Source organism: Lygodium microphyllum, chromosome 10, assembly GCF_053477565.2.
Source record: "Lygodium microphyllum isolate KBCC chromosome 10, Lygodium_microphyllum_v1.1.10, whole genome shotgun sequence".
Lineage (NCBI taxonomy): Eukaryota > Viridiplantae > Streptophyta > Polypodiopsida > Schizaeales > Lygodiaceae > Lygodium > Lygodium microphyllum.
The window spans coordinates 9,064,340-9,136,428 of record NC_141144.1 but is presented as its reverse complement, the minus strand read 5'-3'; the positions used below and the strand labels follow the sequence as shown (position 1 = coordinate 9,136,428).

The 72,089-nt window shown below is 40.3% G+C and overlaps 1 protein-coding gene across 1 annotated transcript; it reads left to right on the top strand.

Moving 5' to 3' along the window:
- The first annotated feature begins 23,692 nt into the window (after positions 1-23,692).
- On the top strand, positions 23,693-41,858 carry SRS (Seryl-tRNA synthetase). The gene is made up of 8 exons (XM_087685981.1): positions 23,693-23,828; positions 23,941-24,089; positions 24,167-24,259; positions 40,077-40,256; positions 40,341-40,507; positions 40,617-40,751; positions 40,827-40,920; positions 41,071-41,858. Exons 1-8 carry the CDS (start codon positions 23,777-23,779, stop codon positions 41,335-41,337), a joined length of 1,137 nt encoding a protein of 378 aa, XP_087542107.1. The 5' UTR covers positions 23,693-23,776; the 3' UTR covers positions 41,338-41,858.
- Positions 41,859-72,089: the final 30,231 nt, after the last annotated feature.

The window sequence follows — 72,089 nt, the reverse complement described above, 5'->3', positions numbered from 1 at the left end:
GTACCACATAATACTTGTCAAACATAACTTACTATAACTTTTGTCTTTGGTATCAAGTAATATTCGGAGTTGTGGGTCCCACACTATGAAATAATTAACTTGCACCTTACTTGTGCAAGTCACATTAGGACATTTGATTAACTTTCAATCAAATGCTAAGCAGAGCAATAAAATTTCACGTCCTCCTAACAAATGCAATGTGGTTTGATGATGGTGATAGGTTGCAAAAGTGACTAGCAGGATTGGCACCTCCAAGACCAAGCAATTGCAGTAGTAGAGGATCTACAAGGGCTAGTGACAGTAGATTGGCCTACTTTAGACAACAAATGTTGTAGTCTGAAGGATGGTGACAGTTATGAAGATACGCTAGGGTTTGCATTGAGGACACATATCATGTATGACCAAGATATAAACACAAAGACTTAGACAGAGACAAGCAAAACTCACACCCTAAATGCAAAATGCAAAATGCAAAAACTCAAAAATCAAACACAGAGACAAGAAACTTTGAAGTAAATGAATGTTGTTGAAGTAGGAAGAGGAGCGGGAGGATGTCGGTCTTTAAGTAGTGCCGAGAACCATATGAATGAAGATGATGAAGCATCCCTAGTGAAAGAGTAAGGATAGAAGTCACCGCCATGATAGCATTAAGAGAGAGGTTGCATAATCCGCCGTAGGAGGGGAAGCCTCCATGTCGGTAGAAGAGAAAAACTTTAAGTAGATGAAACCATGAAAGGGATGGTGTGCATCTCCTTTCTACAACCTAGGGAGGATTGGTGCAAGCTTGTATGTTAGCCTTACACTGAAATACAAAATCATGCAAAAGAGATCAAAAAATCTGTAAGCATAAAGGTGAGTAGTGAGATGCTTAAAAAAATAAATTTGAAAATGAAAAAAAGCAAAGCTAAGTGCAATGCAATGAGTATGTGAGTATGCAGCGGAAGCCACCATCTCGTACAACGAGGTGGGGAAGTGGTCCTAGAAGATGCAGTGGATATCCTAGGAATGGATGAGTAAAGTGCAAGCGGTGAGCCACTAGCAGACCAATGAGCCAATCCTTCAGGAAAAACGAAGGAGATAGACTATTGAGACTGTTCGCGTGCCACACATCCAGTAGCCGCTGGGGTAGATGAAGCAAATGGTGCGATAGCGGGAAGTGTAGCCCCACTGGACTAGCTAGCCGGAGTGGAGGTGGTGGCATCAATCTGCATTGGTTTTCTAGGAAAAAGACCCTAGGCCTTGGTATGACACTTCTCCACATGGCTCGACCTTTGGCAATGTGTGCAAAACCTATTTTTCTTAAGAATTGGCTATCAAAGGGGTCATGTTTCTTTGGTTTCGTCGAAGGAAGTTGTGTCCCCTTTTTTTTGGCTTGCCTTCGCATCTTGTGATTTTTTTCCAGTACTGGTTTTCCCTCCCAAAAAAGAGGTCATCAACCCTCGCTCCTTTGAATGAATGTGTGTGGAGGACTTCTTGTCGACAGTGGACTTGATTGTGTAGCCTTGCGTAATGCAAGAATTGGGACTCAAACTTGTAGAAGGTCGGCAATCTAGGTAGTGCGATAATATATTGGATAAAATGAAAGTATTTGTCAAGCAACTTGTTCAAGAAGAACGTAAGCTAATCATTGTTTGACTTTGGGGAGTGAGTAGTAGTAAACTTGGCGAGTAACTGCCGATATTCGGCCAACTTGACTTTTAGATCATCCCTTTCCTTAATGGAAACTCTTGAAGCTCAAAATCTCGATCGATACATCAAATGTGATCTTGAGTTGCATAGTGGTCAATGATATGATTTCAACTCTCAAATGCAAGGGGAAAATGCTATAATTGAGAGTGGAACTCAGGAAGCAACCCCTACATTAACTCAACTTTGGCTGTGGCGTTGTGGGCTCTCCATTGATAGATGTGATCAGGGTGAGCTAATCGAGGGTCCAGCATAGACTTAGTATCAACGGTGAGGTCCTAAAGTCCTTGAGATCCGTGAAGGCATTTTTGGCTGTTGTAACAAGGGTGGTAGTGTTAGAAGATGAGAAGGTGTGTAATGAGGATAGGGTGAATAAGGGGGATAGGGTGGGGGAGTGGAGTATACTTGGGAAGGAATCCCAAAAGCCCACCATGCGCACGAGAAGTGTGCACAGTGGTTCCAAAGGTGGACATGGGTGGATTGGGTATGGAGATGGTAACTGCATGAGAAGCTAAAGGTGGAGAGATAGGGACATGGGGAGTAGAAGATGGAAATTCTTGCATAGGAGTGACCCAAGGGATGTGTGATGATAATCCATAAGCAGAGGATGGATATTCTTGCGCCTGAAAGGTCGTGTGGGGGGTTTGTAAGTGTTTAGGGGTTGTGAGGGGGATGCCCCTCACAGCCGTCCCAGAGTGAAAGGATGTGGTAAAGTGGGGGGTAGGTGAAAGATACAATATTAAAGGGCGGCATTCTCCCTAAGGATGTACCAAGAGGTGGACTGCATGGAGGGAAGGTAGATGGTGGGATGGAGAAAGAGAAAGTGCTAAGAGTTGAGATAGAAGATACAACCCCTAGTGCACGTTGAGTGGAAGTGAAATGTAATCCAAAATTTGGAATGAAGTTGAGTAGATTAGAATGTGGAGAAAATAGCGATGGGATGGGAGGGAGTTGAGAAGTGTAATTTACTTGCTCAAATGATATAGATGGTAAATATATACTTTATGAAGGGAATTTGCTTCGAGAGCCTCTTGTATTAAAGTTAACATATTGAAAATCATCCCTATCCTGTACAATAAAAGAAGAATCAGGAGAGAGTTTTGGCTCATATGACTAAAAAGGGTTATTCAAACTTGACACAAGCCCTAGCTGAGATAAAGATAGATGGATCGCCAGACTCGCTAAATGTCATGGTTTCTCCAAGATCAGAGAGATGACCAGTCTCACCAATCAATCCAGATGGAGTAGTAGCACTCGTTGGAGGATTGTAAACCTGACTGTATCTAATGTGCAAGTACTCTTCAAACTCTTCATACGTAAGATGACAAAACGAGAAGAAGAAGATGGGAACGGTGAAGGTATGTCTACCTCCTCCTTGAGACCATAATACCTTCTCAGAGCCTTCAATGATGGAGAAGCTTGATAGGGTGTCATAGAATCTAAAGAAGAAGGTGCTTGAGACATTATGAATGAGAATCGAGTTGCGTGTGAGTCTTGCACAAAGACTAACCTCCACAATCACCGCTAGTAAACACCGATACCAGAAGTGGTAAACTCGGGTAGTAAATGCTAATGCTCGGCCAACTTGACTTTCAGATCATCCACTTTCTTAATGGAAAACTCCTAAAGCTCAAAATCGAGATTGATACTTTGAGTGCGATCTCAAGTTGCGTAGCGGTCAACGAGATGACTCCAACGCTTAGATGCGACAGGAAAATGTTGTAATTGAGAGTGGAACTCAGGAAGCAACCCCTGTATTAACTCAACATTGGTTGTGGCATTGCGGGCTCTCCATTGACGGATGTGAGGAGGGTGAGCTAATTGAGGGTCCGCGGCACGACATAAACTCAGTACCAACGATGAGGTGTCAAAGTCCGTGAGATTCAAGTACTTGTTGCACGAAGTTTGACTAAGTGGTAAAATCCCACCCGTTAAAACGAGTCTTATTTGTGAAGGTATTCTTGGCCGTTGCAACAAGAGTAGTAGTGCTAGGAGATGAAGAAGGTGCGTAGTGGGGGTAGGGTGAATAGGGGGAATAGGGTGGGGGAATGGAGTATACTTGGAAAGAAATCCCAAAGTGCCCACCATGTATATGAGAAGTGTGCATAGCGGATCCAAATGTGGGCAAGGGCGGACTAGGCATGGTAGTCACATGTGGAGCCCAAGGCAGAGGGATATGGACACGGGGAGTAGAGGATGGAAATCCTTACGTAGGAGTGACCCAAGGGATGTGTGATGATAGTCCATAAGCAGAGGATGGATATCCTTGCACTTGAAAGGTCGTGTAGGGGTTTGTGAGTGTCTGGGGTTAGTGAGGAAAATTTCCATTACAACCGTCCTAGAGTGGAAGGATGTGGTAAAGTGGGGGTATGTGGAATGTACAGTGTTAAAGGGTGGCATTCCCCCTAACGATGCACCAGGAGGTGGAGGGAGTGGAGGGTAGGTAGATGATGGGATGGAGAAAGAGAAATTATTAGGAGCAAAGATGGAAGATCCAACCACTAGTATGCTTTGAGCGGAAGTGGAATGTAATCCAAGATTTTGGAATGAGGATTTGTGTAGATCAGAATGTGGAGAAGATAGTGGTGGGATTGGAGGGAGTTGAGAAGTGTGATTTATGTGCTCAAATGAAACAGATGGTAGAGATATACTTGATGAAGGGTCTTCGAGAGCTTCCTTTATTAATGTGAACATAGTGAAAATCATTCGGATCTTGCACAACAAAAGAGGAACTAGGAGAGGGTTTTGGCTCATACAACTCAAAGGATTATACAAACGTGACACAAGGCTTGGTGGCGATAAAGGAGATGGATTGCTAGATGTGCCGAATGTCATAATCCCTCCAGGATCAGAGAGATGGCCACTATTACCAATTGGTCCACTCGAAGTAGTAGTACTTGTTCGGGGAGTGTAAATCGAACTATACGTGATGTGTAAGTACTCCTCAAAACTTGTCATCTATAAGGTGATCAAAACGAGAAGCAAAAGATGGTAATGGTGAAGGTGTGTCTACCTCCTTCTCGAGACCATAATGCCTTCTCAGAGCCTTCAATGTTTAAGAAGCTTGATAGGGCATCATAGGATCCGAAGAAAAAGGTGCCGGAGACATTATGAGTCAGAATCGAGTTGCATGTGAGTCTCCGCACAAAGAATAGCCTCCATAATCACCATAATATACTATTTAGAAGAGCATCGACTCTGATACCATGTGAAGATATACTAGGGTTTGCATTGAGGAAACATAGCATGTACGTCTAAGACTGAAACACAAAGACTCCGACAAAGACAAGCAAAACTCAAGCCTTAAAAACAAAATGCAAAATGCAAAAACTCAAAACTCAAACATAGAGACAAAAAGAGAGAGAAGAAACTCTAAAGTGAATGAATGCTATAAATGAATGCAAGGGTATACACAATGCCCAAGGGCAAAGCAATGCAGTTTTGGAGAGTGATGTTGTAATGAGGACATGCATTTTTGAAACCTCACTTAACATGTGGATTAATTTTTAATCGCATGATTAAGTAAATGTTGCACATGTGAGGTGCAATTGGAGTTAAAGTAAATTTACGAGCCCGGGACCCGAAGAAATCACGGGTTGTCAAAGGCAAAAGTTGCTATAATTTATGCCGCATAGGTACTCGGTAGTATCTGGTGCTAGTTAGGCCCAGGTCATCCATTTGGCCATAAGTGTCAGTTGGTGACACTAGAGAAGTGGCTTTTAATGGTACCTAACGTCGAACTGATGGTCAAAAATGGCACAGAGACACTCAGGAATGGAAGTTGCCTAGCCAATTTAATTATTGGCTAGTCAGATTATTTTTTAGGGCATCGAAATAATTATTAGATTAATTTTCAATATTTAAAGGTTGAAAAATAATATTTAATTATAGAAAATGTTGGAAAAACCATTTGAAAAGGCTGCCACTTAACAAAAATGCCCATGCAAGACTAAAAAACGTCTTTAGAGGTTGGAGAGGCATTTTTAGTATATTCAGGCTGCAAGAGAGAGGGAGGAGATGCTGCTGGTCTGATTTGCAGCCATTGGATGACCTTTTGAGGCTGCCAAGGGTAGGAGAAGACCAATCAACAGCAGAAGACATTATCTACAGGCTGTTGAGACAAGGCAACAGCAATAAATGACTAATTTTCTTCAGTTCTTTGCATCTACAGCTGTTGTGGCAGGGCAGCAGCTGCATTTGACTGATTTTCAGCCATTCTTTGCGACAAAACTCTGAATTTTCTCTCTCTACAAATTTCCCTCTTATCTCCCAGCCATTTCATAGCCTTGCTCCGAAGATCTTAGCATTTGGACCCTTGGAGATTGAGAAATTTTAGATTTCTTTGCTGTAAACCCTAATTTACAGCAAAAATTAGGGTTTAGCAGCAACCTCTGGAATCGTGCCAGAAATTGGAAGCTCCAGGACTTGGATAGAATAAGTCTGAAGCTGTTTTTAGCCTATTCATGTGGAGGGACCAGGAACTAATTGAATTTGGGGCATTTTCCATCTCCTTGAAAGCGGGTGAAGGCCAATTGATTGCCCGAATCAAGGGGCAAATCAGATTAAAGACTTCTTGTTGATTTTGAACAGCAAGGGGAGTTGGAATATTGAAAGGGATTGGGAGAATCCCATTGTAAATCAACTTCTTCTTCAATAAAGCTAAATAAATACCGAAAGGAGCGCTAATTTTGGGACCAATTAGGTATGCATTGTAAATCAACTTCTTCTTCAATAAAGCTAAATAAATACCGAAAGGAGCGCTAATTTTGGGACCAATTAGGAAAACAATAAATGCAAATCTGAAAATACAAATTTACCTACTGATCTTGGACAATGCACACCCGATTAGCCCCAAAATTGGTGTCCCTTTTAGTATTTCTTTAGCTTTGTTGAAGAAAAAGTTGATTTACAATGGGATTCTCCCGATCCCCTTCGCAATTCAAACTCCCCTTGTTGTCCAAAGTGATCAGCAAGTCTTCAATCTGATTTGCCCCTTGATTTGGGCACTTAATTGGCCTTCACCCGCTTCATAGATTATGGAAATGCCCCAAATTCAATGGCTGGCTGGTCCTCCACTTGAATTAAGCTAAAATTCATCTTGAGCCCTAAAAAATCCAAGACTTGGAGCTTTCAATTTTTGGCATGCTTCCCGAGGCTGCTACTAAACCCTAATTTTTGTTGTAAATTGGGATTTATATCAGAGAAATTTGCAATTTCACAGCCTCCAAGGGTTCAAATGCTAAGATCTTTGGAGCAAGGCTGTGAAATGGCTGGGAGAAGAGAGAGAAAGCTGTAGAGAGAGAAAATTTAAAGCTTTGTCATGAAGAATGATTGAAAATTAGTGGAATGCAGCTGCCGCCCTGCCACAACAGCTTGTAGATGCAAAGAACTGAAGAAAATCAGTAATTTATTGTTGTTGCCTTATCTCAACAGCCTGTAGATGCTGTCACGTGCTGTTGATTGGTCTTCTGCTGCTCTTGGCAGCTTCAAAAAGTTCTTCAATGGCTGCAAATCAGACCAGTAGTCTCTCCTCCCTCTCTCTTGCAGGCTGAACTTATAAAAATGCCCCTCTCTAGCCTCTAAAGACGTTTTTCAATCTTCCATGGGCATTTTTGACCATTGATAGCCTTCCTAAATGGTTTTTCAAGTATTTTTCATAATTAAATATTATTTGTCAGTCTTTAAATACTTAAAATTAATCTAATTATTATTTCCGCGCCTTGAAAAATAATCAGACTAGCCAATAATTAAATTGGCTAGGCAACTTTCATTTGCGAGTGTCTCTGCGCTATCTTTGACCATCAGATTGACATTAGGTACTGTAACCAACCTTTCTTCCGTGGATGGGTGGTGAATCCCTGATTACAACATAATTATGGCAGTAAACAATTTTTTGCAAATCTGGAAATACAAATTTACCTACTGATCTTGGACAATGCACACCCGATTGGCGCCAAAATTGGCGCCCCTTTCGGTATTTTTTTAGCTTTATTGAAGAAGAAGTTGATTTACAATGGGATTTTTCCAATCCCTTTTGGTATTCCAACTGCCCTTGCTGTGATGAATTACCAGCAAATCTTTAATCCGATTTGCCCCTTGATTCGAGCAATCAATTAGCCTTCACCCGCTTTGATGGAGATGGAAAATGCCCAAAATTCAATTATTTGTTGGTCCCTCCACTTGAATAAGCTAAAAACAACTTCAGTCTCGTTGAATCCAAGTCTTGGAGCTTCCAGTTTTTGGCATGCTTCTCGAGGCTATTACTAAACCATAATTTCTGTTGCAAATTAAAGTTTATAGCAGAGAAATCTGAAATTTCTCAACCTCCAAGGGTCCAAATGCTGAGATCTTCGGAGCAAGGCTTTGAAATGGCTGGGAGATAAGATGGAAAGTTGTAGAGAGAGAAAATTCAGAGTTTTGTTGCAAAGGACTGAAAATCAATCAAATGTAGTTGCTGCCCTACCACAATAGCTTGTAGATACAATGAATTGAAGAAACTCAATCATTTATTGCTGTTGTCCTGTCTTGACATGCTGTAGATGCTGTCACGTGCTGTTGATTGGTCTTCTCCTGCCCTTGGCAGCTTAGAGGGGTCTTCAATGGCTGCAAATCAGACTAGCAACATCTTCTCGCTCTCTCTTGCATGTTGAATACACTAAAAATGCCTCTCTCTAGTCTCTAAAGACGTTTCTCAGTCTTGCATGTGCATTTTTGACAAGCGGCAACCTTCCCAAATGGTTTTTCCAGCATTGGCCATAATTAAATGTTAATTTTCAGCTTTTAAACACTGAAAATTAATCTAATAATTATTTCAGTGTCCTGAAAAATAATCTGATTGGCCAATAAGTAAATTGGCTAGACAACTTCCATTCCTGAGTGTCTCTGTGTCATCTTTGACCATCAGATTGGCCTTAGGTACCATTAAATGCCACTTCTCTAGTGTCACCAACTGACACTTATGGCCAAATGAATGACCTAGGCCAACAATTGACACCAGATAGCACCAAGTGTCTGTGCGGCATAACTTATAGCAACTTTTACCTTTGACATGCCGTGATTTTCTCGGGTCCCGGGCTCGTAAATTTACTTTAACCCTAGTTACACCCACATGTGCAACATTTACTTAATCATGTGATTAAAAATTAATCTACATGTCAAGCGAGGTTTCAAAAATACATGTCGTCATGACAGCCCTCTCTCCCATTATTGTGGATGGGTTGTAAATCCCTGATTACAATTTAATTATAGCAGCAAACAATCAGTGCAAATTTGAAAATACAAATTTACCTACTAATCTTGGACAATGCACACCCGATTGCCCCAAAAATTGGCACCCCTTTCGGTATTTCTTTAGCTCTATTGAAGAAGAAGTTGATTTACAATGGGATTCTCCCAATCCCTTTCGGTATTTCAACTCCCCTTGTTGTGATGAATCACCTGTAAATCTTTAATCCGATTTGCCCCTTGATTTGGGCAATCGATTGGCCTTCACCCGCTTTGATGGTGATGGAAAATGCCCCAAATTCAATTATTTCCTGGTCCCTCCACTTGAATAGGGTAAAAATAGCTTCAGCCCTATTCTATCCAAGTCTTGGAGCTTCCAAGTTTTGGCACACTTTCCGAGGCTGTTGCTAATTCCTAATTTCTTCTGCAGATTAGGGTTTACAACATGAAATCTGAAATTTCTCAGCCTCTAGGGATCCAAATGTTGAGATCTTCAGAGCAAGGTTGTGAAATGACTGGGAGATGAGATGGAAAGCTGTAGAGAGAAAAAATTCAGAGTTTTGTCGTGAAGAATGATTGAAAATTTTCTCGGGTCGTGGGCTCGTAAATTTACTTTAACCCTAGTTGCAGCCACATGTGCAATATTTACTTAATCGTGTGATTAAAAATTAATTCACAGGTTAAGTGAGGTTTCAAAAATACATGTCCTTATGACATGTACCATTAAATGCCACTTCTCTATTGTCACCACATGCGCCAGACTGTTGTAGATAACAATGGCCAGCTTGGACCACGATATCTTCTACGTCTGAGATGTGGGCAACTGGTGCGCAAATCGGATGCCGGATGCGTACGTAGTGAGCGCCTCAAGGTCTCCAAGAACAAAAGAACTCTAGTAAAGCTCATAAAACAAGAAGAAAGATTTGCATGACATGAAGAAAAGAGACAAATTGGGTACAATCTCTCCCCATGCCTTGTGTGAGCGCTTCACAAGGCACGTATTTATAAATTTATTCATCTCAAAGCTTAAAAATAGCCCAATTTATAATTAGCATGTTTTTAGATTTTGTGTTTGCTTTTGTCTAAATAAAGAATAAAGTGACTGGGCAACCCAAAAGTCGGGCTGTGCCCAAATATAATATCTAATAATAAAATATTTAAACCGAGCGTCTATACACATACAAAATAATAAATATTTATCAAGCGCTTCAATAAATAAGCGCGCCTAATTAAATATTAGTGCCACGTTTTTAATGATAAGGCGCGTGCCCATAAAAAATGATAATCTCTTTTAGGTAATTTGAATACACGCTATCGCTCAGTGCTTTCCAACGCCACTGTCGCTTGCTCTACCATCAACTGAAGCATTCACAATTGTTTGAAAATAATAAAATTAAACCGACAAAAATGAATACCTAGCAGTCTTGAGCTACAAAATAATAAAATAGGTTGGAACTTTGTCCTAACCTTAATTTAATACGAGTGCAATCTAAACTCATAAATGTCTATTAATTTAAATATGTATTTTGCGGAATCACCCACGTGCACATTAAATTAACACGACGTCTGAGAAAGACATGCGTCCTCATCAACTTCTCGCATAAGGAATTCACCTTGTGTACGAGCCGCGGCAAATAAATATAGTTTTATGGAATCCACCGTAAAACCTTATGGAATTCACTGTGGTCTCAAGGAATCCACCGTGGAATATGCCTCATGGTATTATACCCTTGGGGTGGAATAGCAATTATCCTGAATTGCTACTAGCTCAATGTGGAGTGAGCAGTGAGAGGTAAGCGATTAGGTTACGGGCGTGCATCCATTGGGCCTCTTCAACAGGATGATTTTTAAATTTAACCAAATATCTAGAGTATCTATGACCAGTTCTAGTGGTCATAAAGTTAGTATCTAAAATAGTTTTAGGTTTAAGGATTTCAGTTTTTTCTTCTAACAAACGAGAGTTTTAGCCTCTAAAAGGTTATAGCAAATTGATATGAAAAGTATTATGAATTTTTCAGTGTTGGGATAGCTGTAATTTAAATGCATTGTCATTGATTTTGTGAATGATTTTGAAAGATCTATAAAATCTAGGGGCTATCTTAACAACAGGGTGTTTCTCAACACTTTGCAATCTTCTCTTTTCAATGCTTGATCAAAGATAATCGTCAACTTTGAAACTCATAGCTTTCCTTTTCTTATTAGCTTGTTTAGTATATGTTTGTTGGGCTTTCGCAATCATATCTTTAACTTCAGCAAAAATAGTAGCATGCGTATTAGCAATATCATCAGCAGCTTTAACTTTGTTTGACAATGATGTAACAAGTGTAGACAATCTATGTCCATAAATAATTTCAAAAGATACTTTTTGTGTAGCTGTGTGGTGTATTATTATATGCAAATTAAAGTAGATGCAAGTATGTATCCCATGTTTGTGGTTTTGAAATTGTGTATGCACGCAAAAGATCTAGAATGGTATTATTAGTAGCTTTTGTTTGCCCATTGGTTTCAGGATGAAATACAGATGAGAAATCAATCTTAGTACCTAAATTAACAAACAAAGTAGTCCAAAAATTATTACAGAATCTAGAATCACGATAAAAAATAATAACTTTTAACAAACCATGGTTAGTAAAAACAGTCTTAAAAAACAATTGTGCAACTTGAGATGGAGTTAATGTTTTCTTATATGGAAGGAAATATGTTTGTTTACTAAATCAATCTACAATAGTCTAAATCATATCATGATTAGCTTGTGTGTTAGGCAAACCAGTGATAAAATCCATTGAAATATATTTCTATGGTCGTTCAAGAATTGATAAAGATATTAACAAACCATATTGCCTATCATGGTGTCGCTTGACTCGTTGACAAATTAAACATTTAAAAACAAAGTTAGAAATATCAGATTTCATTTGTGGTCGGTAAAAATCTTCAACCAATATTCTTAAAGTAAAAATAATGCCTCTATGGCCTTGATATAGGGGACAATGAATTTCGTGCAACACAAATTATCTAAATGGAACAGTGACACACAATCTTTTCTCATAAAACATAAATCCATCAAAATAAGACAAAGAATCAATTAGAATCCAGTTATTAGTAAGTAATTTATTCAAATCAGCTTGAAAACTGGGGACTTGGTCATAGATATCTTTCATAGTGATAAGAGAATCAAAAGATAGAACGGAAATATTATGGATACTTAGTTTTCTATTTAAGGCATCGGCAACAACATTCTCTTTTTCGGATTGATATTGGATAAGTGGATGAAAACTTTGAATGAAAGCAGCCCATCTAATATGACGGTCAGAGATTAGTGGTTGATTAAGAAGATACTTGATATTTTGTTGGCCAGGTTTGATTATGAATTCAGATCCCATTAGATAGTGTTTTCATTGATATAAGGCTTGTACTACAACTAATAATTCCTTAGTATAGGTAGAATACTTCAGCTTAGATGGTTTAAGTTTGTAATTAGAATAGGCTATGAGATGTGAATTTTGCATAATGACAGCTCTTATTCTAGATCCGCTAGCATCAGTGACTACTAGAAAGAATAGTCTATTAAAATCAGGTAATTGCAAAACAAGGGCACGCGTTAAAGCATATTTCAATAAATCAAGAGACTTTTGTTGATTATTAGACCAATGATATACAATACCTTTCTTTAATAATTTTGTTAAAGGTAATGCAAGTAATGAAAAATTTCTCGTAAATTTTATGTAAAAGCTAGTAAGACCTTAGAAAGAACGTAACTCATGCACATTTTCAGGATTGGCCAATTCAAAATTGCTTCTAATTTTTTAGGATCGACTTGAATAGCATTAGAAGAAACAATATATTCTAAGTATTCAATTTGGGTTTGGAAAAATGCACTCTTTTCAGGGTTAGTATATAATTGATTCTCTTTCAATAATTTGAAAACCAAAGATAAATATTCATAGTGCTTATTCTCATTCTTATTGAAAACCAATATGTCATCAAAGAAAATAATTACACAATGCTCATGCTTAAAAAATATACGATTCATTATATGACTGAATGTGGCTAGTGCATTAGTTAAACCAAAAGGTATAACAAGGAATTCATAATGATCAAATTGAGTTTTAAATGCGGTTTTAAAAATGTCAGATGTATCCAATCGTACTCGATGATATCCAGATTTGAGAGCTATTTTGCTAAAAATAGTTGCCCCTTGTAGTTTATTCACGAGGTCGTCTACCCTAGGGATCGGATATCTATTCTTAATAGTGGTCTTGTTTAGGACACGATAATCAATTCCATCCTATATGTATTATTTTCTTTCTTTACTAATAGAACATGTGCACCAAAAAGAGAACTACTGGGCCTAATGAGACCTCGGTTTAACAATTCTTCAACTTGGGCTCGGATTTCTTTATGTTTAATTTGATTGTGTCTATAAGGTGGTTTACATGGTGGTTGAGAACTAGGAATTAGATCTATTTTATGGTCTTCATGATGTATAGGTGGTAAACCAGGGGGTAAATCAGGAGCAAAACAATCTTTAAATTGTGAAAGAAGCACCCATACTAAGTAAGATTTGCTATCTTTTCTCAAAGTATGTTTAGCCTGTGTATAACTAAGCAAGGAAAAATTATTAAAAGTATGCGTTCCGTGTAATATGATTTGTTTTCTGTTAGAATGAATTTTCATTGAATGTGTGGAATAATCCATGTCGGGATTATATTTGTGACGCCAAGGCATTCCTAAATTGATATCACTAGCTTGCAAATGTACAACCAAGAAATTTATGCGCTCAATATAATTATCAATTTTAATTTCTAAATCATGAACTTTTTATGTATCATTATATCTAGTGCTTAAGAATACAACTTTTATGCGATAATGCGTTGGAACAGTATGTAAATTCAATTCTTTTACTAATTTTATAGAAATAAAATCATGTGTATTCCCATCATTATGTAAAACAATCTTTTCGTGACCATGCACAAGACATTTCATCGTTAATAGTGAATGAAGATTTGATATACTTGGTAAAGTATTTGAAGTAGTACCGATATCGTCATCATCTTTCGTGAAATTCGAAATTTCTTCATGGTCTTTGTCTTCAATTGCTTCCAAGTAGTGCATGTGAACAATTGGCTTTTTGGATTAACAATTTATTGCTAAGTGTCCAAGTTGATGGCACTTGTAGCAAACTATAGACTTCGCTTTGGAAACATTATTGGTAATGACTGGAAGTTTAGGTATGTTGGGATTTGACTGGAGAGAAGGCTTAGGATTTGAATTTGTGTTTAATGGTAAAGTAGGGAGTCGTGTCCAAGATTTACGGAAAGAAGAAGGAACAAAGCGATTTTGATTAAATCTTTGAAAGTTCGAATTTAATTGCTTTGTACCAAAGTTACCGTTAGTTGGAAATTGTTATGGTCGCTTCTCTCGTCCATGAATTTTATCTTCAGTATCATGGGCCAAAGAAGTCGCATCTTCAAAAGTCTTTAGCTTGAACGTGTTCACTTCCGCATGGAAGTGACCAAGCAAACCGGACATATACTTGTGCATGTGGATCGCCTCAAGAACATCTTCAAGCATTCGAAGTTGCAGTAAGGCATTCCGGAAACGCTCAGTGTATTGCGGAATAGGCTCACGATCTCTTTGTTGTAGAAGATCCCATTGTTTGATTGCTTTTTCATGGAATTGAGGTGGAAGAAAATTTTGCAAAAATTTCTTTTGAAAGGCCTTCCAAGTAGTAGAACAATCAATACTCTTGCGGACTTTTCACCATAACGATGCTTTGTTTACTAAATGGTTAGTGACACATTTGAGTTTATCTTTCTCAACATATTGCTATTCATGGAAATAATCATCAAACTGACTGATAAAAGCGAGAATAGTTTTTCCGTCATGTAGCCCATTAAAAGTACGGAATATGAAATTTCTTTTACTTATCTTGGCTTCTTTCGTGATAGACTGTGCTTGGAGTGTCACATCGATGGTACATTGTATAACATCTTCGGGTTGCAGTCCATCTTAATCGACAGTGGATTGTTGAAGAGTAGCTAGTTGAGCTTGTAAAGTTTGATGTGCTCTTCATTTCTCTTGAAGTTGCATCATAATTAGGTCCAATTTTTGCTTTATCGTTGGTTTCGGTAAATCACATTCGGCCATAAAATCTTCCATAGTTTGATCGGACATCCTGCAAAATCTTAAACAACCTCACACACTCGAAATATTGTTAGAGGGATGAGCGTAGCTCAAGTTTGGGTTTACAAGGCTTGCTTAAAAAAAAAAAAGGGCTTTTGCGATCTTGCTTCTTTGCGGTTACGGAAATTGATGAAGATCTTCTTTCAACGAATACTTCTTCCGTATAGAGTGCGTATAACAATCTGCTTGCTGGAAATTGTCTTTGTTACAGCGCAGGTGTGAATAAAGACTTGCTGAAGTTGCAGAGCGGGTTCGGGGTTGGTTCAGTGTGAACAACTGCTATAGAAAGGTTTAAGTGGAAAATTTTTGAAGCTTTAGAAAGCTTAGGACCTTTAAGCTTTTAAAAAGCTTGACTTTTTGAATATTAATCATGACAGGACGGCGGCACCTTCTTGACGACGTCGACTGCAGCAAGTACGTCCTTTTGTAACGATTCGTTAAAATTAGGAAGGTTAAGCTTTTTCTTAAGCTTTATAAAGCTTAAAAGCTTAAACTTAATAAGTTTTCTTCTTTGTTTTCTTAAAACAAAAACATCTTTATAAAGGAGCTTTCCGAGTGGTCCTCTGTCGCCAGAGAGTGGTTCTTCGCGATCGGACAGTATTAAAGGGTGTTTTTCACTGCCAGGAACACGCTGGTATTGACGGTTCGTCACGAGACTGCTTGTAGAGCCCGTTCGTTCCAAGAGCTTCACCTTCGCGCGAGATGGTAAGTGATTGGAAGCCCCTGATCTCAGCTTTGCTGTGATACCACTGGTGCGCAAATCGGATGCTGGATGCGTACGTAGCGAGCGTAGGAAGGTCCCAAGAACAAAAGAACTCTACTAAAGCTCATAAAACAAGAAGAAAGATTTGCATGACATGAAGAAAAGAGACAAATTCGGTACAATCTCTCCCCATGCCTTGTATGAGCGTTTCACAAGGCATATTTTTATAAATTTATTCATCTCAAAGCTAAAAAATAGTCCAATTTACAATTAGCATGCTTTTAGCTTTTGTGTTTGCTTTTGTCCAAATAAAGAATAAAGTGGTTGCGCGGCCCAAAAGTTAGGCTATGTCCAAATACAATATCTAATAATAAAATATTTTAACCGAGCGCCTATGCACATAAAAAATAATAAATATTTGTCAAGCGCTTCAATAAATAAGCGCACCTAAATAAATATTAGTGCTACACCTTTAATAATAAGGTGTGCGCCCATAAAAAATGATATTTTCTTTTAGGTAATTTGAATATACGCTATCGGCCAGTGCTTCCCAACGCCACCGTTGCCTGCTCCACATATCAATCGAAGCATTCACAATTGTTAGAAAATAATAAAAATAAATCGACAAAAGTGAATACCTAGCAGTCTTCAGCTACAAAATAATAAAATAGGTTGAAACTCTGTCCTAACCTTAATTTAATACGAGTATACTCTAAAATCATAAACCTCCATTAATTTAAATATGTATTTTGCGGAATCACCCACTGTGGAATCACCCACGTACACATTAAATTAATATGACGTCCCAAAAGGATAGGTGTCCCCGTCAACTTCTCGCACAAGGAATCCACCTTGTGTACGAGCCCCGGCAAATAAATATAGTTTTACGGAATCCATCGAAAGCCCTCACGGAATCCATCGTGGAATAAAAACCTCACGGAATCCTCCGCGGTCTCACGGAATCCACCGTGGAATATGTCTCTTGGCATCAGCAGCAAGTTGAAATACATGAAATCTGCAAAAACGAGATTGGGGCTGAATGGAGGGTAGCATATCTATTGGAATGCATTCCTTTTTAAATAAACAAGGTTTTTTTCCTTAATTAAGCACGTTTTTGGGTTGTTTAAGTGAAGTTAATGCATTTTTAGCCCAACATCTTGTCTCAGACCCAACAACGGTTCCACAAGAATCAGTCTAGCCAAGCCCTTTTTTTTTTCTTTATCTTTTACTCCAAGGCGTCCTACTCCAGAACAGCTAGAGCATCAGACAAAGGGTGCGCGTTGGTGGCTGCTCAGTGGCCTACTAAGACTATAGAGACGATGGTTATTTAAAGGTAAGAATGGTCGAAGCTTGCTTGGACGAGCTATGGTAGGAGAGCAAGAGCAAGAAAAAGAGAGAGAGCAAATGGGAACTCCAACAGTCACAATGTGTGATCGGGCCCAGTTTCTTATTTCAATTGCTCACCTAGTCTTGAGTTCATAAAGAAATATATGTCTTCCTCATTACTCATAAACCAAAAATTGTTTTGTACACATCCTTCATCATGAAAATCGTCCATACCAATAGGAGAAGGGGAATCATCATTAACAGAATCTGAAATGGTAGACATACTTGGCACTGGAGAGAATAAGTATGAAGGCAATGGAGTGTACTCTCTGCCAGTTTCCAATTGCAGATGGCCAGTCCTAAGTGGAGATTCCACCCTTCGTGCATGGTCAGTAGATCGGTGCACCGAATCTAAAGGGTGAAATTCTGACTTGCCTTCTATTTATTGCTGGGCTCTCTGCATCAAAATGAGATTGTACTCAGCTGCAATGATCTCGTAATTTCGTGGAACTCCATGGTAGTCTAATATTTGTCCGGCCATGTTGGGAGCTTGCGAAGCAAGCTATGAGGCCCACTCCGACTCGTTCCTCAATGGATTTATCTCGGATATGAGAAGTGTGGAAGTAGTGTTCGAAGTCATTTTCCCTTCTATTGTTCTTGCTTCTTGTATAGAGCTTTCAGATCAAGGTCTAAGTTTCTCTCAAAGAACTCGGCTTTGATACCATGTGAAGAAATACCCAAACACAGAAACACAAATAACACCGTACGACAAAGCACAGACTGATAGAACACAGTGAGGGTTAGGGTGACTAAGAGACAATGAACACAAAGAATGAATGAAATGATAGGACTATTGAATATACAATGCTCATGCAGCAAACACACTATGTAGTGAATGAATACTGTACCTCAAAATCCTATACCTCTAGGATCAAGGTAGGGGTAATGAGCTAGAGAGTGTGTTATACTTCGAACGTAGGATCAAGGTAGGGGTAATGAGCTAGAGAGTGTGTTATACTTCGAACGGATCCCAAATTGCAGCAAGGCAGCCTCTAGATGTTGAACACTAGCAAACGCAGCCAAGGAAGGTTGGATTTGATGCAAACGGCAATGTAGGAGAGAGAAAGACTAAAAAACGCAGGAAAAACCAGTAGCAGCAATCAGCATGCTGAAATCAGCACCGAACAGTGTGTGGTAGGCTGGAAATAGGTGCCAGATTGTTTTAAACAGCAATGGCCAGCTTGGACCGTGATATCCTCCGCATCCAGGGTGTAGGCAGCAAGCTGAAACACTTGAAATTTGCAAAAACGAGATTGGGACTGAATGGAGGGTAGCATACCTATTTACAGGGTTGTCTTCGTACGTAGTACGAATTGATCCGTACGGTATGATCCGTATGATACGGTACAGTACGTATCCGTACTATTTAGTACGAAAAAATGGGCACTTTTTGGCCACTCTACTTTAAGTTTATAAATTTCTTTTTTTCTTTCTCATTTCTTTTTTTTTTCTTCTTTCTTTCTTATTTCTTCCCCAAGCCCCTCCCCCTCTCTCTCTCTCTCTCAAGCTTCTCACACCTCTTTCTCTCAAGTCTCTCTCTCTCTCTCTCTAAACCTTCTCTCTCTCTCTCTAGCCTCTTCCTCTCTCTAGTTGCACTAATACCACGTACGAAAGGTTTGATACTATACCATACTTTAGGTACCACCCACTCCCCAATGTCCCAGTATAGTCTATGAAGAGGCTTTCTCTTGTATTGAACTGCACTTTGGGACAAGCTAAATGCTCCTTATATTAATATGATTCTCCCATGAGATTAGGTTATTTGAGATTCAAACAATGTCTCTCAACCTTCTCTCTCTCAAGCCCACACTTCTCTTATTTGTATGATCATGCATGTATGATGCATCCACTCCCATCCATGTAGTTATAAGTTGTAGGTAGTAGTAGCATATGTTGCACATTCCGCATTAGGTTTTGGCATGTTACCCTCAAGTAGTCATCTTATATACTCTAATAACATTGCTATTTAGACTTGAAATATCTATTCTATTATCCTTTGTCCAAAATAATCAAGTTATTTTTTTGTCGTACTAATAGCGTACCATACCTTATAAAATCTTAAGGTACCATTCAGTACCGTATTTTATCGCACCTTACCGTATCGTACCTTTTATACTTGCAACTATGCCTATTTATAGAAAGTTTAGGCCCTCCCAAGTGGGTTTGTGCTTATGGGATATAGACACTCTCTAGGAATGCTTTTCTTTTTAAATAAACAAGGTTTTTTCTTTAATTAAGCATGTTTTGGGGCTGTTTAAGTGTAGCTAATGCATGTTTAGCTCAACAAGAGAATGGTCACCAACTTCCACCTTGGGGTGAAAAGCTTGAACATAGATTACAGGGCTAACGCTTGATGACAAGGGAGGGCTGCCACCTGTTGCTTGGGTGATGGAGAGTCGAACGCACGAAGGAGGAGGCAGTTTGTGGCTGGCAATGGTAGATGGACCAAACTCAATAGATGAGTGAGAACTTGCACTGAAGGGATGAGAATGAATGGTGGGTAGCATGTCTATTTATAGATATTGAAGGGTGCCCTAAAAATTAGAGATTTGGGGGACCATTGAAACTTTCTTGAACCGCACACCAAATTTGCATTTTTCAGTAGTTAAGCATGTTTTGGGGTTGTTAAAAAATGCTAATCAACTGTAAAGCGTGTTTTAGCTCAACACAACATGTTGAGTGTGTTGACCAGGTGCCAAGACAATCATGAAGGTTGATGGAGACGATGGTGAAGGATGGCAAAAGGGAATTGGAATATGCAAAGTCGCGGGAGAAATCCCTATTTATAGACACATGAGTCAACCGATTGTCTACGTGGCACATGAACACTTTCGGTGCATTAAATGTGGGTGTCCAGACACTTTAGGTACATTTAATTTTTGACTTTTTGGGGATATTTAATGAGCTGAAAAAAGGGGTTAGAATTGAGCAATTCTTTGGTGCTTGCAAAAAACCGAGCCAATAGAAACTAGAAAGCTTGCTTGACCAAGAGGTTTCACCCCTTCTATTTTATCCCTAGAGGTTCCATCCTAGAGGGGCCAAGGCATCTTTGCATTTGTCAATGGGTGCTTGACGGTCGCCCAATAACATACCAGGACTATAAAGGCAATGGCTGTCTTTCCTTGGAGCCCAATTATTTTATTTTTTGTGGGTTTTTTTTCCTTTTCTTTTGATAAAAACAGTCCTCAATTTTCTTTTGTGACTGTTTGGTGGGAAAGGGATCCTTAGCTTACATGCTTGTCAACAAAAAACTAGCCAAGCACGTGTAAGGGTGTCAAATATGAAGTAATGGTAAAGAGGGTATGTAGGTGATTGAATTGTAGGCAGAGATTGCTAAGGATTGGACGTGAGCAAGGTGCTCTGCTCAATGACATGCATAGAGTAATGCTACACACTACAAATAAGAATGCTCATGCAACAGATGCCACTTGGATGGTGTCTCTCATGGGGGAAATTGTTTAGTTGCCCAAGTGCCCTTTTATAAAGACATAGTATAGGGGAGATTAAAAATTGGGGGAAATGAAAATACCAAAAATTGAGTTTCAGACTGTTGGAAACAGGGGGAGGAGTTTTAGATTTTAGCATTAAATCCATATATAGATACTTAAATATATTGAAGTACATAACACTACTCACTTCAAATTTACAGGAAACTCCAAGCACCCATGTCACATGAACTTATCTTCATTGTGTCTCTATATCTTATATCAAAAGAATTGTGACAAGTTGAGGGCTTCAGCCTTCAAGCTTTGTGTCTCTATTTTAGTAACTACAGATTGCTAGCAGGAGTTGCCAAGTTAGTACTAGCTTCTTAGTTATACAAACTTTGCGTGTCTACTTCCATTTGCTCACTATAGATAGCTTTAATGAAGAGAAATAAGCATGCAAAAATGTGCAATAAAAGCGTAATTTGAAGGCTAGAACTAAGAATTGAGAACTAAAACACATTCCTTGCTAGTCAAAAACTAAGACATGGGGGGTAAAGTTTAGGGCCTCTCCCCCCTTAAACCCCCATCCAAAAAAAGAAAAGAAAAGATTGTTCTTGAAACACATTTCGGAGTTTTCAAATGTCTTGAAAACAGTGTTTTAAAAATTGAGGTCCCAAAATGCCATTTTGTGGTACTATGCTCAAAGATGATGGTGATGATCATGCAATGCAAAGGGTAGGTACAAGAGGGAAGGGATGCTGATGTAACATGTCAAGGATAAAAAGACAATGTTGAAACCTGAAGATACCAAATGAAGAGTAGAAAACCGTTCTTCCATGGATGTTGATGCTAAAGGAGGAGTCATCTGATGTCGATCTTTGTGTGGTAGACTCTTAACAATGCCTGTACTTGATCTTGGAGGGGGCTCCAATGCCGACTAAGTGGCATAGGCAAGCTTGAATCTCAAACTTGGAGATGCCTCCAATACTAGTTGAGAACTGCCAATTAGCAGTTTGCCTTTTGGTGCATCTTTGATTATTGTTTCTTGAAATCCATATTCATACTGATCTGGGTCTGCATAGTGACTTGCACTTAATTTTTGCATAACAAAAGGAGCATATAAAAAAGGGATAGTATGATCTTGCCACTGGGCTTGATTGTGGTGAAGAATTTGGACTCTTGATTGTATCGCAAGTGGTTTGTCTTCCCTCAAGTGATAGGTGATTGGGTTCAATAGCTGAGTGCCCCAATTGAGAAGCAGCTTGTAAATTAATATGAAAAGAAGAAGAGCTGGGCTTCAATGTGAAGATTCCTAGAAGAAAACTAAGTAGAAGAAAATTGACTAGAAGATGATGATGGAACATTGTCCTCCACATCAAGACCATAATGCCTCAATAGGGCCTCCGTCGAGAGGATCCCAAGATGGAGTTGTTTGAGCCATTGTGAGTCAATGTGTGACATATAGTGTGGTCAAGAACAAACCAAGCACTCAATGATAGTCTTAGGACACTCTTAGAAGAGCATCGCCTTCGATAACACGTGGAGATATGCTAGGGTTTGACTAAGAACACATAGGATGTACGAACAGGACTAAAACACATTACTTTAGACAAAAATGGACAGTGCATGGCTGTGGGTGGGGGAGATGTTGATGTGTGTCATCCATTGGAGATGAATCCAGAGTATGCTAACTGCCAGTCAGACCAGAGGCCGATGAAGAAAAGTGCCAAATGCGCAAAAACCACTTGTTGTAGATAAAAATGTAGATGAAGCTGACATAAAAAAGTTCTGGAAAACTAAAAATACAGCGACTAGCAGCTGGAATGTTGACATGGCAGTCAGGGTGGCATGATCAGCAGTCACCAAAAGTGACCAACAGCTGGGTGAAGCAGAAAAGTGGCTGGAAATTGTAAACACAGCCTGGCCTGATTATGTCAACGGGCTGCAGAAGTGACCAGCAGTTGGGCAGCTCCAGGATGTAGCAAAGGCAGCAGGATGACCTCCAAGACGCAGCAGGAGGACCTGCAAGGGCTGGGGACAGCAGGTTGGCCTGCTCTAGATAGCAAATGCAGCAGTTTGAATGATGGTGATAACAGGTGGAGTGTGTTGAATAGGTGCTGAAGCAGTCATGGAGGCTGATGGAGATGATGGTGAAGGATGGCAAAAGGGATTGGGGATGTGCAAAGTGGCTGGACAGATCCCTATTTGCAGAAAGATGCACTAAATGTGGGTGCCTGGACACTTAAGGTTCATTAAATACTTGAGTTTTGGGGATGTTTAATGAGCTGGAAAAAGGGATTAAAACTGATTAACACTTTGTTGCTTAACAATATCAGCCCTCCTATGGAATTGGCTGCTGCTTACTCTTCCATCTGCTGCAAGCTTTCTACAAGAATGGATCCAAATCCAGAAAATTCAACTCTGAATTTACTAACTTTGTAACTGATTTATCTCTGAATTATTTGGGGCAAATCTTTTTTGTATCTGTCAACCTATAGAAGCATCTTAAAAAACATGCGGTCACATATATTCTTCTTTGAATCAGCAAATCTTCTTTCACTATACGATTCATGAACTCCATGCATGGATCAAAGCTGTCCTTTTGTTAGGAGTCATTTCTGAAATCTTGTAAAATGGTTTCTGGAAACCATTAGTCACAAATGATGCTTTCCAAGCCTAATAGACTGATATAAGGTTTTATAGTTCCCTGGTCATAGTTATGAGTGTGACACCCCTCAATAGAAATCCTTAAAAGCCCATGGGCTATGAAATCCCGAGTCCACAATGTAAGCACTTTTCTTATTAGTTGTTCCAAAGACATGAAGCTTTTTGGTGTATAGTCATGTACCTTTCTATTGTATCATGTTTTGGATTGATTCACTTATGGGGCTTTTAGTATTGTTAACCATTTTTACTTCTCCCTTCGACCTAGTTCCTCATTTGTAACATATAAAAATTTGGGGTGTTTATGTCTTTTCATTTATTTATCATCTTTTCTGTCATTTACTGATTGGGCCTTTATTAGGTTTCAATTCTATTTAGCACTGTCTTGTCTCATTCCTCTCTTTTATTATTGTAGCGATATAAAGCTATCTGCAACAAAGTTTATTTTTGCTTTTTGCAGGAAGTAGAAAAGCTTCGGGCAGAAAGGAATCATGTTGCTAGTATGATGAAGGGAAAGCTGGATTCTGAAAGGAGAAATGAGCTTGTTGAGGAAGGTCTTGTTCTGAATTACTGAGTTTTATTTCTGTATAGAGTTTTCATTATGCAAATTGCTGGGTCAGTTTGGCCATTATAATGGTTACCGCAATATTGGGTTTGATATTACAGGAAAGCGACTGAAGGAGGTGCTAACTGGACTTGAAGCTGAGCTTACGACTTTGTCGGACGTATTGCAGCATGAGGGCCAACGATTACCTAACATGACACATCCAAATGCTCCAATAGGTGCAGAAGATGCAGCAAAAATAAGAAAAGTGGTAATGGATGAGTGCTTTGCTATAACATGTTTACTTTCAATGTGCCAGTCCTACCTATGCTTATTAGATGATGGCAGGTTGGAAGCAAGCACACGTTTGATTTTCCTGTGAAAAACCATGTTGAGCTAGGTGAAGCATTGGACTTGATAGACTTCGAGGCTGCAGCAGAGGTATGCTTTCTTACTGCAGCAGGGATATCATGAGAGTAGAATTTTCAGTGGACTCCATGTCATACTGGCAGGACTTGTGTGTTCTGGAGTTTCAATTGAATTTGGTCTCTAATGATGGTCATTCATATCTAGTCGTTACAACTTGATCATTATTGGTGGATTCCATCCATATCTTCAATGTTGAAAGGTGACCGGTATTAAAATCAAACTTTTCTTTCATTGGCTGAGCGATTGTGCTTGCATGTGTGCATTCTGAAGGCCAATTGAGAAGTGGAGATTACTAGGTTCATCACATATTGAGAGATAGGGACACAATGTCATTGAAGAAACTCCAGGGCACACAAATAGTAGCAAACTACCTATAGTTCAAATGTGGTGAGAAACAATGAGCCTAAACAAAGGAGGAACACTCTGCAGCTGGAGTTATTAGCACTTGTGCTGCCAACCCAAGTCATGACCCACTCTTTGGGCATACTGTGTTTATTAGTTTTCATCCATGTAACCTGGCTCTTGTTCTATTTGGAGCTTTGTCATGCATGTGAGCATACTCAAACTTGAATTGCCTTGGTAACATCCTTATGTACAAGACAGCAATGTAAGGGAAAAGGATTCGTGCTCAGCAATCTCTTTTAAATGTTACAGACCGTGCAAGCTCAGTTTTTAAAAATAGGGAACTTATCAACATTAGTTATTGAGAAGCACTAAGCAATTCAAAAGTAAACACAAAGGCTATCCCTAGTTGGCTGTTATGTGTGGTGACATCATAACACTAGAAAACCAGTAGAGGCTGTTGAAACAATAATCACACTCTCAACAAGCAACCAAATTGCTAATATCTAACAGAGATCACTCTCAACAAGTACCAATTTGCTAATCTAAGAAAAGGAGAGATATGCTCAGAGGGTAATAACGAGCTCCTCTGTTTTGAAGTCATAGAAACTTGTATGCTTCTCATGAAATGCTTTAGAGGTCTTCCTAGAGAGGAGTTCATAGCAAATCCTTTGGGTTCTCTTACTTGTCAAACTTTGCGATATGTGTTGATACCAAGCATAAGGTGCCTGCCTCAAGCCATATAAGGCCTTCCTCAAGCATCCTTTGATCCTTGGGGTGTTTGAACTTTGTGGCTCTTCCATGTACATCTTCTCTTGAAGACATCATTTAGAAGAGTTGCCTTCACATCCATTTTGAGATGGGTGATGGCCAGTCAATCCTAATGGTAGTCATTTAAGCTGTTGATGCAATTGTTTCTACACAGCCAACTTGGTCATTTGGGCAAGTTCCTTGGTTTCAAGACAAACTTTGAATTTGTCCAAGGTCCATTAGTGTTGTATTTGGTCTTATTAGGCCCATCTAGCACTCATAGGATGAACCAATTCCCAAGTTTGATTTTGATCAATAAAATCCAGCTCCTTTTGCATGGAGCATTGCATATGTCCTATGCAAGTCTCCTCTAAATAAGTAGGCTCTCATCCTCCAATCTCTTGTCCATAAGGTCATATTTTCACACTATGTGAACCAACATGCTAATATGCTATTGTGACCATTGCTAATGCCACAATTGTCCTTTGTAAGCTTTTTGCACGGAGCTTTAGATAGGGTAGAACCTTGGACTCTTGATTAGTATCTTGAACCTGCGTCATATGGAGAATGCGATTGTTGAGGAGGTTCTTTGGCCTATGGGTCACTTGCATACTGAAACTCCTATCCATCGGTATATTTTGGCTATGGTATATTTGCCCCTTTGGCGATGGTATATTTGCAAGGGGGACCTTTGATAAAGGTGGTGGGATGTTGAGCTACCAAATTGAGGACAACTTTAACACAAAACCATGTATTAAGTCCTAGTTTACCTCCACAAAAACAGCCCCTAAAGCATTTTTTCTTAAAGAGATTTTTTATTCTGGTAGTAGGAGAAATGCTCCAAAAGCTGCTATAGGAGGGCATGTTGTGGGTATCCATCTCTATCCCCAGTTCATTCAATCACTCCATCATCATTACCCTCTCCAACTGGCTGTCCATCTACTGCTGGCTGCCACCCTATCCTTGGTTGTGCTACCCACTCTTTGGGAGTCAGTGCCCTTACCGGCAGCCTACCACCCTTACTGCCCAGGCTGTCACCAGTATGTCTGGAGGCTCCTTCTTGCTGTTACCATCATGAGTGCACTATTGTGACCGGTGGCGTGAGGATCGAGACACGCAATGCTTTCTCACAGCAGAGAGACAGAGACAGAGTGCACAGTAGAGAGTGAGAGTGAGCACGACTTGTGGGTACAATGACGAGTGTACCTCTTTAGGTTTTTAGATAGATATATATAAGAAAGTACAAATGACGACTTGTGGGTACAATGACGAGTGTATGTCTTTGACGACTTGTGGGTACAATGAGGAGTGTACCTCTTTAGGTTTTTAGATAGACATATATATGAAAGTACAAATGTGCTAAGGGTGTGTTCACACCTGTGCATATATAAAAGGCACAACGACCCTTTATTCCCAACAACCTCCCACCTAAAGGCAATGTGCCTTAAGAGAAGAAAAGAATCAGCTAAGTCTAGGTATGTACAAAGCTGAAATACATATATCTATCCAACTCCCATCATCTGTCGGCAATGAGCTAACCGCTTTGCTGGAAGACCTTTCTTGAGAAGATCTGCAAGATTATCATCTGTATGCACTTTGACAAGCTCAATGTTCTTGCTGTCAAGTACATCTCTAATGAAGTGGTACTTTACTTGTATGTGCTTCGTCTTTGCATGAAAGACGGGATTGCGTGCTAGCATGATAGCACTCTGACTATCACAATGAAGAATAGGTAACTTTGTAATTCCAAGCTCTCCCACCAAACGTGAAAGCCACAAAGCCTTCTTGCATGTCTCAGTGGCAGCCACATACTCTGCCTGTGTAGTAGACAATACAACACACTTATGTAGCTTGGAGATCCAAGAGACTGCTCCTCCTGTGAAGGTAAACACATACCCAGAAGTGGACTTTTTGCAATCCGCATGACCAACATAGTCTGCATTCGTAAAGCCAACGACAGATACCTTCTACTTTCCAAAGTAGATGCACAAATCCTTTGTGCCTTTGAGGTATCTCATAATACATTTCACTGCTTTCCAATGCTTTTTACCAGGATTTGTCATGTATCTGCTAACTCCCATTGCAAAGGCAATGTCAGGACGTGTAGCAACCATAGCATACATCAAACTGCCAACAGTTGAAACAAATGGTATCTTGGCCATTTCAGCCTTCTCATCATTAGATGTAGGGCTATCCTCTGTACGGAGTTTCACATATGGAGTCAATGGAACCCCAATTCTTTTCCCCCCCTTCATATTGAAACACTGCAAAACCTTGGAGATATATTCTTACTGAGATAGATAGAGTAATCCTTTGATCTATCTCTGAGTATTCGCATGCCAAGAATGTGATTTGCATCACCAAGATCCTTCATGTCAAAGTTGCCATGAAGATTTTTTTTGATTTAGTGAGTCAAGGGCATGAGTATTCTTGCCAGCAGTCAGCATGTCATCAACATACAAAACCAAGATAATCAGATTGCCATCTGCGGCCTTCTTGGTGTACAAGTAGTGATCCACTTGACTTCTATGAAAACCTTGAGATTGCATAAATGTATCAAACTTATGATACCGTTCTCTTGGTGTTTGTTTTAGCCCATACGTTTCTTTTGAGTTTACATACCATCTTCTCTTTCCCTTTTGCCAAAAACCCTTCAAGCTGCTGCATATATATATCTTCATGCAGATTATCATGTAAGAATGTAGTCTTTACATCCATCTGTATGAGCTCCATATCTTCAGTTGCAACCAAGCCCAAAATGATTCTCAATGTAGTCATCTTGACTACAGGAGAGAAGATCTCATCAAAGTCAACTCCATGTTCATGCTTGTACCCCTTTGCAACCAATCTTACTTTGTACTTTGGCGAGGAACTAGAAGTGATATTTATCTTGTAAACCCATTTGCATGGAAGGGTTTTTTGCCCTTTAGGCAACCGCACCAAGTCCCAAGTGCCATTTTTCTCAAGAGATTCCATCTCTGACAACATGGCTTTATACCATTTCTTACTGTCCTGTCTATCCATTGCTTCCTTGAAGCAAGACGGTTCACCACAGTCTGTCAACATGACATAATTAGCCACATTGTTTGCACCAGGAACAAATCTATCAGGTTGTCTAGTAGCCCTAGACGATCTCCTAACCCAATGATCATTGTTTGTTGGCTGTCGAGCATTTTCAGCTTGCTATCCTGGCATTTCAAGTTGTAAATTAGCATTAATAGCTTGTTGTCCTGGTTGTTCCTGCACATCTAGTGGCTCATCATTATGGGCAATAGCTGCTTGATCATTTCCAACATTATTTTCTGCATTTGTAGGTTCATTTACAGTAGGTATTTGCTACTGTATAGCGGGCATATTTTGCTGTCCAAAAGGTATTTCTTCTCGGAATACAACCCTACGGAGCTCCTCAGTCTTTTTAGGATGTTTACGCATGCGATCTTCCCGGAAGATAACATCATTGCTGCGTACTACTTTCCTTTTCTTGGGATCCCACAATCTATACTCCATTTCACCCTCGTCACCATATCGCAGAAAATGCATTTATAGAACTTTGGCTCAAGTTTGTTGCGTTTTTCTTTATGAATGTACACAAATGCTTCGTAGGAAAATACTTTCAAGTGTGCATACGAAGGTGGCTTGCCCGACCATGCTTCTTGGGAAACTTCCTCCCCTCCCCCCCCCCGGCGCCGCCCCAAAGACGTGTTTGGTGATTGATACAAGGTATCAAGTGTACGGCTGTCATAACAGCCTTTGTCCAAAAACCATGGGATAATGCAGCATGAGACAACATCATATGGACCTTATCCTGTATGATCCGATTCATACGCTTTGCAACTCCATTTTGGGGTAGATTGAGGGGCAGTGAGCTCCCTCTTTATCCCTTTGCTGTCACAGAATGGCTGAAAGGCCTTGGATACATATTTCCTACCATTGTCAGAGCGAAGACACTTAAGTGTCTTATCAGTTTGATTTTCAACCGATGCCAAGAAATTTTTAAACTTGTCAAGCACTTCGTCCTTGCTACGGATAGGGTAAACCCATATCTTCCGTGTAGCATCATCGACAAAGGTGACAAAATATTTCTTTCCCCCTAAAGATAACCCTGGCATTTGATATACATCAGAATGTACTAACTCTAGAGGAGAAGATTTCAGCGAAAGAGACTTCTTATGAGACGTCTGTGCATGTTTACCATAAACACAATGATCTCAATGCTCAAAATGAGCATAACGAAGACAAGGCAAGTAACCCAAACGAGAAAATACTTTCATTCCAGTTTGACTCATGTGTCCCAACCGGCCATACCACAAAGAAACACTTGGTTGCTCAGTCACGGCAACAACATGATTGCTCACACTAGATACATGGAGGGGATACAAGGTATCACTTTTACAACCTCTGGCAATCACTCTAGATCCCTTACAAATCTTCAATTTTCCATCTCCTAAGGTGGTATGTAATCCATCGTCATCTAGCTGCCCTGTGCTAATCAAGCTCTTCTTGAGCTGAGGTACATGCTAAAGTGTGAAGACAGAACCATGTTGAAACTGCAACTGCACAATGTCAATACTTGCAATGTCATATGCATAGTTGTCCCCAAGATGGACAACACCATGTCGACCCCTGTATAGTCAGAGAACCACTCACGATGAGGGGTGATATGAAAGGAAGCATCTGAATCGAGAATTCAAGTGTGCATGTCATCATGTGTATCTGCAAGTAAAGCATGTGCACTAAAGTGTGAAGAGACCAAGAGTACGTCATTCCCACTGTCAGTGTCATGAGTGACTACATTCACCTCTTCAATTTTGACATTGCTATTCTTAGGCTAATTCTCTTTTTTCTCTTCCTTGCTATGATCTGTCTTCTTGCCCTTTCCTTTTCCTTTCTTCCATTCGTAGCAATTACGTTTAAAGTGACCCTTTTTGCAACAATAATGGCATTCAACATCCTTGCCACTTGATTTACTATGTCCCTTGCTATCAGATTTGCCTTTCTGTTGTGCCCCTAGTATGCAAAGCACTGGAAGACTTACTGGATGCATTGTTTTGCCGATTCATTTCTTCCATGAGTAGAGCACTCTCTACATTAGCATACAAAAGAATCGCATTAGAATTGCTCATAGTAGTCGTGAATGTATCCCGACTCTTTGGCAGAGTGCAAAGCAAGAACGTAGCCTTAAATTCTTCATCAATCAAGAACTTCAAGGCAACCAACTGGCTGAAAATGGAGTTAAACTCACTCAAATGAGTAGACATTGATGTACCCTCTTTCATACGCAAATCCATAAGCTTTTTGAGCCAATACACTTTGCTTGCGGCAGTCTTTTGTGCATATAGTTTTTCCAGTTGAGTCCAAATAGCATATGCAGAATCCAAACCTTCAATGTTAAACAGCAAGGCATTAGAAATCGATAGCTCGATGGTTGAGCGTGCATGCTCATTTAACTCATCCCAATCTTCATGTTCCATTTCTGCAGGCTTTGCCCCTTTGGTCTTAATTGGCTTTGCTTGCGTCTTCTGCAACAGGATATTGTAGCACTGTTTTTGCTAGAGTGCAAAATTATGTGCTCCTTCAAGCTTCTTAATGTGCATGAGATTATTGCTGTCACTGCTGCCAGCCATGATTTTCAGCCCAAATGTGACCGAAAGATTCAGCAAATGCAGGCCCAACTGTCACACAAGTGAAGAATTTGTTTGCCTTGGGAAAGTCTTTGGGAATAAGGCTCACAGAAAAAAATCTGTCTGACGACTGAGCGCCTTCCATGCGCCCATATTTTCCAACAAGAGGAACCTGGTAATAATGACCCGCTGGCGCACCGTCATTTTGTGCCACTTTATATCCGCCGGCTGCAAGGGCAGGAGAATCTGTTCTAGCCATATCGAGCCAAAAGACAAGGAGAATCCCTTAAGATTTGCCGATGAGGGCCACTTTTCCACCTCGAGGTCTATTCGAAGTGGGTATCTACTGCCCGCAGACTGTGAGCCGTAATAGCACGTTACCGTTATTAAATCCCCCCGGTGGGCTTTAAGGGGAACTTTGTGAAATCTATCTATGGGCATATGAGGCTCTCTCCGCGTTTTTTTCATTTCTATAACGTACGGCTTTGACGGAGGATGAAACAAACCAGCAATAAATGACCACGTAGAAGCAGAAATTTCAGATCTATAAGTAAATTTTCAGAAGCACCAAACCTTGTGCTACAACACTCCACAAATGATTACAGCTGTTTCAAGGGCAAATACATCACATTACATGATAAGTCCCAAAATTTAGCTGCAATTTTTGTTGTACATGCACCCATGGGCATAAAATTTGACACGCACGGTCAAGAGCCCCAAAATTTTTTTGCTCAAAGTATCAACCATACATCTGCACTGTCTCTGACATGCATAGAATAGGCCAATTTTGCCAAAATAGAGCAATTTCAGCAAAACCTCCAAATTTTTTCAAGTGCTAGATGTCCAAATTGCATGGAATTAAACCCACATGTACATAAAATGACCAAATGGCGCACAAATTTTGCCCAAACAACAAAGGCCCTAAATTGCACGGGGTCCAATGTGCATCAATGTCAAGAAATTGGGTAAATTTCAGCCCAATTCTTGCATGTACATGAAAAGCCCCAAATGTCGGAGGCAAAATGTCACAAATTCCTGTAATTTCTGAGACAAATGGTCTTGCTCTGCATCACAATCTCCAAATCCGAGAAAAGCCCCAAATTTTCGGGCCAAGACTGTACAGATCTGCACTTTGTGAGTATGCGCGCGAACCCTCGTCAAGGAGGAGTAGAAACTTTTTTTTAAAAAGAAAAGAAAGAAAGAAAAAAAACGTGACCGAGGGGGGGGGGGGTCCGTTGACCCGTTGTGTAGTCGCTCGTGCAGTCACCATGCGCCCGTCGGCAGGTCATTGCCCTAGAGCGTGTCGTTTGATCTAGTTGCAGCCCATTTGTCGCCGCGCGTCAGCTGCCCTGTTGAGTCTGCAGCAACTGTGGCCCACGACCTCACGACCTCACGACCTGCTCGCCTTCTGCAGCCCGCCTTTTGTAACAGTTGTTGTCTGCTACTCGTTGAGCCCACCTGGGACTCCTACAACACCTGTTGTCTGTTTCGTCTCAAGAAGCATGCACTCCTTGCTGTTTTGATACCGGTTTGTTGTGACTGGTGGCACAAGGATTGAGACACGCAATGCTTTCTCATAGCAAAGAGACAGAGACAGAGAGTGCAGAGTAGAGAGTGAGAGTGAGCATGACTTGTGTTACAATGATGAGTGTACCTCTTTAGGTTTTTAGATAGATATATATATATATGAAAGTACAAATGTGCCAAGGGTGTGTTCACACCTGTATACATAGAAAAGGCATGATGGCCCTTTATTCCCAACATACACTCTATCTATTGCATTTTGCTTGTAGAGGCTTGTTAGTTGCTGTGTTTCATCTTTGGTTCTAGGCTGTTGTCCATTGTCGACATCATCAATTGCAAAAATTGCCCACAACTATTGCATTTTCATCACCCTTTGCTCTAGTATAATGCATTGATATTATCTTGGTTTAGTTGTGCTTGAGATTGTCAAAGGTAAAATTTTCACTCTCCCCCTAAATTTGCTCCAATGAGAGATGCAGCTGTCGAATAGTCTCCACTTCTTTGAGCTTCCCATATTAGTATCACATTTTCATTTTAAAATTCATTTAGCAGTTTTTCATTGTTATTTTCTTTTTCTTTTCTTTTGCATTCTTGTTTGAGTTCACAATGTTTTAGTTGTGGTCCTACACTTAAGTGTTCGCCTTGTGCAGACTCTAGTATACCTTCACATGGTGTTTGTTACGAGGGCGACAAGAACATGGCAAGGACAAGTATTGTCATCTCACAACTTATAGGAGAATAACTTGAAGAAGAAGAACTTATTTCTTTATTACAAAAGGATGAAGCACAACAATATATATCTTGATATAAGACAAGAACTCGATATTAGACTAGATGAAAGCCAAGATAAGACAGGGCAAGAACTAGAGATACATGGCTTGAATTGGAACTAGAGGAGGAGTCATCCTTGCAAGAGTGTCACAATTGGTGTTGGCAAGATTGAAGGGCTTGTTGCCCAAGACTCCTATTTATACTCGACTTGAGAAGATTAAGGGAAAGCTTGTAGATAATGATATTGTTGATGATATAAGCATTGTTGATATAAGTGATGACATAAGCAATGTTGATGAAAGCTTTGATACAAGCGTTCTTCTACATCCTATCAAAAAATCTTCTAGGATCTTCCTAGAATCACCTAGAACTTTTTGTAATCTTCCAAAAGTTTCTAGAAGATACTAGGTTTCTTGCTATCCAGAACATTTCTCCCCACCCCCCTTTAAGCAACGAGTTTCATGAGGTGCAGTGGGGTTTCTAGGTTAAGGCTCTTAGCTTCAATGGATGCCATTAATGAAACTCCTTTACTTCAGCAAGTACTGGGTGAAGATGGAAGGTTGGTTCTCATGTTTGCTCACTAGCTTTATAGCTCTTTTAACGAACAACGCATTCAAGCCTTTTGTGAGAGATTTTGTAATCAATGATAATCTCGACTTTGTACGCTTGGTGACCTTTGATTTTAACCGGTGGTTGTAAGTTCCTTCCCCTTATTGAGGATGTATGCCAAGTCTCCAAGTCTAATATATGAAATATTGTGTGGATTCTCATGGATTGTGGTAACTAGACATAATAAAGGACATGATTCACTTGGCCAATGATCTTGAGTGGCCCATGTTTTTGATAATCTAGCTTGTGGGAAGAGTGAGATGAATATAAATCTTATTGTAAAAGCTAAATTTGATCTTTGATATTATAAGTTGGATGTTATATCCAATGTTGATTGACATTGTCTTTATATCTTTATTAGGCTTGTGGAATATGTGCTTTAACTCCTTATGTATCTTTGACAAGTGTTCAATATGATTTATAGCTGCTGGATTCTTTACTAGGTGACTCACATACTCTGCTACATGACTCATATAAATGTCGATTTTAGGGTGTCTTTCTTTATTGGGTAAAGAATGGAGTTTGCCTACTAAATGTATGACTAGTATTATTGTAGGTAAATCTAGCCAAGGAAAGTAAATCCACCCAATTATCTTAATGATAATTGATTATACATTGGAGATATTATTCCAAGACTTGATTTACTCTCTCAGTTTGTCATTACTTTGAGGGTGGTTGGTCAAAGAGAGATTGGTTTGAATACCGAGGAGCTTGAGGAGACTTCCCCCAAAAACTTGACACAAATTGTGGTCCTCAATTTGAAACAGTGTCATATAATAACCCATGATAATGGTAGATAGGTTGAAGGAAAAGTTGGGTCATGCCTCCGCCACCATCTATCTTGTGGGTGTGGGGATAAAGTGTGCCATCTTGGTAAAACTATCAATCACCACAAGAATGGAATCGAATCCCTTGGAGGAAGGTAGATCGATAGTTTGTTGTCACATATGACCAAGGGTGATTAGGAATAGACAAGGGATGGAGCAACCCATGAGATTGATGGCAAGGGACTTTGGCTTTGTTGTATGTATTACATGTGCGTACAAATTATTTAGACTAATCTTTACATTTGAAGCTACTAATTGTCTTGAGAGATGAGCTCTATTGTTTTATTGACTGTTCTATGGTTGAAAGATCATGCCTTATTGGATTATATGTAAGTAAAGTGATTGTCACAAGGACGTGAAATTTTATTGCTTTGCTTAGCATTTGATTAAAAGTAAATCGAATATGCTAATGTTACTTACACGTCATGTGTAAATTAATTATTTCATAGTGTGGGACCTAGGACCTTGAGATATGAGTTGATGTCAAAGGCAAAAGTTGTGATAAGTTATATCTGATAGGTACTAGGTGGTACTGAGTGTTAGATTTGGGCCCATATTATTGAAGTCAAAGAGTAACAATACAACTTTAGAGTGAACACGACAGTAGAGAGAGAGTGTGTAGTCCTAGCTCGACACTTGATAGATTGAAAAGTAAGATACCAAGTACAAAGTACAACCCTTAGACTTTAGGGTTGTGTAAGTGACTTAAAGTGCGTTTACACATAGATGTTTGTAATATGTGGTAAGTAACCAAAATGTGTAGCATAAATACATAGATGAAAAATAATGTAAGTGGGAAACAAACCTCTTTTACAGAGAGTAAAGAGTGCCCAAGTGTCCCATGTGCAGATCATTGACACTTGTGTGTGAGCATATAGGCGTGAGTAAAATCCAACAAATCTCCTTGGAGTGATAAGTGATCAACATAGAAGGATTATCCACCAAAGGAGATCAAATTTAAAGCATTGCGAAATGCTTCAAATTTGTCGCAAGGAAGAGGTTTGGTGAAGATGTCTGCCATATTATTGTTAGTAGAATAGTTTGACAAGGCTGATACCCCTGTATGTAGTCTCTTTGTGAAAAAGTGATAATGTATCTCAATGTGTTTCGCGCGTGCATGAAACTCTAGGTTTCGTGCCATTGCAATGGACTGTCAGTAAACAAAGGAGTAGGCTCCGTGACAGATACATTAAGACCAGCCAACAAATGTCTCAGCCATACACATTCAATTGTAGTAGTGAAAGCTGCCTTGTATTTAGGTTCACAAGATGATGTGGCAACAATGGATTGTTTCTTGCTAAGCCAAGAAATGCAAGAAGAGCCAAGAAAGAAATAATTTTCACTTGTAGAGTGACGAGAATCAAAATCTCCAACCCAATCGGAATCATTGTAAGCATGTAGCTGTATCGGCCCCTCCTTGGCATAAAGCAATCCAAGAGTCCTAGTGCCTTGTAAGTATTGAAAAACGTGCTTCACAACTTGATACGGTGACGTGTGGGTTGCACATATATCTACTTAAGGCTGAAACTGCAAATTGAATATCTCACTTTGTGTTGCATAAATAATTAAGGCATCCAACTGTATATGTATGCATGTCAAACATATCATTGTCATTATGCAGAGATAGCTTAAGTCCAGTCTCCATCGGTGTGTATTGGCTTGCAATCCTGAAAGCCAAATCTCTCAAGCAGTTTACTAATATATCTGGACTATGACCATCCAATGCCTCTTGTATCATGAATAAATTGAATGCCCAAATAGTAATGCAAAGGCCCCAAATCTGACATATCAAAAGTTTGTTGCAAATTTTTCTCAAATGCTAAAATTTGACCAGCATGTGGCCTTGTGAGTAGAAGATCATCCACATAAAGACAAACGGCCAGCCAAGATCCCCTCTCTTTGCAGATGTAAAGAGTAGACTCTGATGGGCTGTTAATGAACCCTTGGCTGAGTAAGAAGGCATAAATTTTGGTATACCAAGCTCGTGGAGCTTGTTTCAAACCATACAAAGCTTTTTTCAGCTTGCATATCAAGTGTTCAAATCATTTAATTGCAAAACCCATGGGCTGTTGAACATACACTTCTTCCTGAAGTTCCCCATGTAAAAATGCAGTTTTAATGTCAAGCTAGTGCACAATCCAACCATAATCGGCAGCCAATGCAACCATACACCTGATCGTAGTCATGTGGGATGTAGGAGCAAATGTCTTCTCATAATCAATACCTTTCTTTTGTGCATATCCTTTTGCCACAAGCTTGGCCTTGTACTTATCAATGGATCTGTCCGCTTTTTGTTTCAGCTTATAGACCCATTTAGTACCAATGGCTTTCTTTCCAACAAGCAATGTAACTAAATCCCATGTTTGATTCTTTCTGATAGAATTATATTCAGCTTGCATTGCTGCCATCCAATGTATACTCTATTGTGCATCCTCAAAAGAATCAAGCTCATCATCATTAACTGTGTTTGCTGCGATAACAAATTCCATAGCATTAGCATGATCATGCATATGTGTTTGTCTTTGAGTGCCACCAGCAAGAGGAGCATCCAAATGACTATCTTGTAGAGTTTGCGAGTACCATCTAGGTATGTGTCTAGCCTCTTGATTATGTACATGCTCTTGATGAACTTGTTGTTAAACATCTTGCTGAATATTTAGCTCAACCATAGGCTGAATTTCTGCATTATTTAATGGAGCAGCTGGCCAAACATTTTGTTCATTTAATAAAGCTCCAATTGTATCACCAAAAGAAATAGGCAGTAGTCCTTCAAACACATATTTTGCAGCTTGATATGTGACATAACCAGCAAGAGATAATTCTGTTTTTTCATCAAAAATCACACCTCTATTGACGAAAACTTTCTTGAAAATAGGATCGTACAATTTGCACCCTTTGCTTTTACTACTGTATCCCACAAATATGCATTTGACAGCCTTATTGTCTATTCTTTTTATCAATGCTTTGGGAATATGACCATATGCAAGACACCCAAAAGTGCAAAGTGACCAACTGAAGGTTTACGGCTGTTCCAAGCCTCAAAAGATGTTATATTTTTCAATGCTTTAGTAGGGCACCTATTCAAAACGTGGCAAGCACACATAACTGCTTCCATCCAAAATACACGTGGCAATTTCTTAGCCTTCAACCTACATATGGCGATCTCCATGAGTGACCGATTTTTTCTTTCCGCAACCCCATTCTGTTGTGGAGTATATGTAGTAGTAAATTGATGTGCAATGCCTTCTTACTTCAAAAAAATATTCAGCAAGGAAGACATATATTCTTTCCCTTGGTCCGAATGGAGAGTCTTAATTTGATAGCTAGATTGATTTTCCACTAGTGGAGTAAAAGCCGAAAATGTATCATACACTTTTGACTTTTTAACCAATGAATTAAAAAAAAACAAAAACGTGTAAAGTCATTAATGAAGGTGACAAAGTAATAACATCCACCCAACGACTTTGTCTGCATGGGTCCATATACATTTGAATGCACAATTTTCAACTTGGCTGTAGCTCTAAAAACAACATCACGAGGGGAAGAAAACGGATGCATTTTTCCCAAAATGCACTCTTTACAAATGTGCTCAAGAGGTCTCTTCAAGAGAGGTAAGCCTTCCAATATTTGAGTATGCCGCATAAGCATCAAACCGCCATAATTCACATGGCCCGTACGAGCATGCTGAGTGAGCATCTAACTTATGAAGTCCATGATATAATGTGCTAGCGAGTGCCAAAAAGTCAAGAATTTCTTATCCTTGACTATGCATTTATCATCATCAAAAGTGACTTGCATTCCACATTTTTCTAAAGAAGAAATGGACAACAAATTCTTCTTTATCCGTAGTATATATAAAGCATCCTACAAACAGAGAGTAGGGCCATCAATGGCTTTCAAAATAATCTCTCCAACACCTCTAACAAGAGAAGATGCATTATTGGCACATTCCACTGATTTGCCAACACGAGCTGCAACAACAAAAGTAAACAAATCCTTGCCGGATGTAATGTGCTTAGAAGCACCACTGTCAAAAAACCAAGAGCTAGCTCTATTTGGCCAAGAAGAATCATAACTACAAGTATAAAAACAGTAGTCATGGTCAATGAAGAATGACATAGACTTTGTAGCAGTAGCAGTAGAAGGTGCATTTGAAACTGACATCCCAGACGACTCCTTTTTCTCCTTGGCAATCCGTTTCTTGCATTTTGTGATATAATGACTTGACTTTTTACAGTAATGGCACTAGCTCTTCTTGGCTTGTGTACCCCCTTCTTGTTTTGTGAAGTTTCAGAACTTCCAGAACTTTGCAGAGCATTTTTGGGCTGATTGCCCTTTCCCTTTTGTTTTGGCATAAAAGCTTGTTCAGAAGCCACAACATCCACTCCATTGTTCTTCCTTATTTGTTCTTCTTGCAGCAATAAGCTAACCAACTGAAGAAAAGTAAGTGGCTGCGTAGAAACTCACATTGCAAATTCAATGCCGTAGGAAAGGCCAAACAAGAAGGCAGCAAAAGTTTAAAATCGTAGAAATCATCTGAGAATCAAAATAATACTCATCTACATTCATCAACTGCTCGCATAAGTCTTGAATTTTATTAAGGTGATCTTGCATAGCATCACCTCCTTCCATCTTTACATTTTCAAGTTGCTCCTTTAAAAAAAAAATGTGAGTATCATTTTTTCCAGCAAACATATGCTCAAGTGTAAGCCATGCTACTCTTGAAGTAGTAGGAGAATGGTGGGGTTATTGACCGCTAAACTGCCAATGCAATAAGTGACAATGCTTAGGCATTCCTGGTGTCCCCAGCCTTCTGTGCAAATGTTCTTTGGGGTGGTGGCTGAGCGGCAACTTGTCCACGTCTTGCGCCTTCATGAGAGGTTGCAGCTGCACCCTCTTGCCTTTGGCTATGACCTCCTTGTGGAGGAGTTGCAGCCCCAAGGCCTGAATCATGCTCCAATCATACTTTCATACCTATTTAAATGTGTATGACATTCGATTGCTGTATGAAAAAACTATGGTTGAGCATATTAACATTGTTTTGAACATAGCAACATTCCTTTCATATTCATATCGTTCATGCACTGAATTGTTCCGACAACCATAGATGTCAAGTTGTGTACTCTTCACTTGAGAGTTGTACGATCCAGTTGCTTTTTCCATAGTGTTTTACTAAGCTATATTACACATGGTTGGCAGAGTACAAGTATGATACTTTTGTGCGTTGTAACACATCACGTCTGCAGGATAAACTGAGATTTGAGGACAGTGGCGTATAGGTCTTAAACGTACTATTTTTTGCTACTATTCTTCCTGATTTGAGAATAAGATGAAGGAAAGCGATTTTCGTTGTACTTTTTTAATTTGTCTCTTCTCAAGTATCAGGTCAGTGGAAACAAATTTTACTACTTGAAAAACGAAGCTATGCTACTAGAGATGGCACTTGTAAATTGGGTGCTTTCTGTGCTCGTCAATAAAGGCTTTACTCCTCTGAGCACTCCTGATCTTGTACGCTCTTCGGTCATTGAGAAATGTGGATTCCAGCCTCGAGGTCAAAATACTCAGGTTTTCTTTTCATCTTGGTAACATGTGTTTTAAGTGGAGCACGCCATAACGCTTGTTAAATCGATGTATATAATTTTCGGGCAGGTTTACTCTATTGAAGGCACGGACCTGTGCCTGGCTGGTACAGCAGAGATTCCTTTGGGTGGATTGTACATGGGTCGCATTTTGTCGGAGAGCATGCTTCCTTTGAAACTCGTCGCGTTTTCACATTGTTTTCGAACAGAAGCTGGTGCAGCAGGCGCAGCAACAAGGTTGATGCTTGCCTACTTCCTAATTCAAGAGATCAATATAGCTTGATCACGCGTCGTTGCTTTCTTTACTGATTGCCGGTTTACAGGGCCAATTCTGTGGGTTGAGCAGGGGTCTTTATCGAGTCCACCAATTCAGTAAACTGGAGATGTTTGTGATCTGCAAGCCCGAAGATAGCGATGCTTTCCACGAGGAGTTGATCTCAATTGAGGAGGATCTTTTTGCTTCCCTTGGACTTCATTTCAAGTAAGCCTATCCCGCTTGCAGATTTGAAGCCTGGAATTCGGTCATCTGCATTGTAACATGCTTGTATTCTTGCAGAACATTGGACATGCCTTCAGCGGACCTAGGAGCACCTGCTTATCGGAAATACGATGTGGAGGCTTGGATGCCTGGACTAGATCGATATGGGGAGGTATGCTGAGACGTCCGTTGTGGTTTTTCTTGGGGCATCGAGGTTGATTGGCCTAAAAAGACACCGACGCGTGCAGATGGTCGTTGTACTTTTTAGGGCCATCGAGTTTTGATGTATTGGATTGACCAAAAGCGACACACGTGTGTGCAGATATCGAGCGCCTCAAACTGTACAGATTATCAGAGCCGTCGTCTCAATATAAGGTATCGCCCTGCAGAAGAGGCTTCTGACAAGCCGAAGAAAGGCAAAGGCCCGCCTTTGCGGTTCCCACATACTCTGAATGCCACGGCGTGTGCTGTCCCTCGGATGCTGGTTGCAATACTGGAAAACTTTCAGCAGAAAGATGGCTCAGTCTGCATCCCTGCAGTGCTCCAGCCATTTATGGGAGGGCAGCAGCTAATCGCTTCCAAAACTTAGCTGAAGCGTTCCAGGACCCATCCTCGTAATGGGGGGGGGTTTGGGTAGCTTCACTTACTGAATTTACAGTCAGAGGCCTTGACTACTCTTACTCTACCTTAAAAAGTTCTTTGAGGGCGAGAGTCTCAATATGGGAAGGCCTCTTTAGAAGGATGAAGTTTCAACCTGAGGATATTGAACATCGTGGCCTCGCTTCATTTGTTTCACAACATTTTTAACATACAATAAAATTGGTAGGCTGTTTGGTTGTGCAGCTTAAGAGCTCTATAATTTCGAACTCCTAGACTTTGTAATGATGAAACTAAGTTGTTGTACAACTTGGTTTTGTGATGACATTTGGGGGTGTGTTGGGAATTCGTGTCTACATGGTATTTGCTAAAATGAGTGTAAAGATATAAAGATGTGTGAAACTATCTGCAAGGGCAATGGTTGGGTAAGTTCACTAGGTTGTATACACCACATACTTTGTCCATGTGCAATCACATGTGCACTTCACACTCTCTAGTATTTAAATGAAGTACAATTTATTTTTAGTATTTGAAAAAACCTTTGCAGAAGTTCATCACTAGATGAATATGGTCTTACTATACAAAATATTTGTTACTTGAGAGATGTGAGCTTTGCAAGATGCCTCAAGGGATGTATCCAAGGTTTGAATTTATGCACCCTTCACACGCCCCAAACCTGAAACAACTTGGGCTACAAACCAATTGGCAATGCAAATTTACATTATGGACAACAATTGTAAACGGAGTATACAAATAATTCAAATGAAATAGGCTTTAAAAAAGCTTTCAAAGCACATTTATCTTTGATATGTTTAGTACAATTATTTGTAATAGATAATAAAGTTGTTCAATATAAAGTTTGATAAATGAATTGTAAATTTGTAAATGAGTTTTACAAGTATGAAAAAGTTTATGCTTATAGTCATTCAATGCCTCAAGAAATGTATCTCAAATTAAACAAAATTGGCTTTGTGCTTTGTATCTTTTTAAAAAGTGTACACATAATACCAAACCATAAGATTGTTTAGAAGAAAAATGGTACTTGATAATAAGCTTTCATTTTTATCTTCTCTTTTTATTAGAAGCGCTCGTTCATTCTTTTCTTTTTGATCATTTCTAGCAAAAGATAAGAATATCCTAGATTTTCATTTAACTTGTAGACAAAAATCAAATAGACTTTTCTATGATCTTGTTTCTACTAGGCTTAGGTTTGTAACTAGGTTGGGATCTTGTTACCAAACTCACAGGTTCCCATGGCTTTTGGGTTTGCATGTGAAATGAGTAGTGGGAGAGGGTATGGCCCAAAGTGGTAACCAATCAAATCAATGCATTAAATGGCAAAAGTGTCATTTTTTGTACACTTGGCTCTTAGTAAACAAAGAACCAATCTCATCAAGCTTTTCATGCTTTTAAAAATTTGAAATTTTAATTGGAGTTACTTGTTAAGTTGATGTACTAAATGCTTTATGGGTATAGAACTAGGTTTAACACCCAAGGCTTGGTGGAAACATCGCTGAAGGCTTGGTGGAAACATATCTTATGTAGACCAAAAAAGTCGTGAATCAAAACCAAAACTTTTACTCTTAAAAAAGGGTAACAATGCACTCGATGGTTTTTGCTAAGGGGTTCCTTGCTGATTGTGATTGTGAGATACTTACCTCACTTAACTTCGAGTCTTTGATGTCATAGCTCTTGAATTTCTCTTATGGTGCCATGTGTATGTCTTTTAGCTCAAGGAAGGCTCAATGGTGCTGTCTTGATGGTGTCGTGTGTCCAACTTTGGCATGAGGATGGATATTAGAGTTGAAGTGGATGCCTTAGTGTCAGCCTCATAATAGTGAGCATTATCTATGCATCTTCTTGTTCAAAACCTTTGCAGCCTCTTGAACTATGAAGAATGGAAGAATTAATATTGATTTACATGCTTAATCATTGTGAAAGATGCAAATTGAGTGTAAATTCGAGCAAAGGATTGTAGGCAACTTGATCCTATTGTCGGGAACATGATCCTCTTATGATGATGCTAATCCCCTTATACAAGTATATTGCTTTTGTCAAGTGGATACTTTGGTGCTTATCTTTGGGATCATCAATGGTGCCTAAGCCATGGTTCTTTGTCGTATAATAACAACATACTCAAATGTTGGCAGTCTTCACATTATCCTAGTCATCCACATCGTTAGTTAGGCTCTCAATTATGTCTTTATGAGGACTTAGAGAGGAGGTTAAATGATGAGACATCACCATGATCTCGCCCTTCACCTTGATTAAGCCTAGCAATATAGACAGATGTTGTTTTTTGTCCAAGTCCTTGTTTTCGAATATTTTGTAAGAGAGTGGTTTAGTTTTTGTTGCTTGAAAATCAAGGTTAAACATTTGAAATTGTGAGTGGTTGATAAAATCATTACAATTGAATGAAGGTAATATATTCAGTTCATGGATGTTGAAACTAGTAATTCTATTGAAGGTTATTGAATATTTCTCTAGAGCTATGGATAATCCAAAAAGAAAAGAAAATCTACATATTTATTTGAAGTTGAGAAGCATGTAATAGATCATGTACAAGCTATTCCTATGCTAAATTAAACATTTTTTCTTTAAAAAGTAACATTATTTACATCGCCCTTGATGCCATGCAGGTAGTTCTAGCCTATAGCAGTTACATTCACATGAAATAGATCATGTACAAGTTATTTCGACACTAAATTCGGTTTCTTCTCTTCAAAACAAAAAATTTTAACATCTTGTTGGGTGTCAGTGCAAGTGGTTGTAGCCTACAGTAGTTGCATTCTTTTTCATGATCGTATCTTGGTCAAGCTTATAGTTTTGTCTATATTATCAGATGTTGCCTCTACACTGAGCTCAAAATTATCCTCAAATGGTTGGTACGTTTGGATGTCTTTTTCCTATTTTTTGACAGGTGTTTTGTGTTGGACTCTTTTTTCAATGTTCATCGTGTCTCTTTGTTGGGGATGTTGGCATATCAAAGAGAATGGATATTGCAGAGAGAGAGAGAGAGAGAGAGAGAGAGAGAGAGAGAGAGAGAGAGAGAGAGAGAGAGAGAGAGAGAGAGAGAGAGAGAGAGAGAGAGAGAGAGAGAGAGAGAGTGTGTGTGTGTGTGTGAGAGTGAGAGAACACTATATTTGTGGTGCTTACAATATCTCTCTCGTAGCATCTTATTGTCTTATCACCTAAAGAATAAATAATAAGTATGTACATGTATAGTTAGGGTTAGTAAGTAACATGGACGGTCAACCATGTTGGCCTTTACCCCAACAATCTTCTACTTAAAGGTCAATGTGCCTTTAAGGGAGACAAAATAATGAGAGAATATGTGAGGAATAACACATGTGAGTTACCCTCACGCAATGCTAATCAACTCCTTGCAATGTGCAAACTTTTCGAAGGGAAGACTCTTGGTGAGAAAGTTTGCAGGGTTATCATCAGTATGAGCTTTGGTGAGTCCAACTCATTTATCCTCAAGCACTTGGTGGCTGAAGTGATATGTCACTTCTATGTGCTTGGTTTTTGCATGAACCACATGATTATTTGCCAAAATAATGGCACTTTAACTATCACTGTGCAACAATGGCATGTTTTCACCAAGGTCCGAGTCTCCCACTACTCAAATAAGCCATATGGCTTTTGTCTACACACCCATGGTTGCAATATACTTAGCTTCAATAGTAGATAATGCCACACACTTTTGCAAGTGAGACATCCATGAGATTGCACCATCATATAGGGTAAGAACATATCTTATGGTTGACTTTTAGTTGTCAACATTCCTTGCATAGTTTGTGTTTGGGTATCCAAGTACACCATTGCTACTTATCCCAAAGCATATGTGTATATCTCTTGTACCAGTCAAGTGTCTTAGGATTCCTTTCACTGCTTTCCAATGCTTCTTGCTAGGATTTGACATATACTTGCTCACTACTCTCACTACAAATGTAATATCCAAGTGAGTGGCTGTCATAGCATACATGAGACTGCCCACACATGATGAATATGGAATCTTGCCCAATTTTAGCCTTGCCCTCATGAGATTTGAGATAATCATCCACATTAAGTTTCAAATATGGAGGCAATGGAGTGCTTATTGCCTTCCTTCTCCATATTGAAACCATGCAACACTTTGTTGATATAATCCTTTTGGGATAGATAGAGACATGCGTATGCTAAGAATCAATTTGTATGTCCCAAATCATTCATTTCAAAGGTTTCCATTAACATTTTTAAAAGGGAATTTATCTCATACTTGCTTTTTCCAACTATCAACGTATCATGCACATGAAGAATCAACATTATTAGGTTGTCATCTTTAGCCTTTCTACTCTTAGAAGTGGTTTGTCTCACTTCTCTTGTGGCCATGAGAATGCATAAAGGCATCAAACTTATTGTATCATTCTTGTGGGGTCTGCTTTAATCCATAGAGGCTTGCAGAAAAGGGTTTTTCTGCCATATTTCATAAAACCCTCTCACTACTACATGTGGATCTCATCATGAAGATCATCGTGTAGGAACGTTGTCTTGATATCCAATTGTAGAAGGTCCATATCATCCTTGGCCATCAAGGCAAGCTATAGTGCAAAGAGTAGTCAATTTCACCACATGCAAAAAGATCTCATCAAAGTTCACACCTTTTTCTTGCTTGAAACCTTTGGCTGCTAACCTTTCCTTATACATTGGTTTAGTATCACTTGTAAGTTTCAATTAGGATGGCAAAGTATTTTTTCCTTTGGTAAAGGAATCAACTCCCAATTCTAATTCTTTTTAGTAGAATCCATTTCAGGTTGCATAGCTAGCCCCCACTTAAGCTTATCATTACGACTCATAATCTATTTATAATGACATGGTTCCCCACAATATGTCAACATTACACAATCAACCCTAGTCTAAAATCTCTCAAGGGGATGAGAGATGTGAGTAGATATGCGTAGCACTATGAGCTATAACTAGAATGGGAATTTCAACCTCCACTCTTCTTCATGAGGCACCATCGGGCTCTCAATTTTATGCTCAATATATCTCCCTATTTCCTACTTATTAGCTGAAGCATCATTTGTGCCATTTGTTTGCATAGTTAGTGTATTAGCACTTGCAATACATGGCAAAATAATAGGTGGCATCTCATCTTGAAAAGTAATCTTTCTTGTCTCCACTTCCTTAAGAGATTGCTTATGCATCTTCTTCTCATTAAAGATCACATCATTACTATGGATAATATTTCTACATTCTGGATCTCAAAGGTGATAACTCATCTCATCACTCTGTCCATAGCCCAAAAAGATACACTTTGTGGGTTTTGTTTCTAACTTGTTGCACTTTTTCTTTGGTATATGCACATAAGCTTCACACCAAATACTGTTAAGTGATGATCATAAGAGGGCTTCTTGCTTGAGCATGCATATTTAGGAATGCCACCATTCAAAGTGATATTAGGCAACTTGTTTACCAAATATACAACAGTCACCATAGTCTTAGTCCAAAATCCTTGAATAAGTCCATAATTAGATAGTATACTTAGCATCCTTTCATTTATCATCCTATTCATATGCTTTACAACAACATTGTGGATAAGATTACTAAGTAAAGGGAGTTCTCTTTTTATCCCATGTGTTTCACATAAAGTTTTCAACTCATGGGAGACATATTCTCCACCATTATTAGTTATGAAACACTCGAGTCTCTTACTAGACCGATTTTCTATAAGGGCAAGATATCTTTGAAAACAAGACAAAGCCTCATCTTTCCTACCTATAGTGAATGCCTACACTTTTTAGTTACATTGTTAATGAATGTGATAAAATAGGATGTTCCTACTATAGACTTTGTAGGCATAGGCCCACATCTATTACTATATACTAAGTCAAGTGATTCAATCCTTTTTCTATTTGAGTTTTTCTTATGGTATTGAACATGCATACTTTATGTATATACTATGCTTACAAATAAAAAGATTAGAAAAATCAAGAGAAGACAAGTAACCCAAATGAGATAGCATTTCCTTTCCTTTTCTAGTTGTATGTCCGAATTGGTGATACCACAAAGATACATTTGGCTGCTTAGTTATTGCAATTACATAATTTTTGACAGAATATATATAAAGGGGATACAAAGTTCCACATTTGGCTTCTTTAGTAATAACAAATGATACCTTGTGGACATTTGATTACCTCTCAAAATTATAGAGTATCCCTAGTCATCGAGTTGGCCAATAGATATCAAGCTTTTAGTAATGCTTGGGTACATAGCGTACATTATGAAGAGTAGATGTAGATCCATTTTGAAAAGCCAAATGCACGTTACCTGTAATAACTATATCACATATATAGTTATTACCAAGATGGATTGATCCATGCCCATGAATAGAGTCCAAGATGGATTGATCACATGAAAAGATATGCCAAAATCAAGAATCCAATATTGAGCTGATTGTCTATTCATTGCAACTAGCATATATGCAAGAAGAGTAGAAGTAAATACTAATTGTGAATAGTCTTTAGTACATTGATTTCTTTAATCTTTACCTTTCATTTACCTTCTTTCTCGTTAGTATCCTTATCCTCATTCTTCTAATCCTTTTGCCCTCACTCTATTTGTAACAATCCTTCTTGATATGACTCGTTTTACTACAATGGATGCATCTAATGTCTTCTTTGGACCTAGATTTGTTACATGAGCATTCATGGTCTTGGTTCTTGCCTTTGTACAATTTTCTACCTCTTTCTTCCTGAGTTGCCAATGTTTGACTATTTCTACCTTGGCCCATGTATTTCCTATGTATCTCTTCAACTAGTAAACTAACCACAACATCATTAAACTTCAACTCACCATTTGAAGGAGTTGAATTACTAATAGCTATTCTAAAGGCATCCCATTTGGAGGAGCTGAATTCCTAATAGCTATTCTAAAGGTATCCATCATGTAGGCAAGGAACATAACAAAAAGATTGCCTTAACCTCATCTTCGAACTTCAACTTTTGAGTCTACATATAATTGAATATGATATTGAATTCATTGAGGCGAGAGGTGATAGTAGAGCCCTTCTTCATCTGCAACTCAAACAACTTTTTTATGAGATATACCTTCTCTCATAAGTGTCACATAGCTTCTTCAATAAGTCATTTGTGTAGTGGTTTCATTTACAACTAAAAACTACACAGATATTGCTAAGTGTAGTCTAATAGTGCATTTGGCCAATGCATCAAGCTCTAACCAATCATCTTTAGACATGTTTGATGGTTTTCCATATATACCTCTTATAGGCCTTAACTGCTTCTTCTAAATAAGGAGATCTTGGATTAGCTCCTTCTACAAAACTAAAGTTTGTACCATCAAACTTCTTGATGTTATATAATTCCCTATCCATTGCAAATGATGAAGTCAGTTGTGCAAAATAGTAACCAACTGTCAAAAGTGACAGTGATTCAAAAATCAATAAATTGCACCACAAGACTGATAGACTTTCTGCAATACTTGTTCAATATAATCAAAACTAAGGAAATATTGAAAATGAACCACTCCTTAGTACTAATGCATATATTACTATCCAAAAATTGTAAAAACTAGTGTATATAGTTAAAACATGGTATTATAGTATCAATGGTTCTTTATAGATATAGTAACATAAGTGCATCTAGCTATTCAGAGGTACATTAGAAGACTAATCTCCCTGAAACCTCTATAATATATCAAAGAACAATGTTGTTGCTCATTCATGAACAAGTATTAATGGATAGTATGACAATCCATGTAGCTCAATAATTACTACAACACACACACACACACACACACACACACACACACACACACACACACACACACACACACACACACACACACACACACACACACACACACACACACACACACACACACACACACACACACACACACACACACACACACACACACACACACACACACACACACACACACACACACACACACACACACACACACACACACACACACACACACACACACACACACACACTCTCTCTCTCTCTCTCTCTCTCTCTCTCTCTCTCTCTCTCTCTCTCTCTCTCTCTCTCTCTCTCTCTCTCTCTCTCTCTCTCACTCACTCTCTCTCTCTCTCTCTCTCTCTCTCTCTCTCTCTCAATACTTACTGCATATAGTAGTAGCCAATAATAACCTCCAAAATTGTGAAATTTGTAATCTACAACACTCTGTCAGACAACATGCACCATGAAGTTGTTTGTTTCAAGTAATTTATCTAATTACCAATGTCGGCTAACCTATATACATGGTGTCTCTACAATGGGCACTATAATATTTGACCTATTTTGCAATTTCTAAACATATTGTGCAAAATTATAGAAAAGGATGAAATAGCTTGTGTATCACGTATAGTTAAAAAACAGAGATTGTATAGATTTTTGTTGGTGGCATTGATTGGAGACTCCCTCCCGCTTTGATACCAGTTGTTGGAGTTTATAGTAAAATGGAGATTGAAGAGAGAGAGAGAGAGAGAGAGAGAGAGAGAGAGAGAGAGAGAGAGAGAGAGAGAGAGCACCATATTTGTAGTGTCTACAATAGCTCTCTTATGAGCAACACCTTACTGTCTTATCACTCAAGAGAATAAAGAGTGTGTACATATATAGTAAGGATTAATGAGTGTGATACTAACATAAACCTACTTCATATATAGGACGCTTAAAAGGGCTACTCAACACATTCAACTCAAGACACACTTGAGGATCCACTATAAATAAGTGTTGCCCAAGTCCCACTAGCATACCAAAATAAACTACATCTCCACATAGATGATTGAGATCCTACATCAAAGATTCAACATCTCACTTGAAGCCTTAGTAAAAGTCACAAAGGGAGAAGCCAATACTATGCTAAAAAAGTATATGGAAGTGAACTACTACACTCATTGTTGTAAAAAGCCTATCCTGACCATTAAAAAAGTCCCCCTCTTGGGAGAAAGGCCAATGTGGCTAGCCACCTAGCAGCTTACTCCCTAACCTTAACTATATGTGTACACACGTCATGTTGGATTATAAGCAAATCAAGATTTTGATGGATATAGAAGGGCTTGTATCATTTGTAAATTTCTTACGTTCTTTGGTTGGATTTTGTTTGACTATGCGCTTGGATGTATCTATCAAATTTTGGAGGTCCAATAGAGGAGTTTTGAGGTCTTGAAACAACCCTATAAGCAATCCTATAGAGAGAGAGAAAATATTTGGGTTTAAAAAATCATTTTTTGATTTTTCAGAGTCTATTGTTTGATAAATAAACATATCTAAAATGGTAAAAAAATTATTGTCATAACATTCTTGTAGCTTACATCCAACTTAGAATCTATGCCTCCATAAAGGTAACAATGATTGGCCTAATGAAGATCCTACCTTCTCTTTATAAAAGTGACAATGAATATTCAATTTGAATTTTTTTAAAAATTTGATTTCCTCCTTGTATCCTTATTACCTTCTTGCTTTCTTCTCCTCACTAGTTTCTTCTTGACCTCACATTGTTTTCTCATACTAATCTTCAAATCATATCTTTAGATATGGATCAATCATCCAATGCGCTTTGTATTGCTAATAAAAGAGCTATTTATCATATTCACATTGACCTAGAAAGTGAGTACTAGTCAAGAAAAGAACAAAACCCAACATGGTTTCACAATCCATGAAACATGTGTTGAGATTTGAAGGGAAGAAAAATCTTTATCTTTGGTGGGATGGAAGGTTATATCCCAAAGATCCGATAAAAAATAGCATACTTCCTTTCTATGACACCTTTTCATTTTATGAGATTTGTTAGTGATGATTATAATGGGCTTTTAGAATGTACACTCAATCTTTGTTATAGAGAAGATTGTACAGAAGAATGGTCTTAGATTGAAGAATCACTTTTAACAAAACATAAAGATGAGTTGTTATAGAAACTATTGGATTATCAATAGAAGATCCATGTATTGGAGAAATATATATAAGTGAAAATAAATTATGTTAGGCCTTTGAAACAGACAAAGAACTCTTAAGAATATTGAAAATCTCAAATGAGAAGGAGTGGTTGCACTAAAAGAATTAGAGTAGTAAGGTACTTCTTTTTACTTGAGAAATGATGAATATTTTGATTGTGATATTGATATTTTTTAGGTTTATCTTCATCCAAATATATGAGAGAGATAGCTTAAAAGTATCTCACTTTTATTATCACCTTTTGGATTCAACAATCCCAAATGATATTCTTGGGAGAGAGAAATTGCAAAAATAAAAGATGCAATGCTTGGTTTCTTTCATTAAGCATCATTTTTTGGAGAATGAGAAGGTGCAAGACTCTGGATAGTATTGGTATTAGTCAAGATGCATATGCATAGAATTTGTAGTTAATATAATCAAATATGAAATAAGGTTAAGTGAATAATTGTCTACTTTTAAGACTAATTGTGATAAAGGCTATTAGACAAAGAGCCAATGATAAGGTGACGAATCTTATAGGTGAGTCTTTCCAAATAAAGGCTTGCTTCATGGGAAAGAAAAAAGATGTTCTTTTCAATGAATCTCACTACATTTTTCTTAACTTGCAATGTTTGATTATCAAATTATATAATCTATCTCTAGAAGAGACATAAGGACTAGCCAAGTTTGTAGTTAAGCTTGATCAAAATGAGATTTTTAAGTGTACAAAATTCGAAAGCATCTATGTTATCTTAACAAATACAATACTTTCATCAAGTCCATGTAGTGGTGTAATGTCAATCACATTTGGTGGTTAGGGATTTTGAAGTAGATATAAAGGATTTTGATATACTACATTCAATTTTCCATCATACTTTAATACTTGATGTGATTAACATGCTACAAGGAGGAGAAGAGCTATTTATCAAGGAATATGGTAACTATAAAGTTGAATGACACATAATGGGGATTTGAAGGTACTCAAATGCATGTATAATATTTCAAAGGAAGCCAATTCCAAATGTCTTTGCTCTATTGCATATCTCTAGCAACAAAGTTGAACTCAAGAAATTGTAATAGAGCTCCCTTTAGGCACATCAAAGACCCACACTTCAAGGTAGTTTCATATATTATTTTGGACGGTGCTCACATTTGTACACCATGAACTTTGTAGAATAATAGAAAGGCTTGTTCATCTTTATATAATGCTTGCATGAAGGCAATGTTATCATTAAAACATAACCTCAAAAATCTAAGGATGGAAATTGTGTCCCCAAAAACCATCTATTGGTGGGTTGAAAGCTAAAAGGTTCTTAGGCTTTCATGGAAGACTTGATAAGGTAAACTCTAGAGAAGATGACTCAATTATTAGGTACAATTAATGGAAATATCTACATAATGCAGTTAAGAATCATGTTGATAATGGACAAGCTCATAATAGAAAAGCCAAAGTGTGGGAAACATTAGACATAATATTTTTAAATTGTAATAAAGCTATATGGCAAGATGGTGATCTCAAAGACATCAAAAACTAATTAGACATTTTCAAAAAGACAATGATAGAAGCCCATTATAATTATAACTTCACTCACTATATGGTGAGAAGCTATATTATTATGTGTCTTTATTGACGAACTTATATAATATTTTCAATCAACTTTCTTTGTTGGTTAAGTATATTATATATTTTATACAACCATACTCCATATTTCATCAAGCAGTATGGAAGTCTCTCTATTTGGTTAACTCAAGGCATGAAAAATTCACGTTATTAGGCAAGGACAAAATATTTCAAACATATAAGACATGGAGATGGAAGAGTCAAAGGTCTTATAGCTTGTTGGAGGTTTGTCAAAATTTTTTGCACATCTCCGGCATAAACTCAAGCTTAAAGATACAACAAATTCATGTAATATTGGCAAAAACTATACAAATGGTTACAAAAAAAAAGATGGATATATTAACTCTTGTGCAAAACAAAGATTTTTACAATGGCTGGAAACCAAGTAGAGAGAAGGCAAAAGATGGGTTTCAAGGTAGTCTTGGACTTCTTGGTTGGTCAATAGCTTTCTTGCCAATTCATTACTACCTTGGCTTGGCAAATCAGTCCCAAGGAAGAGTTTTGTAGCAGGATGACTACTCAACTTCTAGAAAATTAGACTTGTAATTAGAACTTGCCAGACTTGGTCTAAGGCGTAGCAATACTATTTTGTGATTTAGACACAAAAATATATGACGTTGCGGCTTGTAGCACGAGAAAGGTGTCGGTATCTGACTTGTGGGAATATTTTTCTCATCACACGGTATTCCTTGATCAAGAATACCTTTGGTCAAGATGTAGGGTATTTGGAGTCCTATTGACTCGGTTCGAAACCTTGACCCTACTAGGCTGATAGTTGAGTTTAATTGGGTTTGTAGAGGAGTCTTTGATTCCATCTCATTATAAGGTCTCTAGTCCAAAAAACTCTTATTTTCTATAGCCTTGGATGAGCTTCAATTCTTTTGTAATTCTTCCATGGGAAAGAAAGTAGAAGCTTAGAACTCCAAAATATCATGGGAGAGCAAGTAGAAGCTTAGAACTCAAAAATATCATGCTCTAGATCCATTGTAACTAGTCATATAGCCAAACACTTTTATGGCTTCTTGTTTCTCTTTTAATATTATCTTTTTCACTCCTTGCCTAAGATCTGATCACTTTGAAAATCACTTTTAAGGCCATTATTGGTAAACTTGGAGGGCTAGACAATCTATTGTGATACATTGTAATTGTTTGATTGTTTAAGCCTTCAATGTAGTGGGGCCAAGACCCTAATAACAAGTTTGAGTGTCCTAAAGCCCTTGGATCTTCCAAGAATTTTTCAAGATCTTCAATTTCAATATGCATAATAAGCAAAAATTTTTCCTTTGCCAATGAATAAAAATATTAAATTTGTTCATTTATCTATTAAGCCTTACAAAAGCATTATGCCTAATAAAAGATCTTAATATCTCTTGCATACCTTGGGGTTTTAATCATCTTCAAGAAGGCTCTCATCATAAAGATGTATTGAGTTGTTCTTCTCTTATGAAGGCTTTAATTTATCTTTACACCCCATGTCTTTAATGCCAAGTCCTTTTTTGACCTCTAAGGACCCCTTAAGTGGGCAACCTTATTTTCTAGCTTAGCTATAATATTCTTTGAGATTGGAAAGATGTTGAATGTTAATGAGCAACACATATCTTGTTTTGTTAATAAGGTAACGTGGAAATGTTGGGACACAAAGAAGAGGATATTCTTCAACCTCTCCATTCAAATCTCTCTCTTTCTCCTCCACTTCTATGATATTCTCACTCTTGAATATAGTAGGATCAAAACCTTAGACCAACTAATTCTCAATATCCTCTTGAAATATCTATACCTTCTCTTCAACCTCTTCATTTGGGCATACATAGTCTTCTCCCTTATCCTCTTGCACTTTATTTGAAGAAGAATCTTCAAGATATTGAAGGAAAATAAGAAGACATATGTCCTTCTTAATAAAAAGACAATGATGTTGATCCTTGTGATAAGGGCAAGCGAGTTCATTCTTCTTGAACTCTTCATCAATAAGGTTCCACATGGTAATAAAAGTTGTCCTAGGAGAAAGTCTCTCAGTCTCTCTTTCTTTCTGCCTATTGAATTTCCTTGACAACACCTCTCCCTGCCCCTCCCCCCTCCACACACACACACACACACACACACACACACACACACACACACACACACACACACACACACACACACACACACACACACACACACACACACACACACACACTCTCTCTCTCTCTCTCTCTCTCTCTCTCTCTCTCTCTCTCTCTCTCTCTCTCTCTCTCTCTCTCTCTCTCTCTCTCTCTCTCTCTCTCTCTCTCTCTCTCTGTGTGTGTGCACATAGATAGTAGTAGAGGGAAAGATAATAAGTGATTAAGGGTACAATTAATAGATAAAAGGTAGTCACCTTCTTCCAATAGAGGAGAAGTCTTTATTGATTGATTGCTCATAGAGAAGCTCACAACGATGGTAGAAAGTAGAGAAATGACAAGCTACTTTAATTTTGCAACAACCACAAGGATAGTCCATTTGATTAACTTTTTCCTTTAGAGTCTTTTACATATAAGCATGACAATTTAGCCTTGGGCACCCCTGCCTAGACACTCCATTGCATATAATTGTAGGGCCACTAACCCATCTGACATGTCTAGCTTTAATTTAATTGACTTGCACGTATATGGCACTTTTTCATGCACATAGTTTTAATTTATAACTTACACGGGAGTGATCTAGTGCAAGGGAAGTTGGATATTCATGCAGTGAAGAAAGCGGAAGAGATCTTCAAGAGTCAACCCTTTTTTATGATGTTGGAAGGGTAGGAAAATGGATTTTAGGCTTGGTGGCTCCAAGAAGACAACCAAACAAGGACATGTGTAACATAGCACATTTTAGGCTTGGTGGCTTTGTTGAGGGTAAAGGCATCTCCGCCTAGCCGCTCGTGTATTACTACGCTGACAGTACCCGCCACTACACATTGCAGTTGGTGGGCGCCCACCATCATCACTTTTTTCTTTATTCTTTTAGTGGCAGTTTGAATAAAGGAAGGCCTGGTCACACATTGTGACTATTGGAGTTCCCATTTGCTCTCTCTCTCTCTCTCTCTCTCTCTCTCTCTCTCTCGCTCTTGCTCTCCCGCCATAGCTCTTTCAAGCAAGCTTCGATCCTTCTCACCTTTCAATTGGCATCAAAGCATGGTTGCTCAAGCATTCTGACTTGGTTTGTGACTCCTTCAGCTTCCTATTGATTACCTACACTCATTGGGTCTCCTTCTCGATAGCCATAGCCGACTCTCCCAAGCTCTCGTCCTCTCTCGGCTTCCCGAGCACCTACCTGGCCCATTTGGGCACCCTCAGGGCATTCCCTCAGAGGTATTGGAGCTCTTTTTTTTGTTATTTTACTTCAATCCACAAGTTTTGTGAAGTAGGGCAGCCATGTCCTCTTCCTTCTTGTGATACTCTACTCTCTACCGGTGACTTTGCCCTTTAAGAGGGAGCTCTTGGAGGTCTTGACTACTCCCCCAACCTTGCCTTGACCTTGTCCAGCCCTTCCACAGGCTCCAAATAAGCTTGGGCTAGCTTGAAGACCTACAAAAAATTCATTTTTTACTTCAGCCCTCCCTCGGCACTCATTGACAACTTGAAAACACTTCATTTGGAACTTTGGAACACCCCCCTGATGTTCAACATTAGTGGTTATCATTGGCATTAATTTGTGGATTGATTTACCTAAGTCTAGGACTATTTTCCAAAGTCCACAGGCAACCACAAGCAGTGTTAAATTAGCACTTTATGTTTATGCTTGGTTGGCATTGACATTGGTTTCTCAGTTGGTCCCAAATGATCCCCGAATGCTAGGGGGATGTATGCCTATGATGTGAGATGCTTTTGGGGCTGAATTTTCTCAACAATTGACTATTTTACACAGTCCATAGGCAGCCAAAAACATGGCAGCCCCTTGTCATTACATTTTATGCTACATGGTCATTTGATGCTTGAATATGCCCAGTTGGTGCCTATACATATGGGAAAGTATGCCTATGGTTTGTGCCTATGGTTTTGAGCTTGGATTGAGCCAGCGTTTGCTCAATTTTGGACATTTATTTGCTGCTGGAATATTCAGGGCTAAAGCTCATTTTCTTATGTTTGGATATGCCTATTGGATTCGGGCTATGTCTTGGATATATACATTGATGTTGTGACTCTCGGGGATCGACATAGAGCTTGGATTTGCACTTAGATCATTGGTTGAGCTTGAGCTTGTTTTGCATAGCATTTGGATATCCATCTTTGATGTACTTATGGCATGTACTTTGCTTATGTCTCTGATTGGTCTTGACATGCTTAGCTTATGCCATTTATACATGCTCGTTACATTGTTTGGAGTTGGATTCTACTGAGCCTTGCTTTGGCTTGACATTTGATTTCCCGAAGCTTACTTTGGCTATTTCTCAGCTTTCCAAAGTTACAGTTTGGATGTACTTGATGTCTATGGATGCTACACGACGTATATACTCATGAGGTCTTATTGATGCTTGATCTTGGATTCTTTGGCACTGGTGCTATCATATGCCCTTGTTCAGCTTCTTTGCTTGATATTTATGGCTTTTGTGTCAGTGAGAGTGTCTTGACGCACTTAATAGACATTGAGCAGGCGGTTTATGCTACTTGAGCATTCAGATACTTGAGAGTGGGATCTTCACTTGGATGTTGTATGGTTGATATGCGATGGTCCTCACAGATGTACTTGGGCTGATTTGGACTTTGCATTCCCTGAGCATACACCTCTTTGTGTCATGTCGTGCCAGTGTTGTGTACACTTTGCCCTATTACATAGGGGGTGTGCCGGTTTACTGATGGATTCATTTGACATGCTTGGGTGCTTGCTCGATGCGCATGAAGGAGAATGTGACTATGTCTGCTCGCTTGAGCTAGCTGCAAAGCATAGTCGAATACAATAGAGACTAGCAGGCCAGAAACCAAAGGCAAAGCACAGAGTTGCGTGAGGTGCAGCGAGTGCTGAACTTAGCCAGTAGAATCCGAATGGATCATGAGAGAGCCCTAGATGGAGACTTAACGCTGAGCAAGCTTCTCACAAAGCGACTGCTAGACAACACCGCAGCAGAGCAAAGTGCCACAGCATTGGTGACATCACTGCTGGTAGGATTAGGAGCAACCCAAGGCTCTAAGAGCCGGTCTCAAATCCCAATAGTCGTAAAGTAGCTCGAGAAGTACCAACCCCATGACAATCCATACAGCTTTGTAGAGCAGTTCGAGCAAGTCTGCGAAGCCAACAGCCTGAACGACTTGACTCAGTGCTCTCAAGCATTTGGGCTCTGCTTAGGTGACAAGGGTAGGACTTGGTATACAAGCTTAGATGCCGTAGAGCGAGCAAATTTCAATGGCCTCAAGAATCTCTTCATCAAGAGATTTGTCGAGCCTGGATACTCCGACAATCTGCTAGTATGACTGATGAATGTCAAGCAGAAAGAGAAGGAGGACATTCACGATTACGTAACCCACGGGCGAACGATCGACTGAAAGAGTAGTTTCAACTGTATTCATCAGTAGAGTTCAAAATGAGGAACTGTATAAGGCTTTGGCAAGCAGCTTGAGCTTGTAGCGAGATGCACTAGCTAGGGTTTTTGAGAAAGCCATCAGAGTTGACAATCAACTGAAAGAGTGGAGCTCCAGGAGCCCCAACTCAGAAGAAGCCAACTCGCGAAGTTCAGAGAGACCGTCAGCCTCTAGTGAACGACTAGCCCCATCATCCTAAGATAAGGAGAAAGCCACCAAGACAAACCAAGACTTGGATGATGTCAAGATGGAGATAGCCAAGTTGCAAGACATGTTGAGACGACCAATGCACCCACACGTCCAATGTGTGTAATGTGGCGGAAACCATTTGCTAGCCGAGTGTCAAGACCCTCGATCGAGACCTTGCGCTAACTGTGGCAGGTTCGGTCATGACATCGTGCATTGTAGATTGCCGAGAAGACTTCTGTACTCGCAACCATACAACCAGCCTTACCTAGCAAACGGTCCGTAGCCACTCTTCAGAAGGGGAGCCCCATTGGCCCTTCCTACGCCTAACGACATTAAGCCGACTGTCCCTAGGGTGGACATAAACCCTACAGGCATAACCAGACCGCCTAGTCCCTACATGACCCATCCACCGAGTGACGCTCTAGTCCACTATGTGGAAGAGCCAAATGACGAAGAGACTTACTTATAACCTTATGTCTCTCACGACAACGAGGGCAACGCAGTCCTTATGGACTATCAATTAGACTATCGACAAGTACTAGTGATGGCGTTAGGGAGAGAACGAGGTAGAGGCCTAGGAGGGCAGACGCAGGATCCAATCATCTATTGGACTTGTGGTCACCTAGGGCATGTCTCATCACGTTGCCTTGAGAGGGAGCAGCAGAATAGAGACAAAGTTGACCTAAAGTGCGTTGAGTGCGGAATCACCCATCTCTTTGTCAATTGCCCAAAGCAGAAACCTTCTTCAAGTTCAGCCAATGTACCATCTGTTCCATTAGGGCTGTTTGGTGTTGAGAACCTCGATGGGGATGCCACACCTATCCCATTGCGGGTCATGACCCATGCCCAGACGAAGCAGGCCGGTATATCACTACCAGGACCTAGCAACCTTGATGCAGCCTCGATAGGGAGGAAGAGCCATAGGCGGAGAAAGAAGAGGTCGGAAGCTAAGATTGCACTGAAAACTAAGAGTGCTACAACTCTACCTATTGGGAATAAGGTCATTGATGCAGAGGCAGAAACTTCAGCCCTTAAGACGTCCGAAAAGGGAAGTGCCAAGGTAGGGGAATACCCGCATCCGAAGCGCTAGCTAGAGGTCGTAGAGAAAGTGAAGGACTGGGTGAAAGAGGCCAAAGAGCCCTTAAGGGACGCTGAACCCATCCTAGAGGATGAGATCGATGATCTCCCCAGCATAAGCATGCCAGTCTCACCCCCTCGACCAAAGTCAGGAGATGCGACTGCACCATAAGCGGTATTGCTTAGGCCAAGCCTTGATGCTGTAGGCCCGCAAATCAGTCACGGCCATTGGCCTAGACAATTCCGTTTAGGAGAGAGACGAGTAGCCAACGACCTCCTTACCACACTAGTGACCACCCCTATGACGTTAAGCCGGGGAGATCAGCTTAAACAGTATCCCACCCTATGGTAAGACCTGAAGCAGTGGATTAAGGGGTGACGAGAACAAGTTGCTGACCTGCACAACCATGATGCAGAAACACAAATACTGAGTCTAATGCTACACTCTCTGCCAAAATCCTTACACGTTAATGCTTTCTGGGAAGGCACCGAGATGCATGCAATGTTACCGGTCCTAGCCTTAGGCGACACAACGAGAAAGAGGATCGTAGACACGGGAGCCAGGGTTAGTGTGCTGAGCCACACAATACTTCAGACTTGGAAAAACCCACCTATCGAGACCGCTCGGTTTAATGTCACGTTAGCAAACGGCATGAGAGTGAAGCCATTTGGGGTACTTAAAAACTGGCCAGTGAAAATCATAGGTGTCCACTTCTCTGTTGACTTTATAGTCATAAAGGAGGTGGACTACGATATCCTGCTAGACCAACCTTGGATGCGCAATGCCAGAGTTATCGAAGATTGGGGTAACGGCTTGATCTTCCTAGGAAACAAAAGGGAAGCTGTGAGGGTAGAGATGGACACTTGGAAAACCTCACCAGTCGACTTGGATGCCATCTCCGCGATGCTCAAGGGTAACACTCAAGCCAAGAAGTCTTATGGGCCCTTGACCAAGTATATCCCATGCCCATAGGATGAGCGAGATTGGATGCATGTCCTTGCTACAGTCGACCTGCCGTTCTTGGATCATGAGGCATATGAGCAAGCCATCAAGATGATGAGCAGGCCTGACGGCACTCCCTCCATACCAGTTTGCATGATGGTAGGAACCCTTCGTGGGAGACCTAAGCCCGTCACCTTCCAAGTGCCAAACAACAAAAGAGAACTCCATGAGGTTCTGGAATACTTAACGAACAAGCTAGCTGACAATCCAACAACAAAATTCAAACCACTCCAGGATCTCTTAGGTGAATCCAAGTCGCAATGGACCAGGGTGCATGACTTAAACCTTATGTACAACTGGGCCTAGTCCCTGATCAACGACAAGAGATATATAAAGCCCTAGGAGACGACGAGCAGTCTGATGCAGAGGACTCTGATAACGAGTATGAAGACTGCCAATCCTTTAGTAACGAAAGTGAGGGTGAGATAAACACCGTAGAATACGACACTGAGGGACATGAAATAGAACAAATACGGGCAGACTCCAAGCCACAGAAAAGGAGTGTCTTCAAGATAGAGCGAGGGATCATGCGCACGGATTGTGATCGCGCTTGGTTAGAACACGTAGAAGCCATAGACTTTGAGCAAGTAGGCCTAGCCCAATCGGGAGCGACACCAGTGCTTAGGACAGAATCACCATCTGAACTGCGACCACCAGGGGAGACCACCTCTTCTAGTGAAGACAACGAGTTTGACTCTAAGTCGGAGATAAGTTTGGATAGCGACCCAGAAATACTTAGGTCGCCGACATACCAAGGGGGACCTACCCGTCCACTTGAGACATAGACGATTGAAGCAGGAAAGGGGGAAACAACCCAGGGACGCACGAACAGACAAACAACGAAAACCTCGGGACCTCCTTAAAAGATTTATGAAATTCAAGAAAGGAGATAGGGTAGTGATCCTGTTGGGTGCCAAATGGCAAGGCAGATAAGCGAACCAATTGAGGGACCAGCCAAGGTCAAGGAGGTGAACCTAGCCCAGGAAGGGGAGAGACAGCCCGCGGCTAGCCTTCATTGCCGATGACTTGACTGAGGAAGAAGAAATGAGTCTTGTCGCTCTCTTGCAAGAGTACGTAGACGTATTCGCTTGGTCCTTGGAAGAGCTTAAAGGGGTAGATTTGAGTGTAGTGACTCATAATATACCCATGACACCAGACGCAACGCCGATGAAGCAACGACAGTACCCAACGAATCCAAAACACACTCATGCTATCAAGGAAGAGATTGATAAGCTGATGAGAGTGGGATTCATTTATGAAATTGAGCACATGGATTGGGTATCACCCATAGTCATTGTGATGAAGAAAAATGGAAAAATTAGAGTGTACGTCAATTACAAGAAGGTGAGCGCTACTATTAAAAGGGACAATTACCCATTGCCATACACCAAGCATATGCTTGAAAGAGTGGCGGGCAAGGAGGCCTACAATTTTTTGGATGGCTTCTCAGGATACAATTAGGTGCAAGTGCATCCTGTCGACATGCATAAGATTGACTTCGCCACTGAGTGGGGCGTCTTTGCTTACATAGTCATGCCTTTTGGGTTGACTAATGCCCCTGCCACTTTCCAATGCCTCATGTGCACCATATTTAAAGACATGCTTCGCAAAGAGTTGGAAGTTTTTGTCGATGACCTCTGTGTTCACTCAACCTGGATGGAACACTTAGACAGACTCCAAGCAGTCTTTGAGCGGTGTTGCCTATATCGTCTCTCCTTGAACCTCTTGAAATGCCAGTTTTGGGTGAAGCATGGATGCATCCTAGGCCATGTGGTGTCGAAGAATAGCATTTCCACTGACTTCTCAAAAGTCAGGGTTATTGTTGACCTTCCACCCCCAATCAACTATAAGGGAGTCCAATTCTTCTTAGGCCATACAGGATACTATCAGCGGTTTGTGCTGAATTACACATTGATAGCTAGACCTTTATATAAGCTGCTGATTATCTTTGAATAGACTAAAGCATGCCAACTAGCATATGAAGAGTTGAAGAAGGCTCTAACCACAGCACCAATTCTACGAGCCCCAGATTGGACCATCACCTTCCACGTACATATCGATGCTTCTAAATTTGCTGTGGGGGCAGTGTTGTGCCAACCTGGCGAGCACAACCTAGACTATCCAGTGTGCTTTGCTAGCAGATAACTCAGTGAGATGGAAATGAACTACTCAATGACAGAAAGAGAGGGATTGGCCATGGTGTTTGCAGTGAAGAAGTTCTGGCATTATCTATTGGCTACACCCTTTACCTTTTTTGTGGACAATCAAGCCTTGCTATATCTAGTGAACAAACCTTGTGCTACAGGATGCATAGCTTGGTGGCTCCTTCTGCTTTTGGAGTTTGACTTCTCCGTGGTTGTACGGAAGGGAAAACAATACTACATGGCTAACCATATGTCACGCATCCCCATAGGAGAAGCCGCTAGAGAAGGCATTGCCGATGAATTGCCAGATGCCCATCTCTTTAACCTTTCTAGCGAGAGAGATTTATTCAAGGCCAATCTAATGCCATATTGGGTAGATGACATAGTCCAAGTGCTTGACCATGGACTACTCGAACGCCCGATAGAGAAGGCAAGACTGAGGTGACTCATTCTCAAGATCCAACCCTACTAGTTGATAGCAGGCCAGCTGTATCGCCTAGGGCAAGATGGATTGCTACGCAGATGTGTGTGCGAGCATGAGATGCACGACATGCTCTTAGAGAGGCACACATCGGAATTATCGGTGGACACTTTAGTGGAGACACGATGGCCGGCAAGGTGCTGCAGTCTCAACTATGGTGGCCAACAATGTTTCGTGATGTAGCACGATTTGTTAAGCATTGTGACAAGTGTCAGTGGACAAAGGTCCCGAGATTCACAAAGATCAAATGGAGTTGACCCCAATCATTGCATGACAACCCTTCGAAAAATGGAAAATTGACTTCATAGGACCCATCAGCCCCACTGCGCAGTATTCGCAAGCCAAATACATCATTGTGGCCATAGACTACCTGACAAAATGGGCAGAGGCGAGAGCAACATGAAAGAACTATGCTTGAACGATTGCCAAGTTCTTGTGGGAGCAGGTGATCTCAAGATTCAGTTGCCCCATCGAACCAGTCAGTGACCAGGGCACGCACTTCATCAATGAAGTGATAGCGTACCTCCTATCCACCTTTCTAATTATCCATTAGAAATCCTCTCCATACTACCCTCAAGCAAATGGCCAGGTAGAATCCACGAATAAGATTCTTATCAATGTCTTAACCAAGGCGGTGGAAGCACTAATGGAAACTTAGGATTATGACAGGAACAAAAGATGTTGCAGCAAGACCGCGCCCACCGACTTCCGTTCACGAAGGAGGAAAGAACGCAATAATGCATCACTCTTGAAAGCCACGCCTACAACCAGCTCAAGTTTTGAACCATTCATAACGTAGAGGGTGTGGTGGCCAAGGAGAAAGCGGCCAAGAGAGTCATCGAGCAATGTAACCTCACCAAGTACCTCGAGAAATTTGCGCAAGAGCATGACCACACGAAGTGTGTGGAGTTTCTCAGGACATACGACCATGACAATGAGTGCGGCACCGTCATGGTGGGAAGGGGAGAAAATGCTAAACTGGTACAGGTTCACTTAAACCCAGCCTTGGTGGAGAAGGCATTGGGATCGGAGCCGAAGATAGAGAAGAAGCAGAAGAGGGATGTGTATGCCATGCTGAAAATGAAAAAGGAGGATGTACTAACTAATGACGGCATCAGCATCCAGGACATTCTTGATGTGGAAGCCAGAATACAAGCGAAGCTAGTGCATGCACTCTTCTCCAGCCAGTGCGCTACAATGTCTTAATGCATCGAATCAGTGTGCTTCTACTAGAGAATATAGCAGCTCACACCTTGCATGAAGTCAACTGGAACGGATATATACGCAAAACCATTGACTAGGTGGCTAAAGCACTAGCTTTAGGAAGTACACCAGTAGGAGGGAAGTCCCCAGGTTCCAAGGCCATGAAAAGAAAGAAGGTCTCGTCCAAGGCCTCGTTTATTGCCTATGGAAGCATTTTGACTCCACTCATCCAGGAGGCAATGAAGGAGACACTAGATGCAGAAGAAGGAGAAGGAGAAATGCTTGATAGGTCACCCCGTCACCAAGACCAAGAGAGGTCCAATGACAAGATCGAGAGTGATAAGGAAGGGCAGGAACAAGAAGAACAATTGGGCAAAAAGCAAGCCAAGAAACCCAAGAAGAAGACGGCACAAAAGAAAAAGAAGCAGGATGAAGGCCGCAAGAAGGAGAAAGAGGATTTGGAGAAGGCAAAAAGAGAATCCCTCAAGGAGGCCGAGGAGAGGGAGAAGAAGAAGAAATATGAAGAAGAAAAAGCAAAGGAAGAAGTCAACAAGGCTAAAAAGGTGTCGAAATAGGAGGCCGAGAAGAGGAAAAGGAAAGAACACGAAGAAAAAGAGAAATTGGAGGAAGAGTATAGGAAAACTGAAGAAGAAAGGCAAAGAAGAGCTGCTGAGGAAGAAGAGGAACTGAGAAGGAAGGAGGAGGAGGACTTGCCACACCTCGGTCCATTGAGCAGCAGAGCAGGGCCAATGATTTGGGAGCCTGGAGCCCGGTAAGGGAAGAAGGGCCTGGTTCCAGCATGCAGGTACGAGAAATCACGCCGCCCGCTATCCTTGAAGGCAAAGGCAAGGCCCTTATCCATCATATCCCTACCCTCATGGTGCCTCCCACTGAACCAACCACCCTCACCCCTAGCATTCCCACCATGTAGAGGTCTCCAACTTCGTGGCATGGATGCAATATTTTATCAATAAAGAAATGCCCCAGGAAAAGAGCACGAAGACCACGACCATGGGGAAAAAGAGAACAACCATAAATGCTAAGTCGAGACAGGACCATCGACCACTCCAATCCACACAACAGTGACGCCACCAGCCAATTACGACAAGTACGTCGTCGAGTTACTCTCCCAACTGGAGACGGCTAAGGAGTAAAAGAAGATGGCTGTGCTGAGTTGGTGGCAAAAAAGGAGTCGGTAGCTGCTTTCCAGCTCGAAAAGACCCGCACAATAGCTATGCAACAACGAGAGATCTTTGATCTCAAACAAGAATTAAAGGCCAAGGAGGACATGGAGGAGAGCTACAAGCAGCGCGGCTGGAGGATGAGAATTAGGAATTGGTGCAGATGCAGAGAGAGTATAATCTCCTCCTGATGCAACATGGAGAATTGGAGGCGAAAATTGCCAACATTGAGCAAATGATGGAGGAATTGAATACCAAAGAAGAGGAGAGAAAGCAGGAGAGGGAGCAACAGCAAAAGGAGATCGAGTCTATGACCGATCAACTACACTTGGGAAGGAAAGAGCAAGAGAATATAAGCAGGGAATTGAAAGTTCAAGAGCAGAAGCTCGTAACCTTGGTACAGAAGCAGGGAGAGAGCATGGAAGAAATGAACAAGAGAGTAGAGGAATGGGCAGCGCAGAACGAAAAAGGGTGAAGACACTGGCACGGCACCTCGCTTTGTTGGAGAAAGAAAAAATCCTCGTAGAGAGTAAAGCAAAAGCCGCCCAGACAGCCTTCAGTGCCCAGCAAAAGGCCTTCATTAACACACTAATGGACACGACCCGCCCATAGGAAAAGGAGTCATTAGAGGTGGTATAGAAAAAATTGAACATCACACGCAGAGCTCTGCATGTAGGATTGTAGATGCCACCCCAACCTACGGAGGTTAGGCTGAGCCTAGAAGAGCAACGAAAGTACCTACTACTGGCCAGCCTAACTCCCCAGGAAATTGATGCAATGGCAATAGCCTCTGGAAAGATGCCTAAGTCGAGTTCCTTGTTAGACCTGCGGTCTGAGCTTTCTTCTGCCATAGTCGAGTTCTCCTGCTCCACTAAGCTATCAATCAGGTTGAGTAGGTTTGTCAAATCCACTTCGTTGGCACGGCTTGCTTGGTCCTACTTCGCATGTTGATGGTTTGTCTCCGTCTATGGGTTTTCTCCTATTGGTGGGTTCTTTGAGTGGTTTATCTGAGTGAGTTCCTTGACTTATTAAATACAGTCCTCAAATTATCTCCACTTAGTGCACGTGTTCTTTCCAGTGCACTTGTGCTCAATCAGGCTTTCAGTTTTTCTTAATTGTACTTCAAGTGCAGAAATTCAAGATGAGTGCGGCAAACAGTCTCTAAGTGTCTTACCCACCCTCGCTTCGTTTTGGGCCTAATAGGCTTTGTCGATCAATTCTCTAGCTGTCTTGACGTGGTTTAGGGCTTTTCTGCTATGTTGCCTTGCTCGTTTTTGGGTCCAATCGGGGTTTTATGGCTCAGCGGGTTGCCTCTAGGCCTTTAGGTCTCTAGGTCTCGCGACAACCCACTCAAGCTGTTAAGCAGCTGCGCCTTACGATTTTGTCTATTCCGTGCGCCAGAATCAAGTTCTGAGCATCAGGAGGGCTTGCAACAGTTTGCGTTGTTGAGCTCCAGCCGGGTCAAGTCAAATTTCTGAAAAGTTGAGACAAATTCACACTCGGCCCAACTGGTCCGAATTGCAAGGGCCGAGTGGATGACTCGGATGGGCCAAATCACACTGGTCTAAGGATCGAACTTTTCGCTGGGTGAGGGCCGAGTGTCGTCACTCGGACGGGCAGAGTTGGGTCTTGAGCCGAGGGCCGAACTGGTAAATGGGGCCGATGGACTCCGGGCCGAGTGCCGAGTTGGTCAAGGGGCTAAGTGCCATCACTCGAATGGGCCAAGTAGACTCCGGACCGAGGGTCGATTAGGGTTTTCAGGTTGAGCCGGCCAAATAGTAGGGGCCGAGGACCGAGTCTGGGACTCGTCCCAAAAATGGTCTCTTGGACAGGCCGAACATGGTGCGACAAATGCCACGCAATGACGATTTCAATCAAATCTCACAATTTAGGCAATCACTTCAAGCACAAACTTCCACATCCTAACTAAGGTACCAAGGGAAGTGATTGGTATACCTGAGGTGAGCGGTAGGCTCTCCGATGACGAGATCGAATCAAATCTTTGCCGGGGCTCTCTCTCTCTCTCTCTCTCTCTCTCTCTCTCTCTACAATGATTGCAAATGAGCTCTCCCTTGGCCTCTTGGCTCTTAAACCCCCTCTCGGGTAAGGTTTTGATGCTCCCAATCACTCACTTGTCAACATTAAGCTTCCAAGCAAGCTTTTTGCCATTTTTTGCATGATTTATGCCTTGTTTTTCAACGGTAAATCCTACCCTTTCCCGATTCAATTTCTTAATCCTATCCTACGATAAATGCAACAAGAATCGAAAGCAACAAACTGAAATGATTTCTCCATGTTTTCCAATCATTAAACTAACTAACTAACCCAAAATACTTACTTGTTTCGAAGATCAAAACACCCAAACTTCCTACCTATCTCAAGCTTCGTTTCAGGGATGAATCCCTTACTTCGCTGCTCGATATGAGACCCATGGACCGCTTATTGTTTCAAGTGTTCCATACGAGCTCTAATGGCTATCTCTCACCTAGCCGACGCACCGTCGATACTACGAGTGTAGTGAGCTTACCTTAATGCTGATATGAGTTGCCTTCTCTCTCACACACACTAGCAGCTCCACGATCCTAAATGCTAGCTCAAGCATCCTCAAGCCTCCTCCATCTCCAAGCTCCATCCACCATAGCCGCACGCGCAAGAGAAGAGAAGAGAAGAGAAGAGAAGAGAAGAGAAGAAAAGAAGAGAAGAGGAGATGGTGAAGAGCTTTACCCTCTTGATCCCTCACTCCCACACACTCACTCTCTCACACTCTCACACTCTCACACTCCCTCTCTTAAGAGCACACAAAAGCAAGGAGAAGAGAAGAAGAGAAGAAGAAGAAGAGAGCTCTTTTTAGCCACACACCAAAGAATGAGCTTCCATTCACTTTTTGAACTTTATATACAAAACCCTAAATTCCCATAGGCACCCATCCCTTTCTTTTACATAACCAGCCATTGTGGCAAGGTCCTTTCTCTATTTCCCTCTTCTAGCCTTATGCCTCTAGCCTACACCTGTCTAATACTTTATAATTGGCACAGGAGGAAGCTTGGCGCTCTTTTACAGGAGATTTTGGAGTTTTTTGAGGTGATATTCATTTAAAATTACGCTTTCGGCCCCAGCTTAGCTTTAAAATCTGCCCGCGTGCCTTTGCTCTTTTTCCATCCTCTTCCTGCTTTTTCATTCATTTTTTCGCCTTCTTGGCTTCGGGTTAACATATGTTATGTACACATCCTTGATGATTTGCAAAAAAGATGGAGCCAAAAGCTAGTAAATGCATTTTTCATGGGTATCTAGATGAGAAGAAGGGCTACATATATTATGATCCTATCACTAAAGAGGTTCACATAAGCAAGGATGTGAGATTCAGTGTGAGTAAGATTGAAATATGATGGTTTCATGAAGATGCATCATACATACATGGTATTGTGTGTTTAGCATGTTGAACCCACTTGTTTTGACGAGGTAGTTGAAAACAAAGATTGGAAGAATGCAATGGATGAAGAGATGGATTCATTGACAAAGAATAAGACATGGGATCTAGTTAAGTTTCCTTATGGCAAGAAATAAATTGGTTGCAAGTGGATATACAATGTCAAGTGCAAATTTGATGGCTCATTGGAGAGATACAAGGCAAGGTTAGTTGCAAAGGGTTATGCTCAAACATATGGTCTAGATTATGAAGAGATATTTAGTCTAGTGGCTATGACGACTACAACAAGATTGGTCATTGCATTAGCTTCTATTTATGGCTAGAAATTAGACCAAATGGAATTGAAGAATGCTTTCTTGAATGCTACATTGGAAGAGAAAGTATACATGGATCAGCAAAAAGGGTATGCATATTCAAAATATATGCATTATGTGTACAAGTTGAGGAAGGCATTGTATGGATTGAAGCAAGCACCAAGAGCTTGGTTTGAGAGGGTCACTGAGTTTTTATGTAGTATGGGATTTCAACAAAGCATGATTTATTATTCACTTTATGTTAGATATACAAATGATGGAATGATTGTTCTAGTCATCTATGTTAATTATAGGTATTGTAGAGAGAGAGAGAGAGAGAGAGATAGAGAGAGAGATTGCTTAAGTAAGCAACATGGGTTGCACAAGGAATTCGCCATTAAGGACCTTGGTTTATTGCGGTACTTTCTTGGCATCAAGGTGATTAACACTCCACATGGAGTTTGGCTATTGTAGAGACAATACTCATTGGATATGTTAGAGAAGTATGGAATGATAGGATGTAAGCCAAAGGATACTGTTGGGGGTAAAGGCGCCTCCGCCTAGCTACCCATGTATTACTACACAGACAGTCATCGCCACTGCACACTGCAGGTGGCAGGCGCCCGTCAGCGTCACTTTATTCTTTATTCTTTTAGTGACAGTTTGAATAAAGGAAGGCCCAGTCACACATTGTGACCGTTGGAGTTCCCATTTCTTGTCTCTCTCTTTCTTGCTCTTGCTCTCCTGCCATAGCTCTCGAGTGCAAGCTTCGATCCTTCTCACCTTTCAACTGGTATCAGAGCTCGGCTTCTCGACTCTTGAGCTTGGCTCGTGGCATTCTCAGCTTTCCATCGACTCCCCATTTGCATTGGGTCTCCTTCTCGGTAGCCATATCTAACTCCTTTTAGCTCCCGTCACTCCCGGCTTCCCGAACACCTTCCCGGCTTCCCGAACACCTTCCTGGCCCCTTTGGGCACCCTCAAGGCATTCACGCAGAGGTATTGCTTCACTCTTTACAAGGTTTACCTCAATTTTCAGCCCTCTTGAAACAGGGCAACCATTACACTCCCAACTCTCATTTCATATGTGGGCTGCTCTCCCCTTGCTGGAGCTTGTTTGAGGCCTTCCTTGGCTTCAACCGGACCTCTCCAAAGCTTGGGCCACTATTTTTTGCAGCCCTAGGACCAGCATTTACAGTTGGTGCAATCACGTAGCCCTCCCATATGTGTCTTCAGCATTGACAATCACAACAGCAGCTCTCCCCCTCCATTGGCACTTGGAAAGGCTCCATTTCGAGCATATGAACATGCTTTGATGCTTGGTTTTGATTTGGGATCGTTGGTTGAGCTTGAGCTCACTTTGCAAAGCATTCGGATGCTCCCTCTTGGATGTACTTATGGCATGTATGTTGCTTATGTCTGACCGGTCTTGACATGCTTAGCCTATGCCATTACTACATGCTAGTTACATTGTTTGGAGCCTATTGCTACTAGATCTCGGTCTTGGCTTGACCTTGGATTCCCGGAGCTTACTTGAGCTATTTATTGGCTTGCTAGAGTTGTATCTTGGGATGTACTTGATGTCTTACATGCTTATGGATGCTACATATGGATGCTCTATCACCTACATGTCCGAGATGTACCATTGATGCTTGATCTTGGACACTTGTCACTGGTGCTTGTACATGCTTTGTTCGAGCTTTGTTGCTTGATATTTATGGCTTTTGTGCCAGTGGGAGCGTCTTTGGATGCTTGACAGCCATTGAGCAGGCGGTCTATGCTCTTTGAGCATTTGAGACTATTTGGGATCTTTTACCCTTCAGGATGATGCATGGTTCATATGTCTTGGTTCCTCTAATGCTTATGAGCTGACTCTTTGCTTTGGGTCCCTCTCTTTGTGAGCTAACACCTACTTGTGTCAAGTCTTTGCTTTGTGTCCCTCTCTAATGCTTATGAGCTGACTCTTCCCTCTCTTTGTGAGCTGACACCTACTTGTGTCAAGTCTTGGTAGTGGCAAGAACACTTTGCCCCATTGACTGGGGATGTGTCTACTCACTTTCAGATGTTTGTATGACATATTTGGGTGTTGGATTCATGCTTATTGACTATCATATGTATATGTTATGCCCGCATGATGCCGGCTTTGGTCTTAGCAGTATCTGATTGACCTGGGATTAGATTTTGGCACTGTAAGCTCTCATTTACTGAAATCTATAATTTATTACAACAAGCATATATGTATGGACCAACATGGATTTTTTATGCTAAAATATTCTGAAATGATGTACTTTCACTAGTACTTGGTGGGCAGCAACTTTGGTTACACTTTTCTCATCATCTTCTCTCGATTTTGGTGATTTTTTAGTCATTTTCTGCAGTAAACAGCAAGTAGTTTTGAACTATCTACAGTCTTCCAGCCTGCATTATGGCAAGCTCGTCCACTGAACATGCTATTTTCAACATCACTAAGCTTGATGGTACGAATTACTCTTATTGGAAGAGCCATATTTGGCAGGTGTTGGTGCAGAAATCACAGATCAAACCTTTGAGGTTGAGCGAGCATCCGCCTGCAACTATGCCAGATGAGGAATGGCTTGAGCTTGATGAGTTATGCAAGTCCACTATTGTATTATCTCTCACAGAACAGGTTCATTACAATG

Excerpts from the sequence above, each read along its gene's own strand:
- SRS (XM_087685981.1), top strand. The coding sequence starts at position 23,777 with ATGATGAAGGGAAAGCTGGATTCTGAAAGGAGAAATGAGCTTGTTGAG. Across the intron at positions 24,260-40,076 it reads ACTTCGAGGCTGCAGCAGAG|GTCAGTGGAAACAAATTTTA; the intron begins GTATGCTTTCTT and ends CTCAAGTATCAG. Across the intron at positions 40,257-40,340 it reads CTCGAGGTCAAAATACTCAG|GTTTACTCTATTGAAGGCAC; the intron begins GTTTTCTTTTCA and ends ATTTTCGGGCAG.